Source organism: Cherax quadricarinatus, unplaced genomic scaffold (assembly GCF_038502225.1).
Source record: "Cherax quadricarinatus isolate ZL_2023a unplaced genomic scaffold, ASM3850222v1 Contig2416, whole genome shotgun sequence".
Taxonomy (NCBI): Eukaryota; Metazoa; Arthropoda; class Malacostraca; order Decapoda; family Parastacidae; genus Cherax; species Cherax quadricarinatus.
Window position 1 is genome coordinate 1 of NW_027197442.1, and position 61,543 is coordinate 61,543.

The 61,543-nt window shown below is 40.8% G+C and overlaps 1 protein-coding gene across 2 annotated transcripts; it reads left to right on the forward strand.

The window, feature by feature from the left end:
- The first annotated feature begins 8,438 nt into the window (after window positions 1-8,438).
- LOC138851850 (E3 ubiquitin-protein ligase TRIM13-like) lies at window positions 8,439-59,421 on the forward strand. 2 transcript variants are annotated; one of them, XM_070081350.1, is made up of 3 exons: window positions 8,439-8,890; window positions 55,955-56,659; window positions 58,472-59,418. In XM_070081350.1, the coding sequence occupies exons 1-3, from the start codon at window positions 8,888-8,890 to the stop codon at window positions 58,625-58,627; spliced, it is 864 nt and encodes a 287-aa protein (XP_069937451.1). In that variant the 5' UTR covers window positions 8,439-8,887; the 3' UTR covers window positions 58,628-59,418. The 2 variants fall into 2 exon arrangements, with proteins under 2 accessions (XP_069937451.1, XP_069937450.1); XM_070081349.1 differs by lacking the exon at window positions 8,439-8,890 and adding an exon at window positions 46,818-46,945 and having other exon boundaries at window positions 58,472-59,421.
- The last annotated feature ends 2,122 nt before the right edge of the window (window positions 59,422-61,543 follow it).

The following is a 61,543-nucleotide window of genomic DNA, read 5'->3' on the forward strand; positions in this document are numbered from 1 at the left end:
CATGAGTCATGTTGACGGCTTTAAGGGGACTTAAGCTAGAGTTCGTCATGTCTATGCTAGCTTTCTAGGTTGTTTTCAGGACTAGAAGTAGCTTGAAATTGACAAAAATATTCTATTTTTGTCAATTTTTCTGAGGACTGGTAAGGTCCCCCTAACCCCCTGCTCTGTTTTATGGGTTTTTAATAGTTCAGATTCAATTATTGGGATGCCATAAACCGTGACCAATAATTCCTGGTTATATTTTGTTATCCAAGAAATAGAGTAAATCTTTATTTTTTGTGTGATTATGAATTTAACATGGAAAGCAAGTTTAATAAAGAATGGTGCTGGGAATGTGAATAATGAACAGGGAAAATTTTGTTTTAGTGCCAAGAATATCTACATTGAATATTTTGGACTGTGTTTATAAATTGTCATTTTTTATTTTTGTGTAAACTTGGCCAGATTACCGATTTCTGTGGACTTTATAGTGTAGTTGTAATAGTTGAATGGCAGTTCTTTGTGCTCAAACACTGACTTTTTTGGGTCATCCCAGGTTCCCTACACTTATACTGCTATGTATGATAATCTATGTAACTATTTGTGTATACCTGAGTAAACTTACTAGTAATATTGAATTTGGTTGAATGGAAGAGTGGAATTGCCTTAAACTAGAACTCAAGTTGGGTGAATTGCTAATGTGCAAATTGTACCAGGTTCACAAACTTTGCATCTGCGTAAAACTCTAAGTTTTCCATCAAATTTCATACTTTTCAAGTCATTACCTTCAGTAAAAATTATCTTCCATTTTGGGAGATTTTTTTTTCCTTAAAAAAAAAAGTGGACACTGAGAGCATTATTAATTATGGGGTGTGGACAGTGAAAAGTCTACATGTATTAACACAGTACAATGCAGTAGAGTACAGTACGATAATTTTATTATCTTTTCCGGTGGATAAATGAAGTAACAGATGTACAGCAAAGTAAAGTATTGGTGTGTGGTTTAGTGGTGAAGTAGAATAATTTATTGTGACTCAGAGGAACTTTACAGTAACAATGTAGATGGTGTGGCAGACACCGGTAGATGGTTCATCAGTTGTAGATGGTGTGGCAGACACAGGTAGATGGTTCATCAGTTGTAGATGGTGTGGCAGACACAGGTAGATGGTTCATCAGTTGTAGATGGTGTGGCAGACACCGGTAGATGGTTCATCAGTTGTAGATGGTGTGGCAGACACAGGTAGATGGTTCATCAGTTGTAGATGGTATGGCAGACACAGGTAGATGGTTCATCAGGTATAGATGGTGTGGCAGACACAAGTAGATGGTTTATCAGATTTAGATGGTGTGGCAGACACAGGTAGATGGTTTATCAGATTTAGATGGTGTGGCAGACACAGGAAGATGGTTCATCAGATACAGATGTTTACTTGAGATGAACAGCAGCATTGAAGCTCTTTGTTTACACTCCATATTTAATACCACCATTAAAATTGTACAGTAAGGCCCCACTTACAGTGGACCCCCGCATAGCGAACTTAATCCGTGCAAGAGGGCTGGTCGTTATGCGAAATGTTCGCTATGCGAATTAATTTTCCCCATAAGAAATAATGGAAATAAAATTAATCCGTGCAAGACACCCAAAAGTATGAAAAAAAATTTTTTTTACCACAAAAAAATGTTAATTTTAGTACACACAAACTGAAAAATGCATGCACAATTACATGACACTTACTTTTATTGAAGATCTGGTGATGATTGATGGGATGGGAGGAGGGGAGAGAGAGTGTTAGTGTTTAGAAGGGGAATCCCCTTCCATTAGGACTTGAGGTAGCAAGTCCTTTTCTGGGGTTACTTCCACACCAATAAGAGTCTCTCAACATCTTCCATCACTTGCGATCTTTGTTTCGAAAACACAGTTAAACCTTTGGCAACAACAGCTTCCTTGATTGCCGTTTTCTTGCCCACAATAGAAGCGATGGTTGATTTTGGTTTCTTGTACAACCTGACCAGGTTGGTGATACGTACTCCACTTTCATACTTATCAATGATCTCTTTCTTCATTTCAATGGGTATTCTTACCCTTTGAGGTGTAGGGTTGGCACTAGAAGCTTTCTTGGGGCCCATGGTCACTTATTTTCCACAAACAGCACCGAAAACACTGTAATAATACGAAATATTCCGAGTGTATGCTTGAATGTTACCGCGGAGGCTGGCTGGTAAACATTGGACGCGTCTCGGACGAAGGTCGCTGAGCGGGTTTTTGTCCACTATGCGGGGCAAAATTTTAGTGAACAAAGCGTTCGCTATGCGGATTGTTCGCTATGCAAGGCGTTCGCTATGCGGGGGTCCACTGTATATGGTGGGTTAGGTTCCAGGCTATCGTTGGAAAGCAGACATTGCCAAAAAAGCAGACATTGCCGGAAAGCAGAACTCCATTTTTTCCATTTATAAATGCATATAAATGCCAGACAACAAGTTTACACTAAATTAGATTAAGTTAGTAATAGAACTAGGTGTTAAAAACACACTAAGTAAAATACATACACAGTACATTCATTACTTATCTTAAAGTATTTGTAATCTTAATGTAAGGCGAGAGGTGAGCAATACTTATTTGTAGGAAGTCAGGTGTAGGTAGCCCTGGCTCCCCATCTCATACTTAATATACAACATATAAAACAGCCCAGAGAGTTAAAATACACATACAGTACACTCATTATTTACCTTAAAATATGTGTAGTCTTAATGTAGGAAGATAGGTGAGTAGTATTTATTTGTAGAAAGTCAGAGCAGCTACCTACACTGTGACCCAGAGCCATATTATTAGCATTGTCATCCCTTGTTCACTGAATTTAATCGTTTCTAACTACCTTTAGATGCCATCATAAACGAAGGGAGAAGTAATGAATAATTCATGCCAAAAATTGTAAGCAAAAGTGGAGTCGGGGAGTGGCTGGACGAAACACAGATTCATACACGTTTTCTGTGCTGCCTGACCAGAGAAAACGTAATGTTGTCCGTCCGCCCGGCTACCACACAGGTCCACAAGTATTATTATCATAGTACATATAAAATATGCAATAAATGCCAGACAACAAGTTTACACTAACTTATATTAAGTTATCAATAGAAATATGCATTAAAAACACAATAAAAGGTAAGATACACACAGAGTACACTTATTACTTACCTTAAAATATTAATATTAATGTGAGAGGTGAGTGGCAGGGTATTTATTGAATTAAATCAGAATGGCACACCATCATCCTCTAACTTGGCACTTAAAGCAAGAGGCTTATGGCTCCTCTTTTTGTCACAGCTAAGCTTATGCATCATCGTCAATGAGAGCCAATTAGTCAGCGAAAGAGTAAATGAGAGAGAGAAAGAGATACAGAGTTCCGACAATGTAAGAACACAAACTGAACAGGTAGTGTGCAATGCATGGTCAGGCAAAATAAATGCGTATTAATATGCGTCTACTTTTAGTTCATTCACGTACTTTTGTAAGACTTTTGTAAAACTTTTACCTCAAAATTACTATTATCATAATTAAAAAGCACTAAACCCACAAGGGTTGTGAATTGCTATATTTAAAGTGAAGGCATACAAAACTAATATTTTTCTACAGTTATCCCCCAGTGTTTGACTAGAGAAAACGTAATTCTTCCGACACTACCTACACAGCCGCTTTGTAAACAAATCTTATATGTCAATTTTTATTCTGTTAGTGTATGTATCATGTTTATATGCTGTGAAATGTGTTTCTTATATAATTTTGAGGAAAATATCATAGATGGATTAATGAAAAGGTTAATATTAATGTAAAATAAGATATTTGATGTGCCCAAGAGTGATTATCATGTAGTACTGGCATCATGAGTAAAGAGACTCTTAGTGATTTTAATGTGTATCTGCACACCAGCACAGTGTGTAAGTATATTTAGGTACACCTACCAACCGACTTACGACCTGCTCGACATATGACCATTCGACTTATGACCATGTTTTCTATGCCAAATTTTGAGGAAATAAACAACTGTATGTGTTGTACACAGTGTTTATCCTAAACCTTGCAGTATAAAATGCAGTACTAACAGCATAAAAAGTTAAGTAAAAAATTAAATACCAAAATAAAACAATAAAATAAAATCATTACAAAACTGTGATGTTCATATTCAGTAGTAAGGTTTAACTCATTCATTTCGACTTACGACTGGTTTGCCGGAACCAATCTCGGTTGTAAGTCGGATGATACCTGTACAGGTACACATAAGTATAATTATCAGAGTACATATAAAATAAGCAAATAACTTTAACTCTTTCAACGTCGAGAGGCCCTCTCCTAAACTCATTCTCAGGGTGGATAATTTTTTGGAAAAAAAATGATTTTTTCTTATGAAATGACAGAGAATATTTTCCCGATCATAATGACACCGAAAGTATGAAATTTGATGGAAAAGTTACGGAATTAAGCTCTCGCGAAGTTAGCGGTCTCAACGATGTTGACCCATCGGCAATTTCACCCACTTTGAGCTCTGCTTTCAGCCAATTTCAGTGTACTAATCGACAAAAGTCATATCTATTTCACTAGAACTCCATCTTTTCTATCGAATGAGTACAAGAAACCACCCATTTACCGATTTCAATTATCCAATAAAGTGGTCAGAAATTGGCAATTTTGCCAATTTCACACAAATTTCAGAAGATGCCAATTTCCAAATAGGGTCCAGAATAAGCAAGACAGACATTCCTGACACTAAAATAACATTTTCTCTGTTCATTAGTTATGTCCTCAGGCCCCTCTTACATCTCTTGCTTTCGATTTTGAATTTTTATTCTCACAAAAAATAGAAGATTTACTCTTATGCAGACTACTGCATTAGTGTTGAAATGGTGTCAAAATGGTATAAATAATATCAGTGCACTTGTGAAAGAATATTAGACTTACCAGTTGACATGTATTGGATGCTTGACATGATTTGTTTACTTTTGAAATTTGGTAAAAATTGAACGTTTCTGCTACTTTGAGCTCAATTTCAAGGTACTTTTCATTATGACACCAATCAAAATCATCTCCATTTCTGTAATATGTCTTCCATTCTATAAAATGAGATCAGGAAAATTAGAATAAGACCATAAATACCATACGATAATACACTGCAAAGTCACGGTTTTAAGCCAAAAACACTGTCGAAGTTTGTTTTTTCTCATTGTGCACTGTGTGCTGCAGGATTTTTTATACTGTGCATACTGACCACATAGACACATTCTTTCATATGTAGGTCTACCAGCTTTCTCTCACTAGATATGAAAGTGCTAGAATTTAGGCGTTCTAGTTCATCAATAACCCTGGTGTGTAAGCCGTACTAGTACGTCGGAAACCCTGAAAGGTTTAAAATACTTGAAATTTTGGAAAGTTCCCAGACATAATAGATGTAGTCACGTAGAATGTAAAAAACCAGGTGAGGCATGCTGTATTTGAAAGACTGCTTGCCATATAGCAAATTCTGTTCATAATTTGACATCGCTGTATTAGCGGTATGCCGTAAGACGAAACACTGTAAAGCGGGGCCCTACTGTATATAGTACTTGATATACAATTCTGTTTATACTTGTATTCTATGTACAGTGAGGTATGCTACAATACAACCAAATAACAATGAAAAATATAATATAAAATTGTGAAAAATGCATAAATGTGCATCTGAACTCTAGAAATAAAGAATACCATTAATACTTGTAATAAAACAAATTACAGTGGACCCCCGGTTAACGATTTTAATCCGTGCAAGAGGGCTCATCGTTATGCGAAATAATCGTTATGCGAATCAATTTTCCCCATAAGAAATAATGGAAATAAAATTAATCCGTGCAAGACGCCCAAAAGTATGAAAAAAAAATTTTTTTACCACATGAAATGTTAATTTTAATACACACAAACTGAAAAAGGCATGCACAATTAAATGACACTTACTTTTATTGAAGATCTGGTGATGATTGATGGGATGGGAGGAGGGGAGAGAGTGTGTTAGTGTTTAGAAGGGGAATCCCCTTCCATTAGGACTTGAGGTAGTAAGTCCTTTTCTGGGGTTACTTCCCTTCTTCTTTTAATGCCACTAGGGCCAGCTTCAGAGTCACTGGACTTCTTTCGCACAAGATATCTGTCCATAGTGGCCTGTACCTCTCGTTCCTTTATGACTTGCCTAAAGTGTTTCACAACATTGTCAGTGTAATAATCACCAGCACGGCTTGCAATAGCTGTGTGAGGGTGATTTTCATCCATGAAGGTTTGCACTTCAAGCCACTTTGCACAGATTTCCTTAATCTTTGAAGTAGGCAACTTCTTCAATTTCTCTCTCCCCTCCTCCGAAGCAATTTCCTCAGGTGTGGCCTCTTGCTGTTGAAGTTGATCTAGCAGCTCATCAGTGGTTAGTTCTTCATTGTCCTCCTCCACCAACTCTTCCACATCCTCCCCACTAACCTCCAACCCCAAGGACTTTCCCAATGCCACAATGGATTCCTCAACTGGCACAGTATTCTCAGGGTTAGCCTCAAACCCTTCAAAATCCCTTTTGTCTACACATTCTGGCCACAGTTTCTTCCAAGCAGAGTTCAAGGTCCTCTTTGTCACTTCCTCCCAAGCCTTACCTATAAGGTTTACACAATTGAGGATATTAAAGTGATCTCTCCAAAACTCTCTTAGAGTCAGTTGAGTTTCTGAGGTCATTACAAAGCACCTTTCAAACAGAGCTTTTGTGTACAGTTTCTTGAAGTTGGAAATAACCTGCTGGTCCATGGGCTGCAGGAGAGGAGTGGTATTAGGAGGCAAAAACTTCACCTTAATGAAGCTCATGTCCCCATAAAGTCGCTCTGACACGTCTGTAGGATGACCAGGGGCATTGTCTAACACCAGGAGGCACTTAAGTTCTAATTTCTTTTCAGTTAGGTAATTTTTCACATTGGGGGCAAATGCATGGTGTAACCAGTTATAGAAAAATTCCCTAGTGACCCATGCTTTACTGTTTGCCCTCCACAGCACACACAAATTATCCTTGAGGACATTCTTTTGCCTGAACGCTCTGGGAGTTTCAGAGTGATACACTAATAAAGGCTTCACTTTGCAATCACCAGTAGCATTGGCACACATCAACAAAGTAAGCCTGTCTTTCATAGGCTTATGTCCTGGGAGTGCCTTTTCCTCCTGAGTAATGTAGGTCCTGCTTGGCATTTTCTTCCAGAACAGGCCTGTTTCATCACAATTAAACACTTGTTCAGGTTTCAGTCCTTCAGTTTCTATGTACTCCTTGAATTCCTGCACATATTTTTCAGCCGCTTTGTGGTCCGAACTGGCAGCCTCACCATGCCTTATCACACTATGGATGCCACTACGCTTCTTAAATCTCTCAAACCAACCTTTGCTGGCCTTAAATTCACTCACATCATCACTAGTTGCAGGCATTTTTTTAATTAAATCGTCATGCAACTTCCTAGCCTTTTCACATATGATCGCTTGAGAGACGCTATCTCCTGCTATCTGTTTTTCATTTATCCACACCAATAAGAGTCTCTCAACATCTTCCATCAATTGCGATCTTTGTTTCGAAAACACAGTTGAACCTTTGGCAAGAACAGCTTCCTTGATTGTCTTTCTGGTGCCCACAATAGTAGCGATGGTTGATTGGGGTTTCTTGTACAGCTTGACTAGGTCGGCTATACGCACTCCACTTTCATACTTATCAATTATCTCTTTCTTCATCTCTATAGTAATTCTTACCCTTTGAGGTGTAGGGTTGGCACTAGAAGCTTTCTTGGGGCCCATGGTCACTTATTTTCCAGAAACAGCACCGAAAATACTGTAATAATACGAAATATTCCGAGTGTATGCTTGGATGTTACCGCGGAGGCTGGCTGGTAAACAATGGGACGGAGCGGCACATGTGAGGCTGGCTGAGGGCACATTGGACGCGTCTCAGACGAAAATCGGTATGCGGGTTTTTAATCGGTATGCGGGGCAAAAATTTTGCGATAAAAGTAATCGTTATGCGGAAAAATCGCTATGCGATGCCATCGTTATGCGGGGGTCCACTGTAGTACAAAAATAATAAAAAAATACTGTATTTTATCCTAGTTTCATGTTGCTGAACTTGCAGGACAGGAGGCAGAGGAGAGAATTAATGTTTATGTAAATATTTGTTGTATAAATTGTTTGTTACAACATTCCTCACTGTATGTGGTGTAATCTTTATTTATATTCATCAGCTGCAGAATCAGTAAATAAGAGAAGCATATTTAGAAACTGAAAAATTTCAGTTGTAGCAACAAGAAAAATTTGGATATTCATAATTCATGATGCCCATGGAACATAAACCTGCAAATTAACCCTTAAACTGTTCAAATGTAGATCTACGCTCATTTGCATAGCACTCCAAACATAGATCTACCTTTTTTTACACAAGAAACCATGTAAAATCGAACATAGATCCACGTTCGGAGCACCACGCAAGCGAGTGTAGATCTACATTTGAACAGTTTAAGGGTTAACCTTTCTTTATTTATAAAAATAATTGTCTGTATTAAGTACAATTAAAGATGTTTATCCCAACACAGGGAGCATTACATCCAGTACCCATTGATTACCAAACACAAGCAACTTGCTGCCCGGTCCCACTGCTGGGCCACTGACCAGAGGCAACATCTTGGCCAGTCCCACTGCTGGACCACTGAGTACAGGCAACTTCTTGGCCAGTCCCACTGCTGGAATCACTGACCACAGGCAACATCTTGGCCAGTCCCACTGCTGGACCACTGACCACAGGCAACATCTTGGCCAGTCCCACTGCTGGACCACTGACCACATCGCACTCAGTTCCACCGACAGCAAAGTTTCACTCACGGACCATTGAGGATGGTAAGCTAATTTTTATATTTGGATATTTTCACTCATTTATGTCTGAAAAGGTAGAGCTCCAGCTTTTGATACCTACCTTTGCTCATCATTTATTTGTAAGGTAATCATTAGATATAAATATTTCTTATAATAATGATATTTTAATTTGACAAGATACAGTGGATCCCTGACCAACGAAGGCATTGTCTAACGGAAAAATCGCCTTACAAAGCATATTGGCGTAAAAATTTTGGCCTGACCAACGATGAAAAACTCGACTAACAGCATTTGTCCCAAATGTGTCTGTCTGTCTGTCCAGCTGAGCGCGCCTCAGCTGCCCTGCCTTCAGCTACTGTGCCATTGTTTACAAGCCAGGGCAGACTGTTTCACGCATACATGCGACATATTTTGTATTATTCCATTGTTTTTAGTGCTTGTAACTGCTAAATAAACCACCATGAGCCCAAAGAAAGCTTCTAGTGCCAACCCTGTGATAAAAAGGGTGAGAAATACTATTGTACCACGGTCATCTGTTGCTGCACCATCGTCAGCTGCTGCTCCTGCACCACTGTCAGCTGTTGCTGCACCACTGTCAGCTGCTGCTGCACCACCATCAGCTGCTGCTGTACCACCATCAGCTGCTGCTATTCCATGGTCAGCTTCTGCTGCTGCTGCTGCTGCTGCCACACCGTCAGTTGTACTACTTGAAGATGTGGAGAGAGTGCTGTTGATGTCGTTTAACAAGAAACAGTCACTGAGAAACAATTAACCCTAGAGGGTTAGCCACCCAGGATAACCCAAGAAAGTCAGTGCATCATCGAGGACTGTCTAACTTATTTCCATTGGGGTCCTTAATCTTGTCCCCCAGGATGCAACCCACACCAATCAACTCACACCCAAGTGAACAGGAAAAATGTCTCGAACTATTGCTCATATTGTTGAATTTAAGGCCAGCAAAGGTTGGTTTGAGAGATTTAAGAATCATACTGGCATACACAGTGTGATAAGGCATGGTAAAGCTGAAAAATTCCAACCCCAAAAAGTGTTCAGTTGTGACAAAACAGGCCTGTTCTGGAAGAAAATGCCAAACAGGACCTACATTACTCAAGAGGAAAAAGCACTCCTAGGACACAAGCCTATGAAAGACAGGCTAACTTTCATGTTTTGTTGTAATGTTAGTAGGGATTGCAAAGTGAAGACTTTACTCATGTATCACTCTGAAAATCCCAGAATGTTCAAGAAAAACAGTGTCTCATCACTCATCAATACTCTTCAATAAAGGTAAGTGTCATTTTAGCATTTATTTATGTAGTTATTGTGCATGTCTCATTGTTTTCTTTGTAGGGAAATGTATATTTCATGAAAAAAAAAAAAAATTTTTTAATACTTTTGGTTGTCTGGAATGGATTAATTTGATTTCCATCATTTCTTATGGAGAAAATTAATTTGACTAACGATAAATTCGCCTAAAGATAAGCTCTCTGGAATGGATTAATATCGTTGGTCGAGGGTCCATTGTACGTGTTTGTACAAAGGAAAATAATAGTTGGGTGAACATGCCAAAAGCCCTTTTGTATGCAGAGCATTTCAGGCAAACTTAAAATTAGCTTAAGATTAATAAGACAATAACAGTTCATATAGTCATTAGATGAGTTACAATGAATGCAAAAGAATTGAGTATCCTGTTGGGTAATGCTATGTGGCTTTAATAATTCTAGTAGAGAAGACATACAATTTTAATTACAGTGGACCCTCGGTTAACGGCCGTTCCTGTTATCGGCCAACTTGGTGATTGGCCGGCTTTTTGGCTCCCAGTGATCGGCCATTATTTCGGTGATTGACCGTTTGGGATGCATCCATTCACCAGCTGGGGCAACTTGTGCATCAGTTTGGCTGTCTCTCAGTGCATGAGGAAGCTTCTGTTCATACATCCAAACATTTCACTTGTTTTCCATTGTTTTTGTGGGTAACCATGGCTCCAAAGAAAGTTCCTGTGGTAAAAAAAGTGAGAAACACCATCGAATTTAACCATGAAGTGACTGAAAAATATGAGAGTGGTATGTGGGTGCTGGAACTTGCCAGGATGTATAGGAAAAACAAATCAACAATTACATCTATCCTGGCAAAGAAAGAACAAATCTAGGACACTAATGTTGCAAAAGGAGTAACTTTTCTAATGAAACAATTGTTACCAATAATGGAACAGATGGAAAAGTTGTTGTTATTGTGAATTAAGGAAAAACAATTAGTGGGAGACAGTGTTATGGAATCTATTATTTGTGAGAGGGCAAGGCTGTTACATGAGGAACTACTACGGAAAACTCCTGGAACAAGTGCTGCAGGTAGTGAAGTTTTTAGGGCCAGCAAAGGCTGGTTTGAGAGATTTAAGAAGTGTAGTGGCATGCAGTGTTGTAAGGCATAGAGAGGCTACAAGTTCTGATAAATGTGCAGCTGAAAAAAATGTACAGGAATTCAAGGACTTTGTAAGGGTTGAAGGATTCAAACCCCAACAAGTGTTCAATTGTGAGAAAACAGGCCTGTTTTGGAAGGAAATGCCAGACAGGGCCTACATCATACAGGAGGAAGAGGCACTGCCAGGACACAAGCCTGTAAAAAACAGGCTTACTCTTTTGTTGTGTGGTGATGCTAGTGGGGATTTCAAAGTGAAGCCTTTACTGGTGTATCACTCAGAAAATCCCAGTGTTCAAGAAAAGCAATGTCTTCAAGAATAGATTGTGTGTGATGTAGAAAGCTAAACATAAGGCATGGGTCACAAGGTAAATTTTGAAAGAGTAGGTTAACCCTATGAGGGTCGACAGGGCCCTCTCCGAGTCTCGTTCTCAGGGTCGGCCAAATTTAAAAAAAAAAAAAAAATTCTTATGAAAAGGTAGAGAATCTTTTCCCAATCATAATGACACCAAAAGTATGAAATTTGATGGAAAACTTACGGAATTATGATCTTGTGAAGTTAGCGGTCTCTGCGAAGTTACGCACCGGCGATTTTGCCCACTTTGAGCCCCATTTTCGGCCAATTCCACTGTACTAGTAGATAAAAAACATGAATATTTCACTAGAACTCCATTTTTTCTATCGAATGAGTGCAAGAAACCACCCATTTACCGATTTCAATTATCCAGTACTGTGGTGAGAATTTAACAATTTTGCCAATTTCACTCAAATTTCAAAAGATGCCAATTTCCGAATAGGGTCCAGAATAAACAAGAAAGACATTCCTGGCACTAAAATGACATTTCCTCTGTTCATTAGTCACGTCTCAAGGCCCCTCTTACATTCTTCTGCTTTCCACTTTGAATTTTTATTCTCACAAAAAATAGAAGATTTACTGTTATGCAGACTGCTGCATTAGTGTAAAAAATGGTATAAATAACATTGGCGCACTTGCAAAAGAATATTAGACTCGCCAGTTGACGTGTATTGGACGCTTGGCATGATTTATTTACTTTTGAACTTTGGTAAAAATCGAACATTTCTGCTATGTGAGCTCAATTTCAAGGTACTTTTCATTGTAAAACCAGTCAAAATCATCTCAATTTCTGTAATATGTCTTCCATTCTATAAAATGAGACCAAGAAAACTAGAATACAGCAATAAATACCATACGAAAATACAGTGAAAAGTCGCTGTTTTATTCCAAAAAGATGGTCAGTTTTTTTTCTCATTATGCACTGTGTGCTGCAGGATTTTTTTATACTGTGCACACTGACCACATAGACCCATTCTTTCATATGTAGGCCTATCAGCTTTCTCCCACTAGATTTGAGGGCGCTAGAATTTAGGCGTACTAGTACGTCTAAAACCCTGGGCCGTAAGTCATATTAGTATGGCCGAAACCCTCAAAGGGTTAATGATGTGTTTGGCCCAAGTGTGAAAAAATATCTCCTGGGAAAGAAATTGCTACTCAAGTGCCTCCTGGTACTGGACACTGCCCCTGCACATCCTCCAGACTTGGTAGACCAAGTGTTTAGGGATTTCAGGTTTATAAAAGTGAAGTTCTTGCCTCCTAACACTACTCCTCTCCTCCAGCCCATGGACCAGCGGGTCATTTCTAACTTCAAAAATTCTATATAAAAGCAATGTTTCAAAAGTGTTTTGAAGTGATCTCAGACACTCAGTTGACTCTAAGAGGGTTCTTGAGGAATCACTTCAGTATCCTCAGTTGCATAAGCTTTATAGGTAAGGCTTGGGAGGGAGTGACTTCCAAGACTTGGAACTCTGCTTGGAGAAAACTGTGGCCAGGTTGTGTCCTAGAGAGGGATTTTGAAGGGTTTGAGGCTGATCCTGACCCTGCCGACCCTGTGGACTCTATTGTAGCACTGGGGAAGTCCCTGGGGTTGGAGGTGAGTGGCAAGGATGTGGAAGAGTTGGTGGAGGACCACAGAGAAGAGCTAACCACTGAAGAGTTGAAAGAGCTTCAACTCAAACAGCAACAGACTGCAGCTGAGGAACTTGCTTCAGAGGAGGAGGAAGAGGGAGTGAAGGAGGTGCCTTCTTCAGAGATTAAAGGGATGTGTGCAGTGTGGACTAGGGTGCAAGCTTTAGTAGAGAAATACCACCCTGATCAAGCTGAAACAAGTCATATCTGCAAATTGTTCAGCGACAAAACCCTGTACCACTTCAGGGAAATCTTAAAGAGTTGCCAGAAACAGACCTCTATGGACAGATTTGTTGTGACAGAGGTCCAGTGATTCTCAAGCTGGTCTTAGTGGCATTAAAAGACAAAGAAGGGATGTAACCCCCAGAGATGGCTTTGCTACCTTAAGTCTTTATGGAGGGGAATTCCCATTACAAACACGAACTCCTCCCTCTTTCCTCCTCCTTATCTTCCAGAAGCCAGCATTAGTCTTCAATAAAGGTATGTAATACTTATATAATTGTTAAAAAAATATTTTTTTTGACTATTCTTGTCTGGAACTGATTAATTGTATTTCCATTTATTCTTATGGGAAATATTATTTTGGTTTTTGGCTATTTCAATCTTAGGCCACCCTTCTGGAATGAATTACGTTTGATAACTGAGGGTCCACTGTATTAACCTCAGGCAGACACAGTAGAGTGATTAACATCTGAGATGAATACAGATATTGAGAGTAAGTATATATCAATGAGAAAGTTTTACCTATGTTCATTGTATTGATCAAATGCATGTACGTATATAGTTTTTACATATGTATTTATGATGGGCTGGGATAGGCTAAGCAGATAAAGTGTTTTTAACTGTAGTTATAAAAATGCTAGCTGAGCCAGTGATTCTGGGGATTTCTGGCAGGGAGTTCTAGATTTTGGGCCCTTTAATGTACAGAGTTTTTTTGAAAAGATTCAGCCTGACACACAGAGTGTCATAGAGGCTTTTGTGCCTAGTGTTGTGTCAGAGCCCTATTGCAACTGTCAAGAAAGCATTTCAGGTTGGGATTTATATTAGAATTGATTGTTCTGTAAATGTGGGTTGCACAATAGATCGAGTGAATATTTTGTATATTGAGTAAGTATAGGTCTTTGAAGAGTGGGAGGTTGTGTTGTCTAGCAGTGGATTGTGTCATCGTTTGCACTGTGGCTTTATGTTGTGTTATTGATTTTAGGCGGTTTTTCATCGTGGAACCCCAGGCACAAATAGCATAGGTGAGGTATGGATAGATCAGTGATTAGTATATTATAAGTAGTGCTGTTTGTGGTACATAGTAATGTATCTTTGAGAGGATGCCAACTGTTTTAGAAACTTTGTTTTGTGTTGAATTTCAGGTTACTATCAAGGTGCAGACCCAGGAATTTTCCATCATTATGTTGAGCAATAAGGGTGTTGTTAAGCATAATGTTTAGTTGGACCTCACTTGCTCTACTCCCAAACATAATGTTAAAAGTTTTGCCTATATTAAGTGTGAGTTTACTGACGCTCAGCCTGTTTGCTATTTTTGCGAGTTCTTCATTAACAATAGTGTTGAGTGAGGCTAGATTTGGGTGGGAGATGACAAAAGTCATGTCGTCAGCAAAGAGAACAGACGTAAGCTGTTGTGATGTGTTTGTAATATTTATGTATAAAGGAAAAGGAGGGGACCAAGAATGCTACCTTGTGGTACACCAGTGTCCAGGGGTCTTGTTGAGGAGGTTGTATCATTGACAGAGACATATTGCTTTCTATTAGTTAGGACTTGATAAATGCATGACCTCTTATACCATAATGATCAAGCATGAGGAGTAGGATGCTCTGATCTACTGTATCAAAAACTTTCTTGAGGTCAATAAAGAGTCCAGTGCTGTGTAAAGTAGGTCTAGCATTTTTATTATTGTGTTATTTGTGCTTTTGTTTCTCCTGAAGCCAAACTGGCATGGGTTAAAGATGCTTTGTGATGTTATGAAAGAGCATAAATAAGCTTTAGTATATGAGTTTCTCAAATATTTTGGAAAGTAAAGGCAAGTTTGATATTGGTGTATAATTGTTTACATCTGCTGGGTCACCACCTTCGTGTACTGGTGTAATTCTTGCTTGCTTGAGTGATGCCAGGAAAGTGTTGGTTTCTAGTAATTTGTTAAAGAGTAATGCAATGGTGGGTGAAAGGATTCGAGCCGCTCATTTATACAGTAGTAGTGGTGCTTGGGTTACATTTTCTGATTTGTTTTTTAAAGAGTTAATAATTATGGTAACCTCAGTGGGCTGTGTTGGTGTAAGATAGAGGGATGTTGGGAAGTTTCCACCTAGATAATTATTAACTCAGACATTGTCAGTTGGAATTTTACGGGTGAGATTTGATCCTCTGATTGAACATAAGAACATTAGAACATAAGAAAGGAGGAACACTGCAGGAGGCCTGCTGGCCCATACTAGGCAGGTCCTTTACAATTCATCCCACTAACAAAACACCTGCCCAACCCAATCTTCAATGCCACCCAAGAAATAAGCTCTGATGTGAAAGTCCCACTCAAATCCAACCCCTCCCACTCATGTACTTATCCAACCTAAATTTGAAACTACCCAAAGTCCCAGCCTCAATAACCCAACTAGGTAGACTGTTCCACTCATCAACAACCCTATTTCCAAACCAATACTTTCCTATGTCCTTTCTAAATCTAAACTTATCTAATTTAAATCCATTACTGCGGGTTCTCTCTTGGAGAGACATCCTCAAGACCTTATTAATATCCCCTTTATTAATACCTATCTTCCACTTATACACTTCGATCAGGTCTCCCCTCATTCTTCGTCTAAGAAGTGAATGTAACTTAAGAGTCTTCAATCTTTCTTCATAAGGAAGATTTCTAATGCTATGTATTAATTTAGTCATCCTACGCTGAATGTTTTCTAACGAATTTATGTCCATTTTGTAATACGGAGACCAGAATTGAGCTGCATAATCTAGGTGAGGCCTTACTAATGATGTATAAAGCTGCAGTATGACCTCTGGACTTCTGTTGCTTACACTTCTTGATATAAATCCCAGTAATCTATTTGCCTTATTACGTACGCTTAGGCATTGCTGTCTTGGTTTAAGGTTGCTGCTCACCATAACCCCCAAGTCCTTTTTGCAATCTGTATGGGTAAGTTCTACATCATTTAACTTATAAGTACTAGGGTTATGGGCACTCACAAGCTTCAGAACCTTGCATTTATCTACATTGAACTGCATCTGCCACTTTTCTGACCAAGAATAGAGTTTGTTTAAATCCTCCTGAAGTTCCATAACATCTATGTTTGAATCAATTATCCTACCTATCTTTGTGTCATCGGCGAATTTGCTCATATCACTAGTAATTCCCTCATCAAGATCATTGATATATATTATAAACAACAACGGGCCCAAGACTGATCCCTGTGGAACACCACTTGTTACAGATCCCCACTTGGACTTAACCCCATTTATGGACACTCTCTGCTTCCTGTCAGTGAGCCATGACTCGATCCACGAGAGCACTTTTCCCCCAATGCCATGAGCTGCCACTTTCTTTAACAGTCTATGGTGCGGAACTCTATCAAAAGCCTTACTAAAATCTAAGTAAATAATATCAAATTCTTTATTGTGGTCAACAGCCTCAAAAGCTTTACTGAAGAACGTTAATAAATTAGTTAGACAAGACCGGCCTCTTGTGAATCCATGCTGAGTATCATTAATCAAGCTATGCTTATCGAGATGGCTTCTTATAATCTCAGCTATAATTGACTCTAGCAATTTGCCTACAATTGAGGTCAGGCTTGTTGGGCGGTAATTTGACGGTAACGACTTGTCCCCTGTTTTAAAAATAGGAGTTACATTAGCCATCTTCCACATATCAGACACTACACCTGTTTGAAGAGATAAATTAAAAATATTAGTTAATGGTTCACAGAGTTCCATTTTGCATTCCTTAAGAACCCCTGAAAAAACCTCATCAGGACCCGGCGACTTATTTTGCTTCAGTCCGTCTATCTGCTTCACAACCATTTCACTAGTGACTGTGATGTTACATAATTTATCTTCTTCTAGCCCACTGTAAAAATTAATTACTGGAATATTGTTAGTGTCTTCCTGTGTAAAAACTGAGAGAAAATAATTATTTAAAATCAAGCACATTTCATTCTCTTTGTCAGTAAGGTGCCCATAGTTATTTTTAAGGGGACCTATCTTATCTCTGACTTTTGTTCTATAGACCTGGAAAAAACTTTTTGGGTTAGTTTTAGAATCCCTAGCAACTTTAATTTCATAGTCCCTTTTAGCTTTTCTTATCCCCTTTTTAATGTCCCTCTTAATGTCAATATACTGATTCATAAGATGACCCTCACCTCTTTTGATACGCCTATAAATTCCTTTCTTATGCCCTAGTAGATATTTGAGCCTATTATTCATCCATTTTGGGTCATTTCTATTTGATCTAATTTCTTTATATGGGATAAACGCTCTTTGAGCAGCATGTATAGTGTTCAGAAAACTGTCATATTGATAGCTCTCTTCGTTACCCCAGTCAACAGATGATAAGTGTTCTCTAAGCCCATCGTAATCTGCTAAGCGAAAATCTGGGACTGTTACTGAGTTATCGCTACTATCGTACTTCCATTCAATGCTAAATGTAATTGATTTGTGGTCGCTAGCACCCAGTTCCTCTGAAATTTCTAAATTATTAACAAGAGATTCATTGTTTGCCATAACTAAGTCAAGCAGGTTATTTCCCCTTGTAGGTTCTGTCACAAACTGCTTCAAAAAACAATCCTGAACTACTTCTAAGAAGTCGTATGATTCTAAATTCCCAGTCAAGAAATTCCAATCAACATGACTAAAGTTAAAGTCTCCTAGAATTACTACATTATCGTGCCTTGTGGCCTTAACAATTTCCTCCCATAGTAGTTTCCCTTGGTCCCTATCTAAGTTTGGGGGATGGTATATCACTCTTAAAATCAGTTTTTCATGCCCCTCTGAAAATTCTATCCAAACAGACTCTGTATGTGTTACTTCAGACTTAATACCCGTTTTTATGCAACAGTTCAAGCGATCTCGGACATACAATGCCACCCCACCCCCCCTCCCAATACTTCTATCTTCTTGGAACAATTTAAAACCCTGAATATGACATTCCGCAGGCATGTCCCGACTTTTTGAATTAAACCACGTCTCAGTTAAGGCAAATACATCAATGTTACCTACACTAGCAACTAATCTCAACTCGTCCATCTTATTCCTAGCACTACGGCAATTAGCATAATAAACATTGAAAGACTCTCCTTTCTCTTTACCCTTCCTGCTCATTTCTATTTTTCTACTAAACCTATTACTGTCCTTATCACCCAAGGTCCCTGGCTTTTCAATATCTATCTCGTTCTTATTATTACTAGTTCCCCTAGAACTCGTAATATTACTACACTGGGACTTCACTGTTTTCCTGCCAAAACCCATACCACTAACTATTCCTAGTTTAAAGTCCTAACAGCTCCCTCCACTGCAGTTGCCAGTGCTCCCACCCCACACCTAAATAAGTGAACCCCATCCCTAGCATACATGTCATGTCCCAGTTGTCAATGAATGTTACCGCATTGAGAAGAAGCCATTTAACTTGTTAGTTGTATCAGTAGGCTGGAGTTTCAGTTTGTTTCATTTAGTACAATATTGTAAAGTAAAAGGACACAAGTGCAACTAATGTGACATTTTATACAATATTACTGTGTTCAGTTTGTGGTGTCCAGGGTCTGAGAGTGTTTTCGAGGTCTTTTTTATGTCTCCTCTCATTTCAGTAAATCTATTAGAATACTATAGTTGCTTGAACTTTCTGATTAATTTGGTGAGGACTGATGTATAGTGTTTGATAAATTGTTTAGTTATTAAGCCCCTTCTATATTGTTTCTCATATTGATGTTTCATATTGATGGATCTTAGGATGCTGTTAGTAAGCCATGGACAACTTAGTATTGTATTGGTGATCTGTTTAGTTTTTATGGGACAATGTTCGTTATATTATCATTGAATTTTGTTTAGAAATATCTCTACCCATTCATTGATGCCAACAACATCAAAAAATTCTGTAAGAGAGTCAACTGAGCTTAGTTCAGCAGTGAAGTTACTTATTGATGCTTCATCATGGAGTCGAAAGGAGAACTTATTATATTCCATTGATTGTTTACATATGTTTGTTAGGAGGAAAGTTGTGTAGTGGTCAGTAGTGTTGTCCATGATTATCCCCACTCTAAGGGGGGCTAGTATGTTTGTCCATATATGGTCAATTATGGTTGCACTCATCTCAGTCTTGTTGATTTTGTAATTGCTAGTATGAGTAGTGTATTGTTCATATTGTTAATGAAGTCAACCTTGAGCTAACAGCATTAACCTTGACCTAACATATGACCAACAACAGGTTGGTCATCTGTTAGGTCAAGGTTGATGCTGAAGTCTCCTGCTAGTAGTAGGTGGTGCTTATTTATTTGTGTATCTGTAATCAATGTTTTTAGTTTATCACTAAAGGCTGGGATAGTAATATGAGGCATCCTGTATATGGCCCAAATTGCTATAGGTTTTTAATTTTTTTTACAGAGAAGTTTGTGAATATATATTCACCATACTCATCATTGAAAGATATGGTGTTGCCACATGATAGTTCATTAGAATAACAGATGGCAATATCTCCCACAATTTGTTCTGGTCTGCAGTTATGGATTGCTGTGTATCCTGGTAGTGTGTAGATGTCTATTGTGTCTTGCTTAAGCCAGGTTTCAGTAAGAATAATACAGGAGAAGGTTGTCTTTAATGAATCTAAGAGTGCCAGGAGGTCATCATAGTGTTTACTTAGGGATCTAATATCGTAATTCAAAATTGTAATATATCTGGCATTGCTTAGGACAGTACTGGCTTCTGTTGCTGTGTAGTAAAGGCAATTGCTTTCAGTTGAATGGTGGCTGGGATTTAGATTATATAGGTTCAGTTCAGGGTTGATGTCAGCATTGAGCATTTGGGGTTAACTGATAAATATTTAAATGATAATGAATTGCAGAAAGGTAATAAAGGGTAATATTAATGCCTGTAAAAATGGGTTAATTGAACAATAATGGTGTAAGTGTATATTGTTTCAGTAGATTATAAAACCTAATAGACATATAGTGAAATAATAATAGTAAAATATAATGTGCTATTAAGACTAAGTATATCAATAGCACCTAACAGTTATTGCACTAATGCTATAATTAACTTTATACAGTAGACAGTAAGAAAAAAAATAGATTTTAAAACAGTAGTACCTAACTTTGTTTTGTATTGCACTAACTATATTATAGACTGCATACACTAGACAGCAAAAAATATAGTTCTATACTAATGGAGGATGGTAAAAGACAGTTAGAAATATAAAAAAAAAATAGAATTTTGTACAAATATAAAAAAAATTGAATTGTATACATTTTTAGGCAAACAAGATGGTGATCTTGATGTCTAACAAGAGTGTAAACTATAAGGTAGTGATCAGACAGCTTAGGTAATTTACTGCTGTCAGATTGACAATATGGTAATAAGGATTAGGTTTTATAGAAAATAATTGGATAAAAAAAATAGGGGTTTCATAACACTACTTGTGGAAAGTGGGAACAAACTGAATTTTATTCTGACTCAGTTAAACCAGCATCACTTAGAATATTTTTTATTTAATTTCTACTGAGTTCAGTAGAATTGAAATATCTCCTTCCTGTTGATTCCTTCTTTACTGCAAGTTTTTCCATCCCTTGCAAAGCAATGGTAGATTTTTCAGTCGTATCGTAGCTTTATTAATCTGTAGAGAAAATTTTGTCTTATTTTGGTCAGGCACTCATTGATATCAACATTTGTTCTCATATTAACAGATATCCTTAATAGTTCATTAATTTGTGAGCTGGAGTTGAACTTTAGTATCACTGATTTCTTCCCAGTTTGATAACCTATCACTTTACACTCCTTTATGTCATCAGTAGTACATTGAGATGATCTTGGGTAAGTTGTAGGGTGGTTTGTTTACATGTTTCATAAGTTATTGTTAGTGGTAGAAGGTTGCTATTTACTACAACTGAATCTGACAGTTGTTGTTGGTCGAAGTGGTCTTGGAAGTTGTTCATAACATTGCTAAGTTGTAAGTCCACTCTTGCTCTTTCATTTTTGATGTTGGTGTTCAGTTGGGAAACTTAATCTTTTAGGTTGTTGATGGTGTCCTCAGACTGGGTGTGGGTGTTGCTTATTTGTTCCAGTGCATTTAGTTTTTGTTCAAGATTTGTGATCTCGCCGATTTATTGTGTACTGGATGTTTGTAGTTCCTTAATTTCCCAGGTTAACATGTCATTGGAGGTTTTAAGTTCCTGCATTTCCTGAGTTAAAATGATGATTTTCTTTGATTCTGGATTCTAATGAGTTTATCTGTTTCTGGGCCAGTAATGTTTATATCAGATCCATGGAAGGAATTATCTTGGATGTTTGTGGAGGTGGCCATGTTTGTTGTTGTTTGGTGAGTGTTGTGGTGATGGGTAGTGAGGGTTGCATCCTTCTGGCTGGCAGTAGGAAGTGTTTTACTTGTAGTATTGTTTCTCTCACCTGTGGTGTTATGAGTCTTTGGTTGATACTGGATCTTCTATTGTTATCCTGGCCCCTGACCATTGACAGTGGTTTTTGATGAATTGTAGGTGATGGGTAATGGGTAGATGTTATGAAGTTACACTTCATCTGGCAGTGGGGTAGGTGGTGGTAACAAAAGTCATCTTAGTTGGTAATATTGCATATTTTGGGGTGATTTCTGCAGTTGATTTTTATAACTCTGGGTCTCTACACATGTCAGTGTTATGTGTGTCTTTACTAGGCCATCACAGTGTTGTTAGGAACCTCTGGTGGAAGTAAAATAGAGGAACAAGGATTTTGTTATTGCTGCTGCCACTGACCCAGCTCACTTAAACTTTTAATTTACATTTATCATTATTCATTTCTATCCCATATACTTTATTTTAAGACATAATAGCCATCTCTCATTGAGGTTGGGTGACCAAAAAAAAGAAACAATTTTACCATCACTCAATCCATCACTTGTTTTTCCAGGGTACTACAGTTCAAAGCTGTAGATATCCTCACCCCTCCTTCAGAATGCAGGCACTGTACTTCTCACCTCCAGGACTCTAGTCCTCCTAACTGGTTTCCTTGAATCTCTTTATAAATGTTACCTTGTTCACCCTACAACAGCATGTCAAGTCATAAAATCCACTTGCCTTCACTCACTCCTAACACACACACTTGATATCTAAGCCCCTCACACACAAAATTTCCTTTACCCTCTCCAACCATTCCTTGGATGATCCCTATAATTAAATAAGAAAAAGGCACAATACCGTGACTGGAACAACACTCATATAACTTGCACATAGGAGAGAGGAGCTTACAATGAAGTTTCAGTCCAACTAGGACCATTTACAAAGTCACACTAACAAAAAAGGAGGGAAGGAGGGAGCATACTAATAGGCCAGCAAACGGATGGGACAAGAGAGGAAAGGAAGAAGAGTGACAGAGGTAGTAGTAGTAGTAGTAGTGGAGTCAAAGACTAAGAGGAGCACTGCAAGGGAGCTAGGGGCCCACAAGGGAGCTAGGGGCCCACAAGGGAGCTAGGGGCCCACAAGGGAGCTAGGGGCCCACAAGGGAGCTAGGGGCCCTCAAGGGAGCTAGGGGCCCACAAGGGAGTTAGGGGCCAACAAGGGAGCTAGGGGCCCACAAAGGGTAGGAACAAGAACACAGAATGGGGAAAATAATAATGGACCAAACACCTAAGGCAGAAGAAAGAAAACCCAAAGAAGAAAAAGGAAAGGGGTAAAGGGAGAAGGGAGAAAAAATCAGTTTAAATCATAGGTGTTTTAAAGTTTGGAGCATTTTGCATTGTAATGGGAAAGGAAGGCATCTATAGAGACAAAGGCAGGACTTAGATTCATACAAGGAAGGTTATGTATAAGGGAGGATTCAACCAGATGGTGACTATGAAAGTTAGAAGAAGGGTAGACAGTTTTAGCAGAAGACCATTCAATAGGATAACTGTGATCTCTGATATGACAAAAAGGAGCATTGTTGGTGTCGGCAAGCCTAACACTACTTTTGCGCTCCCTGAGTCTGTCAGAAAAAGAACAGCCAGTTTCTCCAAAGAACTGAAGAGAACAAGAGGAACAAGAAATAGAGAAGACATCAGGAGCATCTGTAGAGGAAGAAGAGAAATGAACTAGATTGGTGCGAAGAGTGTTAGTTTGGCAAAAAGTAAGTTTGATGTCTAAGGAATGGGGAGAGTTGTTGAGATTAGAAATGCTGGAATTATAGGGAAGGGAGGACAGAAGATGTCACTGGAGTAGAGAGTTTGGGAAAGAAGAAAGTCCATTTAGCACACGAGAAGGCAGAGTCTATGAAATGGGAAGGGTAGCCAAGATGGGGAAATGAATTACGAAGGGACCTGAGGATCACAAATGCGGAGAGCACAGAGAATTTGGAAAATAAGAACACTTTTCTTGACAGAGGAAGCATGTTAAGAAAAGTAGTGAATGTATGTGCCACTGTGCATAGGCTTGCAATACACCGAAAGAGCAAAATCTGTATCTGAGCAGTGGGCACGAACATCAAGGAAAGGAAGCAAGGAATTAGATTCTCATTTAACTTTAAACTTAATGGTAGGGGCAAGATTATTAAGGACATCAAGAAATGGTTGGAATAGACTAGTCATGAGACCAAAGAGCAAAGATGTCATCTACATAGTGGAGCCAGAGTGAAGGGCACACATCAGTAGTAGGAAGAAGAACAGTCTCTAAGTATTCCTTGTAAAGATTAACAAGAACAGGAGATAGAGGAGAGCCCATAACATCATCGAAGGTTTGAGAATAATATTTGCCTTGGATGGAAAAGGAATTTGAGTCTACACAAAGGTGGATGAGATTAAGGAAGACATCAGTTGGTATAGGGAGATGAAGTAACCCTTTATTGGGTCTGAGAAAATTAACAATATCATCAAGAGGGACATTAATGAAGAGGAATTCAACATCAAGACTAAGCATCTTACAGGTGGGGAGAGAGTGAACATGTTCAATGAAGTCTTGAGAGTGATGAAGGTGGGCAGGAGATGAATTACCAAGAAAGGGAGTGAGGGTTTTGGCCAGCCATGAAGCAATAGAATAAGAGACAGAAACTCTAGAGGATATTATGGGACATAGAGAAACATCATGTTTGAGTTTTGGGAAGGTCATAGAAATAGGGTAGAGAGGGACAGATGACACGAAAATGTTGAAAAAGGTCAAAGTCAGGAGGACAGAGGTCAGAGAGAGTCCTTAGTTTCTTGCTGAAAGTTCTCATGATGTAGGAAGGAGAGTGCCATGAAAAGTGGACAAGTCAGGATGATTGTGAGAGTGAGACTGACAAAAGAATAAAAAAGCTAATCAGGTCAACACCAGCACGAGGGGCAGGTGAAGTGGCATAGACCAAAATCAAGCATTTCAAGCTGTCTTCTGTCACTCTTCCAACATGAGCTTGAACTGCTTGGTTTTGGTTCTTCCTTTGCCACTTCACCTGGCCCTCACACTGGTGTTGACCTGATTAGCTCTTTCAATTGTTTTGTCAGTCTAGCTCTTGTAATCTTTCTGACTTGTCCACTTTTCATGGTGCTCTCCTTCCTACATCATGAGAACCTTCAACAAGAGACTAAGAACTCTCTCCGACCTCTGACCTTGTTAAACATTTTTGTGTCATCTGTTGCTCTCAGCCCTATTTCTATGGTCTTCCCAAAACTCATAAACCTGATATTCAAAATTAAAATGGTCTCAATATCATTATGTAAAATGTGCCAAAATATAATACTGTCACTCGTTTTCAATTACTTGTTAATTCAATTACTGCTAAACCACAATTACAATGCCTGCAAAAAAAAAATCTTTACATGTCCTACTCAAAAAAAAAAAATCTATTCACAAAATTTTGGCACAAACATTTCACTTGCATTTCTGCCATGGGAGAAGTGTGATGTAGTGTACTGGGGCCCATCTTGCTCCATTGTTTCCCACCATGCCTTGCTTCAGTGCTCTGCCAGAGCTCGGTGAGGAAGGAATCCTGCTACGTTGTTCCTCAGTGCCCCTTTTTTCACTCGACCACAAACTTTGCCTTGCTATATCTCCACTCCAAGTGGTCAGAATGTGAATTATACTTTCAATTTCAGAGAAGGCCCATGCACTCACCCTATTAAAGCAATGCATGTCTGTGTTACATGTAGCCACAGACCTGGAGGTGTCGAGGATGGCAATTTACAACCTCAAGAAAGCAGCTGCCTCACTCCCATCTGGTTTTTTCCTGAGGTTTGTGGCTGTTACACTTCTCTTTGCACAGACAAGATCGTGAAGATGGAAGAGCTATCAGATCCTGCCATCTGCCAAAACAGCCACAAACCTCGAGAAAATGCCAGGTGGGAGAGAGGCAGCAGTTTTCTTGTGGTTGTAAATTACCATCCTTGTCACCTTCAGGTCTGTGACTATGCATATCACAGACATGTCTTGCTCTAATAGGGTGAGTGCATGGGCCTTCTCTGCAAATGAAAGTTTAGTTTGACTCATTCTGACCATTTGGAGCGGAGCTATATCTAGGCAAAGTTTGTGGTCGAGTGAAAAAAGGGCACCGAGAAACAACATAGCAGGCCTCCTCCTTCACCAAGCTCTGGCAGAGCACTGAAGTGTGGTATGGTGGGAAACAATGGAGCAAGACAGGCTCCAGTACACTATGTCATCATACTTTTCCTATGGCAGGAATGCAAGTGAAATGTATGCATCAAATTTTTGTTTACAGATTTTTTTTTGTGTGTTGGACATGTATAGATTTTTTTGTGAGTACTGTACCTTTGTTGAAATATAAAAAAACAATGTTCATTTTGATCCTAGTAGGAGTTATATGCCTAGTATTAAGTAGTCTGTTAAGCATTAAGTTTAGTCTGCTTGAAATGCCTCAGCATGGTAATGACTTTCTTTGTACTTAGTAAATCAGAATTGTAATTACACATTGTAAACTATGCAAAGAAATAAAATCCTTAATCCTCATGTCCCATCATATCCTCTAGAGGTTCTGTCTCTTTTTCTCTTGCTTCTTGGCTGGCCAAAAGCCTCACTCCCTGGGTAATTTTTCTCCTGCCCACCTCTATCACTCTTAAGACTTCATTGAATGTGTTTGCTCTCTCCCCACCTGTAAGATGCTTAGTCTTGATGCTGAGTCCCTCTTCACCAATGTCCCTCTTGATGATGTCCTTGATTTTCTCAGAGAGAAAACTAATCAAGAGTAACTTCATCTCCCTATACCTACTGATGTCTTTCTTGATCTCATCCACCTTTGTGTGGACTCAAATTCCTTTTCTTTCCAAGGCAAATATTATTCTCAAACCTTCAGTGTTGCTATTGGCTCTCCTCTATCCTCTGTTCTTGGTAATCTTCATGTGGAATACTTCAAAATTCTTCTTCTTCATGCTATTGATGTGTGCCCTTCACACTGGCTCCACTATGTAGATGACATCTTTTCTCTTTGGTCTCATGACTAGACTCTTCCAACCATTTCTTGATGCCCTTAATGATCTTGCCCCTCCCATTAATTTTAAAGGTGAATGGGAGTCTAATTCCTTGCTTTCTTTCCTTGATGTTAACGCTCACTGCTCAGATACAGGTTTTGCTTTTTCTGTGTACCACAAACCTATGCACAGTGGCATATGCATTCACTAATTTTCTTATGCTTTCTCTGTCAAGAAAAGTGTTATTATTTCCCTCTTTCTCCATGCTCTCCGCATTTGTGATCCTCAGTTCCATGAATTGGAACTCTCCACTCTTCTTAATTCATCTTCCGGTCTTGGCTACCCTTTCCCATTTCATAGACCCTGCCTCTCGCATGCTAAACAGACTCTCTTCTCTCCCAATCTCTCTTCTCCTAGTAACTCTCCTGTCCTCTGCCTTCCCTATATTGCCAGCTTTTCTAATCTCAAAAACTCTCTTCATTCCTTAGACATCAAACTTACTTTTCACCAGACTAACACTCTTCACACCAATCTAGTTCATACCTCTAGTTCTTCTATAGATGCTCATAGTATCTACTCTATTTCATGTTCCTCTTGTCCTCTTCAGTACTTCAGAGAAAGTGGCCGATCTCTTTGTGACAGACTCAGGGAGCACAAAAGTAGTGTTAGGCTTGCCGACACCAACAATGCTCTTTTCTGTCATGTCAGAGATCACAGTCATCTTATTGACTGGTCTTTTGCTAAAACGGTCTACCCTACTTCTAACTTTCACAGTCGCCGTCTCGTTTGAATCCTCCCAGGACTAAGATTCATGCAAGGAAACCTTGTATGAATCGTAGTCCTGGCTTTGTCTCTGTAGATGCCTTCCTTTCTCACTACATTGTAAAATGATCCAAACTTCAGAACCCCTGTGACTTAACCTGAATTTTTTTTCCCTTTTCCCTCTTCCCTTTTTCTCCTACTTTAGCATTTAAGTCCCATAGCACAATTACTCTCTTACTTGGTTCAAAAGTTCTGACACACTCGCTTAAAATTTCCCAAAATCTCTCTCTGCCTTCTACGCTCCTCTCTTCTCCATGTGCAAACTTTTCTCATCCAACCCTTATTTTAATCCACATAATCCTTGAATTTATACATTTATATTCCCTCTTCTCCTTCCATAACTGATCCTTCAACATTGTTATTACCTCTTCCTTAGCTCTAACTCTCTCAGATACTCATGACTTAATCCTATTTATTTCTCTCCACTGAAACTCAATTACCCCCTTCAGCCTTGTTTCACTTAGAGCTAGGACATCCAACATCTTTTCATTCATTACAACCATCATCTCTTTCTCATCATCTGCACTACATCCATGCACATTCAAGCATCCCAGTTTTATAGAGTTTTTCTTCTGTTTTTTAGTATTTTCTACAGGAGAAGGGGTTACTAACCCATTGCTCCTGACATTTTAGTCACCTCATGTGAGACGCATGGCTTAAAGAGGAAAGATTATTTTCCACTTCCCCATGGAGAATACAGGACATAAAAAGAACAAGAACTATTGAGAAAAAAAAAAAACAAACAAAGGTGTGTGTGTATGTATATACAGCAGGTTAGGTTCCAGACTACTGCTGTAACGCAGAAATCACCGTAAAGTGGAACACTTTTTTTTTCACTTATCTAGCATTTATATGCATTTATAACAGGCTTACACTAACATATACTAAGTTTCCAATAAAGAAGAACAAGAAGTATTAAGATAAAGAAGAAAAACTAAGGTGTGTGTATATACATATAGTAACGCCCCACTTATACAGCAGGTTAGGTTCCGGACTACTGCCATAAAGAAGAAATCACTGTAAAGTGGAACACCTTTTTTCACACTTATAAACGCATGTAAATGCTAGATAACAGGCGTACACTAATGTATATTAAGTTGGAAATAAAAGTAAAATACATACACAGTACACTTGTTGCTTACCTTAACCCTTTGAGGGTTTCAGCGGTACTAGTACGGCTTACGACCCAGGGTTTTTGACATACTAGTACGCCTAAATTCTAGCGCCCTCAAATCTAATGGGAGAAAGCTGGTAGGCCTATATATGAAAGAATGGGTCTATGTGGTCAGTGTGCACAGTATAAAAAAACTCTTGCAGCACACAGTGCAAAATGAGAAAAAAAAACTTTACCTGGAGTTTACCTGGAGAGAGTTCCGGGGGTCAACGCCCCTGCGGCCCGGTCTGTGACCAGGCCTCCTGGTGGATCAGAGCCTGATCAACCAGGCTGTTACTGCTGGCTGCATGCAAACCAACGTACGAGCCACAGCCCGGGTGGTCAGGAAACAACTTTAGGTGCTTGTCCAGTGCCAGCTTGAAGACTGCCAGGGGTCTGTTGGTAATCCCCCTCAGATGTAAAATAGAAAGAGACAGGCGCTCCCTTTACAGGCGACGGAAAAGAATAACAGAGCGGCTAAAAGAGTTCAGTATATCTGAAATGCGTAGGGAGACACTTGTGAGAGAAATAGCAAGCATCGAACTTAAGCTAAAAGAATCCTTTAGGAGTCAGGAATCGCGGGAAGAACTAAAAGCCATAAATGAAATCGAAAGAAACCCAAAGTATTTCTTGTCCTATGCCAAATCAAAATCGAGAACAACGTCCAGTATTGGGCCCCTACTTAAACAAGATGGGTCCTACACAGATGACAGCAAGGAAATGAGTGAGCTACTCAAGTCCCAATACGACTCAGTTTTTAGCAAGCCGCTAACCAGACTGAGAGTCGAAGATCAAAATGAATTTTTTATGAGAGAGCCACAAAATTTGATTAACACAAGCCTATCCGATGTTATCCTGACGCCAAATGACTTCGAACAGGCGATAAATGACATGCCCATGCACTCTGTCCCAGGGCCAGACTCATGGAACTCTGTGTTCATCAAGAACTGCAAGAAGCCCCTATCACGAGCCTTTTCCATCCTATGGAGAGGGAGCATGGACACGGGGGTCGTCCCACAGTTACTAAAAACAACAGACATAGCCCCACTCCACAAAGGGGGCAGTAAAGCAACAGCAAAGAACTACAGACCAATAGCACTAACATCCCATATCATAAAAATCTTTGAAAGAGTCCTAAGAAGCAAGATCACCACCCATCTAGAAACCCATCAGTTACACAACCCAGGGCAACATGGGTTTAGAACAGGTCGCTCCTGTCTGTCTCAACTATTGGATCACTACGACAAGGTCCTAAATGCACTAGAAGACAAAAAGAATGCAGATGTAATATATACAGACTTTGCAAAAGCCTTCGACAAGTGTGACCATGGCGTAATAGCCCACAAAATGCGTGCTAAAGGAATAACAGGAAAAGTCGGTCGATGGATCTATAATTTCCTCACTAACAGAACACAGAGAGTAGTCGTCAACAGAGTAAAGTCCGAGGCAGCTACGGTGAAAAGCTCTGTTCCACAAGGCACAGTACTCGCTCCCATCTTGTTCCTCATCCTCATATCCGACATAGACAAGGATGTCAGCCACAGCACCGTGTCTTCCTTTGCAGATAACACCCGAATCTGCATGACAGTGTCTTCCATTGAAGACACTGCAAGGCTCCAGGCGGACATCAACCAAATCTTTCAGTGGGCTGCAGAAAACAATATGAAGTTCAACGATGAGAAATTTCAATTACTCAGATATGGTAAACATGAGGAAATTAAATCTTCATCAGAGTACAAAACAAATTCTGGCCACAAAATAGAGCGAAACACCAACGTCAAAGACCTGGGAGTGATCATGTCGGAGGATCTCACCTTCAAGGACCATAACATTGTATCAATCATATCTGCTAGAAAAATGACAGGATGGATAATGAGAACCTTCAAAACTAGGGAGGCCAAGCCCATGATGACACTCTTCAGGTCACTTGTTCTATCTAGGCTGGAATATTGCTGCACACTAACAGCACCTTTCAAGGCAGGTGAAATTGCCGACCTAGAAAATGTACAGAGAACTTTCACGGCGCGCATAACGGAGATAAAACACCTCAATTACTGGGAGCGCTTGAGGTTCCTAAACCTGTATTCCCTGGAACGCAGGAGGGAGAGATACATGATTATATACACCTGGAAAATCCTAGAGGGACTAGTACCGAACTTGCACACGAAAATCACTCACTACGAAAGCAAAAGACTTGGCAGACGATGCACCATCCCCCCAATGAAAAGCAGGGGTGTCACTAGCACGTTAAGAGACCATACAATAAGTGTCAGGGGCCCGAGACTGTTCAACTGCCTCCCAGCACACATAAGGGGGATTACCAACAGACCCCTGGCAGTCTTCAAGCTGGCACTGGACAAGCACCTAAAGTCAGTTCCTGATCAGCCGGGCTGTGGCTCGTACGTTGGTTTGCGTGCAGCCAGCAGAAACAGCCTGGTTGATCAGGCTGTGATCCACCAGGAGGCCTGGTCACAGACCGGGCCGTGGGGGCGTTGACCCCCAGAACTCTCTCCAGGTAAACTCCAGGTATGTATGCTGGGAGGCAGTTGAACAGTCTCGGGCCCCTGACACTTATTGTATGGTCTCTTAACATGCTAGTGACACCCCTGCTTTTTATTGGGGGGATGTTGCATCGTCTGCCAAGTCTTTTGCTTTCGTAGTGAGTGATTTTCGTGTGCAAGTTCGGTACTAGTCCCTCTAGGATTTTCCAGGTGTATATAAACATGTATCTCTCCTGCCTGTGCTCCAGGGAATACAGGTTTAGGAACCTCAAGCGCTCCCTGTAATTGAGGTGTTTTATCTCTGTCATGCGCGCCGTGAAGGTTCTCTGTACATTTTCTAGGTCAGCAATTTCACCTGCCTTGAAAGGTGCTGTTAGTGTGCAGCAATATTCCAGCCTAGATAGAACAAGTGACCTGAAGAGTGTCATCATGGGCTTTGCCTCCCTAGTTTTGAAGGTTCTCATTATCCATACTGTCATTTTTCTAGCTGCTGCGATTGATACAATGTTATGGTCCTTGAGGGTGAGATCCTCCGACATGATCACTCCCAGGTCCTTGACGTTGGTGTTTCACTCTATTTTGTGGCAAGAATTTGTTTTGTACTCTGATGAAGATTTAATTTCCTCGTGTTTACCATATCTGAGTAATTGAAATTTCTCATCGTTGAACTTCATATTGTTTTCTGCAGCCCACTGAAAGATTTGGTTGATGTCCGCCTGGAGCCTTGCAGTGTCTGCAATGGAAGACACTGTCATGCAGATTCGGGTGTCATCTGCAAAGGAAGACACGGTGCTGTGGCTGACATCCTTGTCTATGTCAGATATGAGGATGAGGAACAAGATGGGAGCGAGTACTGTGCCTTGTGGAACAGAGCTTTTCACGGTAGCTGCCTCAGACTTTACTCTGTTGACTGCTACTCTCTGTGTTCTGTTAGTGAGGAAATTATAGATCCATCGACCGACTTTTCCTGTTATTCCTTTTGCACACATTTTGTGCACTATTACGCCATGGTCACACTTGTCGAAGGCTTTTGCAAAGTCTGTATATATTACATCTGCATTCTTTTTGTCTTCTAGTGCATCTAGGACCTTGTTGTAGTGATCCAATAGTTGAGACAGACAGGAGCGACCTGTTCTAAACCCATGTTGCCCTGGGTTGTGTAACTGATGGGTTTCTAGATGGGTGGTGATCTTGCTTCTTAGGACCCTTTCAAAGATTTTTATGATATGGGATGTTAGTGCTGTCGATCTGTAGTTCTTTGCTGTTGCTTTACTGCCCCTTTTGTGGAGTGGGGCTATGTCTGTTGTTTTTAGTAACTGTGGGACGACCCCCGTGTCCATGCTCCCTCTCCATAGGATGGTAAAGGCTCGTGATAGGGGCTTCTTGCAGTTCTTGATGAACACGGAGTTTGACCGTTTTTTTGGAATAAAACAGAGACTTTGCACTGTATTTTCGTATGGTATTTATTGTTGTATTCTAGTTTTCTTGTTCTCATTTTATAGAATGGAAGACATATTACAGAAATTGAGATGATTTTGACTGGTTTTACAATGAAAAGTACCTTGAAATTGAGCTCAAAGTAGCAGAAATGTTCGATTTTTACCAATTTCAAAAGTAAACCATTCTGACCACTGTACTGGATAGTTGAAATTTTTAAATTGGTGGTTTCTTGCGCTCATTTGATAGAAAAATAGAGTTCTAGCGAAATATTCATGTTTTTTGTCGACTAGTACAGTGGAATTGGCCGAAAGTGGGGCTCAAATTGGGCAAAATCATTGATGCGTAAACATCGCCGAGACCGCTAATTTTGCGAGAGCATAATTCCGTAAGTTTTACATCAAATTTCATACTTTTGGTGTCATTATGATCGGGAAAAGATTCTCTATCTTTTCATAAGAAAAAATTGTTTTTTTTTTAATTTGACCGACCCTGAGAACGAGTCTCGGAGAGGGCCTGTCGACCCTCAAAGGGTTAAAATATTAATATGAATGTGTGAAAGGTGAGTGACAGTGTAGAAGTTTTTTCCATCCCAGCAATAAGTAACTTTGTCTGACATTTTAGGGTTATCCTAAGTTCTCTACACATTTGCTGCTATATGTAACTGTATTTGATGGCTCTCTCAGCCATTGACATACCTTGTTAGTAAGTTTATTCAGGTATACACAAATACAGTTACATAGATTATCATACATAACAGCATATGTGTAGAGAACCTAGGATAACCCCAAAAAAAATAAATTCACTAAGTTTAATCATTTCTAACTTGGCACTTAAAGTAAGAGGCTTATGACTCTTCTTTTTATCACAACTAAGCTTAGACACCATTGTCAACGAGAGCTAACTAGTTAACGAAATAGTAAACGGAGTTCAGACAGTGTAAAAAGACAAACTGAATGGGTGGCGGGTGATCACTTGCCCACCACCCGTTCACTCTAAGGCACGGGCGATCACTTGCCCGTGCCCTAGAGTGATAAGATGCTTATACACTATACTCATTACTTACCTTAAAATATTTGTAGTCTTAATGTAGGGTGAGAGGTGAGTAAATGAATAAATGAGAGAGAAAGAGTTAATGAGAGAGGAGAGTTGTGGAGGATGTAAACAAATAGATGGCATCTGGTTTTGGTTGATACACATTCATCTACACCTAATATCTCTTATTTATGTTAATTTATTCTACTATGGGGTGTATTTATCATGTTTATATGTTAAGTATCATGTTTATTATATAATTTTGAAAAAAAAAAATATCATACATGGATTGATGAAAATGTTCGTATTAAAATAATATATGACATTTAAAGAGCCTCAGAGTGTTTATTATTTTATTAATATTATTATCATTATAATTACGGTGTGTTCAAGACTAATAAGACACTCTTAGTGATTTTAATGTGTACCTGCATGCCAGGACAGTGTGTAAGTTTATTTAGGTACAGGTACATATACGTGTAATTAAGGACCCCAATGGAAATAAGTCACTCTGTCTCACTTTTTTGGGTTATCCCAGGTTCTTTACACATATGCTGCTATGTATGATAACCTATGTAACTGTATTTGTGTATACCTGAATAAACTTACTTACAGAGTATATATAAAACATGAAATAATGTTAAAACAATTGAAATTTTGGAAAGTTTCCAGACATAATGGAGAGACGTGGTGCTCGTGGAGAATATAAACACACTGGGTGGGACGCGGTGACTGTTTTAGAAAGTCAGGTGGGGGAAGTTGTATAGTGAGTTTTGGCCATAATTTGAAATGTCCGTATTAGTGGAACGCCATCAGGCAAAATGCTGTAAAGTGGCGCCCTACTGTATATGTGTATTATTTGCTCTAGCTTTATCTGGAAAATTATATTATTGTTTAATTTTTGTAAAAACCTTTGTATCATTTTGATGCAATTTTTGTGAATTGTATATTATGTTGTGCATTATTAATTTTAGTTCATTACTACCTCACAATTTTTACTTCTTGTGAATTTTGTATTGACTTTGTGTATTATTTTGACCAAGCTTACTTTAGAGAATTATTATATTCTAACTTATTATTTGCAAAAATCAGTGTACCATTTTGACCTAGCTTTTGTGAACCTTGTATATTTTTACTTCTTAATAGTTAGATACAGTTCACTGAAATTAGTTTTGCAAGTTTACATTGTAGATTTGTTGTGTTCAATATTATACTCCAAGTATTATTAGTGATTGCTTACCAGGTTATTACGTCACTGAACATCATTGTAAACTTATGAATATTAGCTTTGATACAGAGTTGATCCTCATCTATAACATTTGAAATAATCTATTAACTGTTGGCCAGGACTGCAAATATTATACTACTAACCATGTCAAAACTATCTTCAACAACATCATAACCCTTTCAGGGTCGGTCCTGTATGGCTTGATAGCCAGTGTTTGTACCGTATTTGCATGCCAAAATTCTAGCACCTTCAAATCTGGTGGAAGAAAGCTGGTAGGCCTATATATGAAAGAATGGGTCTGCATGGCCAGTGTGTGCAGTATAAAAAAAATCCTGCAGCAAACAGTGCATAATGAGAAAAAAATAAACACTCTGATCGTGTTTTTGTTTTCAAATGGCGACTTGGCAGTGTATTCTTTTATGCTATTTATGGTTGTATTCTCGTTTTCTGGTCTCAGTAGATAAAACTGAAGATATATTACAGAAATAGAGATGATTTTGTTTGGTTTGATGATGAGAAGTACAGTATCTTGAAATTGAACTCAAAGAAGCGGAAATGTTCGATTTTTGTGAATGTTGAAGAGTAAGCAGATCATGCCACATATCCAATACACATCAACTGGTGAGTCTAATATTCTTTCACAAGTGTGCTGATATTATTTATACTGTTTTTACAGTAATGCAGTAGTCTTCATAACAGTAAATCTGTTTTTTGTGAGAATAAAAATTCAAAATAGAAAGCAAGAGTAATATAAGAGGGGTCTGGAGACGTGACTAATGAACCAAGAAAATGTTATTTTAGTGCCAGGAGTGTCTGTCTTGTTTATTCTGAACCCTATTTTGAAATTGGCATCTTTTGAAATTTGTGTGAAATTGGCCAAATTGCCAATTTCTGACCACTTTATTGGGTAGTTGAAATTCATGTACTCAATCGATAGAACAAATGTAGTTTTAGCGAAATAGCCATGATTTCAGTCGACTGGAACAATGGAATTGGCCGAAAATAGGGCTCAAAGTGGGCAAAATCGCTTATGCGTAAATATCGCTAACTTTGCAAGAGCATAATTTCGTAAGTTTTCCATCAAATTTCATACATTTTGTGTCATTACCATCAGGAAAAGATTTTCTATCATTTCATAAGAATTTTCTTTTTTTTTTTTTTTTTTAAATTTTTGACCCTGAGAGTGAGTTAAGGCTCGGGGGGTCTTGACTCTTAAATGGGTTAAACAATTGAGTATTCAACCACAATGCAAAGTCCCTAAGTGAACACTATGATGACAACTTTACACTCCTAGCATCACAAACCTTTGAAAAACAAACACATAGGACAGAGCTTATGTCACGTAGGTTGTTGATTTTTTGAGTTTTGTCAAGAATACTAAAAGCATTTTGAAAATTGTTTTACACTTCACTCTCAAAGAATTATATGTAATTCAATGTTATTAAATTATACCCAAAACCCTCACCCACTTAAATATAGTTACTTATAGTCGTGTCATCTGTCTATTTTTTTTTTTCAAAGGGAGATTTATTTGACATTGGAAAAAAGTCATCTTTGTGAAGTATATTTTCAAGAAAAGTTTTTTATAAATAGTTTTGAGCCAATCTAATATACATCCCAATAAGAGTCCGAGGAGCAGTATCAAGTTATTGTACAGAAGTGCTACTCACAGTGGGTATCCATCTATAGGCACCAATCACAGTAGTTCTACTCTCATGGACACCATCTATGAGCACCACTCACAGCAGTTCTACTCTCAGTGGGTACCCATCTATGAACATGGCTCACAGCAATTCTACCTTCATGCAGCACCACTCTCAGGTTCTACTCTCAGGGGGTACCATCTATGTGCACCACTCACAGGTTCTACTCTCACAGGGAACCATCCATGAGCACCACTCACAGGTTCTACTCTTGGGGTACCATCTATGAGCACCACTCACAGGATCTACTCTTGGGGTACACATTGTATAAACTCTCAACCATACATTACAGTACACATTGTATGTACTCTCAACCATACATTACACTACACATTGTATGTACTCTCAACCATACATTACAGTACACATTGTGTGTACTCTCAACCATACATTACACATTGTATGTACTCTCAACCATACATTACACTACACATTGTATGTACTCTCAGCCATACATTACACTACACATTGTATGGACTCTCAGCCATACATTACACTACACATTGTATGAACTCACAGCCATACATTACACTACACATTATATGTACTCTCAACCATACATTACACTACACATTGTATGTACTCTAAACCATGCATTACACTTCATACTGTATGTTCTCTCAACCATACATTACACTACATACTGTATGTACTCTCAACCATACATTACACTACACATTATATGTACTCTCAACCATACATTACACTATACATTGTAGGTACTCTCAACCATACATTACACTACATACTGTATGTACTCTCGACCATACATTACACTACATACTGTATGTACTCTCAACCATACATTACACTACACTTTGCATGTATTCTCAACCATACATTACACTACACATTGTAGGTACTCTCAGTCATACATTACACTACACATTGCATGTATTCTCAACCATACATTACACTACATACTGTATGTACTCTCGACCATACATTACACTACATACTGTATGTACTCTCAACCATACATTACACTACACATTATATGTACTCTCAACCATACATTACACTACACATTATATGTACTCTCAACCATACATTACACTACACATTGCATGTATTCTCAACCATACATTACACTACACATTGTAGGTACTCTCAACCATACATTACACTAAATACTGTATGTACTCTCAACCATACATTACACTACACATTGTATGGACTCTCACCCATACATAATGCTACACATTGTATGCACTCTCAACAATACATTACACTACACATTATGTGTACTCTCAACCATACATTACACTACACATTGTATGTTCTCTCAACCATACATTACACTACACATTGTATGGACTCTCAACTCAAGATGGCAAGGGTTACACCAATACATAAAGGTGGTGACCCTACAGACTTAAACAACTATAGGCCAATATCAAACTTACCATTGCTATCCAAAATCTTTGAGAAACTCGTGCACAGGAGACTGTATTCATTTATAACAGCACAAAACATACTCAACCCCTGCCAATTTGGATTCAGGAAAAATAAAAGCACTAATGATGCAGTCATAAAAATGCTAGATCTGCTTTACACAGCACTGGAAAATAAGGAATATCCACTAGGAATTTTTATTGACCTAAGAAAAGCTTTTGACACAGTAGACCACGACATCCTACTCCACAAACTTGACCATTACGGTATAAGAGGCCATGCGCTTGCTTATTTCAAATCTTACCTTACTAATAGGTATCAGTATGTTACCATTAAAGACACAGCATCAACAACACGGCCACTTGATACTGGAGTTCCGCAGGGAAGTATCCTTGGTCCCCTGCTCTTCCTCATATACATCAATGATCTTCCAAATGTATCCCAACACCTGAAACCCATTCTCTTTGCTGACGACACGACTTATGTCATCTCTCACCCTAATCTTGCCACCCTCAACACCATTGTTAACGAGGAGCTGATCAAAATATCGACTTGGATGACAGCCAATAAACTTACGCTTAACACTGACAAAACCTACTGTATTATGTTAGGTAGCAGAGCAGGAGATGCACAAATTAACATTAAGATTGACAACACTCTAATTACCAGACATAATGAGGGCAAATTCCTAGGCCTATACCTTGACAACAACCTGAATTTCAGCACCCATATCCAACACATAACCAAAAAAGTATCCAAAACAGTTGGGATCCTCTCCAAGATACGATACTACGTTCCGCAAAATGCCCTTCTCACACTATACCACTCACTTATTTATCCATACCTCACCTATGCTATTTGTGCTTGGGGATCAACTGCAGCAACACACCTAAAGCCAATAATAACCCAACAAAAAGCTGCAGTAAGAATAATCACTAAATCCCATCCCTGGCAACACCCCACCCCCCACTCTTCATAGATCTAAACTTACTCCCTGTTCAGTACATCCACACTTACTACTGTGCAATCTGCATCTACAGGACCTTAAACTCCAATATCAACCTTTACCTAAAACGCTTTCTTGATAGTTGTGACAGAACCCACAGGCATAACACCAGACACAAACATCTCTACGACATTCCCCATGTCCGACTAAACCTTTATAAAAATTCAATGTATGTCAAAGTCCCTAAAATCTGGAACACCCTACCTGAGAACTCTAGAACTGCAGACACATTCATCACCTTCAAAACTACCATTAGATAACATCTTATCTCCCTGATAAACCCCATCAACTAACTGCACGAATACCACCTGATGGTTCACACTTACACTCACTCACCCATTTGACCATAAACAGAAATATTAATCTCAATCTTAAAATAATGAATCCTATGATACTCCAATACTGAAACTATGTACTGTGCCAAAACAAAAGCATTCACATTGCTAAACTCACAAACTAGTATTTAGTCACTTAGCCATAATACCAACTTACCTCATAGTTTAATTCTTTATTTTAAAATATTACAAGTTAAGTCTGCCCGAAATGCCTAGCCATGCTAGGCATTCTAGTGGTACACTCAGTAATCATTATTTAACTACATGTAAACCACACAACAACCAAATTCTGTAAATTCAATTAGTAATCTTTATAGAGAATAAACTTTGAATTTGAATTTGAATTATAATTCACTACACATTTTATGGACTCTAATCCATACATTACAGTACACATTGTATGTACTCTCAACCATAAATTACACTACACATTGTATGTACTCTCAACCATATATTTCACTACACATTGTATATACTCTCAACCATGCATTACACTACACATTGTATGTACTCTACCATACATTACACTACACATTGTATGTACTCTCAACCATACATTACACTACACATTATATGTACTCTCAACCATACATTACACTACACATTGTATGTACTCTTAACCATGCATTACACTACACATTGTATGTACTCTCAACCATACATTACACTACACATTGTATGTACTCTCAACCATACATTACATTACACATTGTATGTACTCTCAACCATACATTACACTACACATTGTATGTACTCTCAACCATACATTACACTACACATTGTATGTACTCTCAACCATACATTACACTACACATTGTATGTAGTCTCAGCCATACATTACACTACACATTGTATGTACTCTCAACCATACATTACACTACACATTGTATGTACTCTCAACCATACATTACACTACACATTGTATGTAGTCTCAGCCATACATTACACTACACATTGTACTCTCAACCATACATTACACTTCACATTGTATGTACTCTCAACCATACATTACACTACACATTGTATGTAGTCTCAACCATACATTACACAACACATTGTATGTACTCTCAACCATACATTACACTACACATTGTACTCTCAACCATACATTACACTACACATTGTATGTACTCTCAACCATACATTACACTACACATTGTATGTACTCTCAACCATACATTACACTACACATTGTATGTACTCTCAACCATACATTACACTACACATTGTATGTAGTCTCAACCATACATTACACTACACATTGTATGTAGTCTCACCCTGAAATGTGTCCCTCTTCAGTACAGGAAAGACTGTGCTATAACTTAAATTGCAAGGCACACCATCTAAAGGGGACTGAAAGATACAAAATCCAGGCCATGGAAAAACTGGGGTAGTAACAGCCACTCAAGAGGGAGAGGTTTTTTAGTGCCAGGAAGGAAAAGAAACTGGCAGGAAATGGCGGAATTTGTACACCAAATCCAGTCATTCCTGGAGTGGAACCACAGTCGATGGCCTCCACTCCAAAACAACAGATACACATACTAATGCCGGAAAAAAAATTACCCCCAGTACCAACAATACCACCAGTCTGATGACATTCTTCTTTGCAAATATACAGGGTCTAAAGCCAGCAACAAACAACAAAATACCTTTCATCCGTGGACTGCTTGCAGAGGCAAATGCAATATTTGCGGCTTTCACAGAGACCCACATAAAGGATCACTTGGACAACGAAATACGGATCCCAGGTTACAACCTATACAGATGCGACAGAGAGAACAGACAAAGGGGGGGGGGGTTGGTGTGTACATCACAGAGTCACTTGTTTGCAAAGAACTGCTTAATGCCTCAGATGATATAGTGGAAGTTTTAGCAGTAAAGATCGAGAACCAAAACCTAGTCATTGTGGTAGTCTATAAGCCTACAGATGCAGCGTCCCAGCATTTCCAGGAACAGCTGTTAAAAATTCACCACTGTCTGGAAAATCTGCCAGCTCCTGCCCCCAACATCTTGCTCCTGTGGGATTTCAACTTAAGGCACCTAAAATGGAGGAATATAGCAAATAATGTTGTTGCAGTAATAACACCATGAGGCAGCTCTGACGAGAACTCACACACACACACGAGCTTTTAAATCTCTGCACAAAATTTAATTTAAATCAGCAAATAATAGTGCCTACTAGACTGGAGAATACGCTAGACCTCATCTTCACTAACAATAATGATCTGATACGAAATGTCACCATATCAAAAACAATATACTCAGATCACAACATAATTGAGGTTCAGGCATGTATGTGCAGAGCCCCAGACTGACATAATGAGATTAGTCGCGAGGGAGCATTCACCAAATTCAACTTCAATAACAAAAACATAAAGTGGGACCAAGTAAACCAAGTCCTAACCAATATAAGCTGGGAAGATAGACTAAGCAACACAGACCCCAACTTATGCCTAGAACAGATTAACTCGGTGGTGCTCGATGTATACACAAGGCTTATTCCTCTAAGGAAAAGGAGAAGTAGATGTAAAATAGAAAGAGACAGGTGCTCCCTTTACAGGCGACGGAAAAGAATAAGAGCGGCTAAAAGAGGCCAATATATATGAAATGCGTAGGGAGTCACTGGTCAGAGAAATAGCAAGCATCGAACTTAAGCTAAAGAAATCTTATAGGAGTCAGGAATCGCGGGAAGAACTGAAAGCCATAAATGAAATCGAAAGAAATACAAAGTATTTCTTTTCCTATGCCAAATCAAAGTCGAGAACAACGTCCAGTATTTGGCTCCTACTTAAACAAGCTGGGTCCTACACAGATGACAGCAAGGAAATGAGTGAGCTACTCAAGTCCCAGTATGACTCAGGTTTTAGCAAGCCGCTAACCAGACTGAGAGTCGAAGATCAAAATGAATTTTTTATGAGAGAGCCACAGAATTTGGTTAACAGAAGCCTATCTGATGCTATCCTGATGCCAAATGACTTCGAACAGGCGATAAATGACATGCCCATGCACTCTGCCCCAGGGCCAGACTCATGGAGCTCCGTGTTCATCAAGAACTGCAAGAAGCCCCTATCACGACCTTTTACCATCCTATGGAGAGGGAGCATGGACATGGGGGTTGTCCCACAGTTACTAAAAACAATAGACATACCCCCACTCCACAAAGGGGGCAGTAAAGCAATAGCAAAGAACTACAGACCGATAGCACTAACATCCCATATCATAAAAATCTTTGAAAGGGTCCTAAGAAGCAAGATTGCCACCCATCTAGAAACCCATCAATTGCACAACCAAGGGAAACATAGGTTTAGAACAGGTTGCTCCTGTCTGTCTCAACTGTTGGATCATTACGACAAGGTCCTAGATGCACTAGAAGACAAAAAGAATGCAGATGTAATATATACAGACTTTGAAAAAGCCTTCGACAAGTGTGACCATGGCGTGATAGCGCACAAAATGCTTGCTAACGGAATAACAGGAATAGTTGGTCGATGGATCTATAATTTCCTCACAAACAGAACACAGAGTAGTAGTCAACAGAGTAAAATCCGAGGCAGCTACGGTGAAAAGCTCTGTTCCACAAGGCACATAACTCGCTCCCATCTTGTTCCTCATCCTCATATCTGACATAGACAAGGATGTCAGCCACAGCACCGTGTCTTCCTTTGCAGATGACACCCGAATCTGCATGACAGTGTCTTCCATTGCAGACACTGCAAGGCTCCAGGCGGACATCAACCAAATCTTTCAGTGGGCTGCAGAAAACAATATGAAGTTCAACGATGAGAAATTTCAATTACTCAGATATGGTAAACACGAGGAAATTAAGTCTCCATCAGAGTACAAAACAAATTCTGGCCACAAAATAGAGCGAAACACCAACGTCAAAGACCTGGGAGTGATCATGTCGGAGGATCTCACCTTCAAGGACCATAACATTGTATCAATCACAGCAGCTAGAAAAATGACAGGATGGATATTGAGAACCTTCAAAACTAGGGATGCCAAGCCCATGATAACACTCTTCAGGTCACTTGTTCTATCTAGGCTGGAATATTGCTGCACACTAACAGCACCTTTCAAGGCAGGTGAAATTGCTGACCTAGAAAATGTACAGAGAACCTTCACGGCGTGCATAACAGAGATAAAACACCAATTACTGGGAGCGCTTGATGTTCCTGAACCTGTATTCCCTGGAATGCAGGCGGGAGAGATACATGATTATATACACCTGGAAAATCCTAGAGGGACTAGTTCCGAACTTGCACTACGATAGCAAAAGACTTGGCAGACGATGCAACATCCCAGCAATGAAAAGCAGGGGTGTCACTAGCATGTTAAGAGACCATACAATAAGTGTCAGGGCCCGAGACTGTTCAACTGCTTCCCAGCATACATATGGGGGATTACCAATGGACCCCTGGCAGTCTTCAAGCTTGAACTAGACAAGCACCTAAAGTCTGTACCTGACCGGCCAGGCTGTGGCTCGTACGTTGGTTTGCATGCAGCCAGCAGTAACAGCCTGGTTGATCAGGCTCTGATCCACCAGGAGGCCTGGTCACAGACCGAGCCGCGGGGGCGTTGAACCCCAGAACTCTCTCCAGGTAAACTCCAGGTAAACACATTGTATGTATTCTCAACCATACATTACACTACACATTGTATGTACTCTCAACCATACATTACACTACACATTGTATGTACTCTCAACCATACATTACACTACACATTGTATGTATTCTCAACCATACATTACACATTGTATGTAGTCTCAACCATACATTACACTACACATTGTACGTACTCTCAACCATACACTACACTGAATACTGTATGTACTCTCAACAATACATTACACTGCACATTGTATGTACTCTCAACAATACATTAATCTGCATAATGTATATACTTTCAACCATACATTACACTTCACATTGTATGTACTCTGCAATACATTACTCTGCATAATGTATGTACTCTCAACCATACATTACACTACACATTGTATGTACTCTACAATACATTACTCTGCATAATGTATGTACTCTCAACCATACATTACACTACACATTGTATGTACTCTCAACCATACATTACACTACACATTGTATGTACTCTCAACCATACATTACACTACACATTGTATGTACTCTCAACCATACATTACACTACACATTTTATGTACTCTCAACCATACATTATACTGCATACTGTATGGACTCTCAACCATACATTACACTTCACATTGTATGTACTCTCAACCATACATTACACTACACATTGTATGTACTCTCAACTATACATTGCACTTCACATTGTATGTACTCTCAACCATACATTACACTACATAGTGTATGTAGTCTCAACCATACATTACACTACACACAAGAACATAAGAACGAAGGATTACTGCAACAGGCCTACTGATCCATGCAGAGCAGGTCCATGTCCCCCCCGGATTAGACCAATGACCTACCCCTCGGATTATCCCAATGACCCACCCAGTCTGGTCCTCCGCTCAAGGATGGAGCACTGCACCAGACCCAGCAGCACAAGCTAGTCTGGTCGAACTCACACCCACCCACACCCACTCATGCATTTATCTAACCTATTTTTAAAACTACACAGCATTTTAGCCTCAATAACTGTACTCAGGAGTTTGTTCCACTCATCCACAACTCTATTACCAAACCAGTGCTTTCTTTTATCCTTCCTGAATCTGAATTTTTCCAACTCGAAACCATTGCTGCGAGTCCTGTCTTGGCTGGAAATTTTCAGCACGCTATTTACATCCCCTTTATTTATTCCTGTTTTCCATTTATACACCTCGATCATATCCCCCCTAATTCTATGCCTTTTGAGAGAGTGCAGATTCACGGCCCTCAGTCTATCCTCATAAGGAAGATTTCTGATACATGGGATCATCTTTATCATCCTCCTTTGTACGTTTTCCAGAGCATTTATATCCATTCTGTAATACGATGACCAGAACTGAGCAGCATAGTCTAAATAAGGCCTAACCAAGGATATACAGAGTTGAAGAACAACCTGAGGACTTGTAATAAAGTTGGTAGAATTACCGACAATATGTAAAGTAAAAGGACACAAGTGCAACTAATATGACATTTTATTGTGGCAACGTTTCGCTCTCCAGGAGCAAAACGTTGCCACAATAAAATGTCACATTAGTTGCACTTGTGTCCTTTTACTTTACAACCTGAGGACTTCTATTATTTATACTTCTAGATATGAAACCAAGAATTCTGTTAGCTTTATTGCAAACACTAATGCACTGTTGTCTTGGTTTTAGGTTACTGCTAACCAGAACTCCTAAATCCTTTTTGCAATCAGTAGTATTAAGGTCTACATTATTTAGTTTACATGTGGCATGGTTATTTAACTGTCCAACATTTAGAACTTTGCATTTGTCAATATTAATCTGCATCTGCCACTTCTCCGACCATTGCATCAGTCTATTCAAATCATCCTGGAGTGCTCTAATGTCCTCATTAGGATGAATTGGATGGCCTATTTTGGTGTCATCGGCAAATTTGCTTATGTCGCTATTTATTCCCTCATCTATGTTGTTTATGTAAATTGTGAACAACAACGGGCCCATCACTGACCCCCTGAGGAACACCGCTTGTGACGTGCCCCTATTCTGATTTCTCCCCATGTATGCAAACTCTCTGCTGTCTATTTGTCAGCCATGCCTTTACCCAGGAAAAAAATTCTCCTTCTATTCCGTGTGCCCTAAGTTTCCTCGATAGCCTCTGGTGTGGAATTCTATCGAAAGCCTTACTGAAGTCCATATACACAATATCATATTCATTACCATGATCTACCTCCTCAAACACCTTAGTGAAAAAAGTTAGTAAATTCGTAGGACAGGAAAGCCCCTTTGTAAAACCGTGTTGAGAATCATTAATCAATCTGTGCCTGTCAAGATGGCTATGAATTGCTTCGGCAATTATTGATTCTATAAATTTTCCCACTATGGAGGTAAGGCTTATTGGTCTATAGTTCGAAGCCAAGGACCTGTCACATTGTATGTACTCTCAACCATACATTACACTACACATTGTATGTACTCTCAACCATACAGTACACTGCATACTGTATATACTCTCAACCATACATTACACATTGTATGTACTCTCAACCATACATTACACATTGTATGTACTCTCAACCATACATTACACATTGTATGTACTTTCAGCCATACATTACACTACACATGTATGTATTCTCAACCATGCATTACACATTGTATGTACTCTCAACCATACATTGTTTGTGTTCATTTTAATTAAAATGAAGTTAGTTATTAAACTTGCTGCTCTTTTACACATTTATCTTTCACACTTTTACCCTTTGACTGTTGCAAACCCCAAATCCTGAGGTGTCTCCTGGTGTTGAAAAATATAGAGATGGAGAGGCGCAAAGTTGGCAGAAAATGAGCCATGTATGGCAACAGTGGCGACTGCCACTCACCCGGTAATCTTTAGTTTACTTGCATTCGAAGATTTTTTTTTTCTTCACTATTTTATTTTTTCACATAACTTATGTGGCCTGTGAGACCAGAGTATGGCACAATGTTCATATATACACTCATTGAATGTAACACAATTATAACAAAAACACTAGTATCATCATATTGTTTACAAAACTTGTTTTCCCCTGTTGAGAGCCTCTATGCAGAAGCGAACGTTCCATTCTTATCCGATCGCCATGATGCCCATTGCCTTCACTACAATGTACGCTCTCATGATCTCCGCAATCCTTCCAGTTATAGAATGGTCACCGATATTAGTAGACATTATTTGTTCGCCGCCCCTGTTTGCTCAGTCCCTTCCCTCTTCGCCTACATTCACTCTTGTCTTCTCTTCAATTTTCACCTTTCTATGTTCATGTAGCATCTCACTTTTCCCTACCCCCCTGGGAAGTTCCAGCTGTTCGAGTCTGTTCTTTCTCACTCCCTTGCTCGAAAGCCCAACTGTCTACGGTAGCTTCCCGCTCTCTTTTTCTTGACCACTTCCACTCTCATTCTCATGCCATTGCTGTGTACACAGATGTCTCTAAGTCTTCTGATGGCGTAGGATTCACAGCATTGTTTCTGGACAGCATCGTACAAGGACATTTACTGTCTTCGGCTAGTATCTTTACTGCTGATTTTTTTTTTTTTTTTTTTTTTATTTGCCGGTATTTTCCCAGCCCGGGTCTTTTCCAAGTAGTGGTGACCCGGCCTTGGCTCCCTATCTGGGGAGTGTCTCGAGACCTAAGTTTCCCATGGGAGGAGGTACAGTACCTCCTCATCTTTGGGACCAAGTGTCCCCAGGCCTAGCCACATTCCCCGCCCTCACGGGGCTCGTAGGGAGAAGCTAGGCCTCTGGTCTGCCATCTACCCTGCCTCAAAGGGGCTCGTGGGGATGGCAGTCTTATGAGCTGCAGATGGTAGCAAGCTCAGGCGTCTCTTTACCTTACTGCTGAATTGTATGCCATTCTTGCAGCACTTATCCGTATTGCATCTATGTTTGTGTCATCATTTGTGGTTGTCTCAGATTCCATTAGTGCTTTACAGGCTATACAGAAATTTGATATACCTCACCCCTTCGTCCTCCGTATCCAACTTTGGCTACACCGCATCTCTACCAAGCATAAAGATATTGTTTTTTGTTGGGTCCTTGGTCATGTTGACATACAGGGCAATGAACAGGCAGACACTGCTGCGCGGTCAGCAGTACATGACCTACCAGTTTCATATAGAGGTATTCCATTTCCAGACTATTTTGCTGCAATTGCTACCCACCTTCAAACCCATTGGCAACAATGTTGGTCTACTCTACTCGGTAACAAACTTCAATCTATTAAACCGAGTATAGGTTACTGGCCTTCTTCTTGTCACCAGTGCCGAGGTTGGGAGACTACTCTCTCCGTCTCCGCATTGGCCATACTCGTCTTACTCATGGATATCTTATGGAGAGGCACCCTGCTCCTCTCTGTGAGAATTGTCAGGTTCCATTATCGGTCAGCCACATTCTGTTAGACTGCCCACTTTTTCAACGAGCACGCAGAATTTACCTCCAACGTCATCTTCACTCAGCTGCTCTCTCTTTACCTTCCCTTCTCTGTGATGGACCCACCTTTCATCCGGACTCTCTCATTGACTTTTTGACAACAACTGACTTACTTCACAAACTCTGATGATACCTTCAGCCCTTTCTACCTCAATCTCTTGCTACCCTCTACCCTGCACTATCCCCCGCCCCGCTATTTTCTGTAACCTACTGATCGCCCCTCCCCCCTTCTGCTGCCCAGTACCCTCGCTTCCTTCCCTACCCTGCAGCGCTGTATAGCCCTTGTGGCGTAGTGCTTCTTTTTGATTATAATAATAATACAAAACTTGTTTACACAAACAAGCAATATAAAAAAATGTTTATTACTATTGTTCTATAATATATATGTATATGTACAATCACTGGTCACTTTCCTAGAATTGCTGCAGCTTGTGTATAAAAACATAAAACGAGTGTCTCTGCATTTTTGTGGGCATTTTGTGGTATGTGCACAGATATAACACCTCTTCTGAGCATTTTTCTTGAAAGTAGTAGGAGGCAGTGGTATGGGGTAGTGATCACCAGGCCTCAGATGAGATGGCATGTGTTAGTAATTTCGTGGGTGCTGGTCTGTTCTAAGTGTTGTTCCTTTGGTACTTGAACGTTATTTGCCTTATAACTGACAAACAAAATTCACCATATTTGGGTTTGTTGTTGGTCTTCAACTTATACATATTATAAGCATTCAGGATGAAAATGTCGAGAAGATGGAAAAAGAGTTTTATGTACCACTTATAACTCTTGCGAACACAATCAGCAAACCCAATCTGCAGGTCACATTTGTCCACTAAGCACATATTGAGGTTGTAGTCCATCACAGCTGCTGGTTTTACAAAGGGTTCATTGGTCTCTCTATTCTGCTTGCCAGTGTCTACCATTTCATGTCGGTGAACTGATGTCAACAATGTGACATTATGTTTGTTATGCCACCGAAATGCCATGATGTCATTGACAGCAAACACCTGAACTTCACCTCTACTAGTGCCTGCGTCGAACCTAGGTATATGTCTACAATTTCCACGCATGTGCTACACACATCTGTCATGTTCACTCACAAGAAATCAGTGAGTAAAGGGCTTGTGTACCAGTTATCAGTATATAAAATATGCCCCTTACCCAGATATGGCTCCATCATTGTTCTAACCACATCACCAGAGATACCCAGTAACTTCCTGGTATCTTGCAATGTGTTACTGCCAGTGTACACAATTATATCCAAAACCAGACCACTTTTCCAATTACACAGTACAAATAACTTATACCAAAGCATTTCCTCTTGCTTGGTATATACTGCTTAAATGACAGTCTGCCTTTGAACAAAATCAAAGACTCGTCAATAACAAGCTTCCTGAAGGGATAAAAATACATACAGCACTTTTGTTTCAGGTACATGAACACATTCCTGATCTTATATAACCTGTCACTTCTGTCAGGCCTTGTTTTGTCTGAAAAGTGTAGCATACCTAACAGTAGCACAAATCGATTCACTGGTATAATGTCAGTACGCTCATGTGCATGTGTCTGCGCATGTGCCCTCGTGTGTGTATGTGTGTGTGCACATGCTCATGTGGGTGTATGACCCACTTAATATTTGTATTTATAACTCAGTACAATTGTGACCAGATGTGGACGTATCAGTGGCTCATTACTTTGTAATTTGTTCATGACTGTAACCATGTATAGGAGTAAGGCTGATTCATTACCTTTGTAAGTTTCCATGATTGTGACCAGATCTACCTGGAGTTCATTACCTTTGTAACTAGTTCAGCTATCATAACTTTGGGGTCCAGTCCCTGGACCCATTATGTACCTCTGTAATCTTTTGACTACCTCCCACAGGATGGGTATGGGGTGCATAATAAAGATATTAAACTAACTAACTGGTATAATGTCACTGAAAGCTGGGGTTGAAATCAGGCAATCTGTCGACCAGTATGTGTTGACACTGTGCTTATTCACATGTGGCATAAGCATTATTGTGGCAAAGAACAGATACATCTCTGCCACAGTTGTGTCCTTCCTCTGGTGTAGCCATGACCTTGGTGAAAGAATTGTGTTTGCCATGGTGTACTCGAAGTATGTATTGCTTTCTCTGACAATAATGTCCATCAGGGGTTCATCGAAGAATAACTGAAAGCATTCCAGTTCAGTGGCATTGTTCCAAGTGTACATGTTGGCCGTAATCCACTTTGTATTTCATCAAAGTGATGGGGATTGGGAACAAAATTGTCACCTTGCTGCTAATCCCAGATGCAGTCTGCTGGTGGGTACTGAATATTCATAGGTAGTTGTGGTTGTGAAGGTTGTGGTTGTGCATGTTGTGGTTGTGGATGTTGTGTGAGTGTGGGGGTGGTTGTGGATGTTGTGGGAGTGTGGGGGTGGTTGTGGATGTTGTGGGAGTGGTTGTGGGAGTGTGGGGGTGGTTGTGGATGTTGTGGGAGTGGTTGTGGATGTTGTGGGAGTGTGGGGGTGGTTGAGGGTGGTTGTGGCTGTGCTGAGTTAGCAGTGTGGGCAGTTGCATGGCCCACTGCTGGTACTACATGACTCTCGTTGCCACTGCCACCACCACCTGCTGCCCCACACACTTCATTCATCCCCATTGTAACAATATCATCAGTTCATGGTGTAGGGCCATGGAATGTACTCCAAGATTTACTCCTTCCCCTTGGAACAGCATATGGCACACTACCAGAACGCTTGCTGCATCGTATATACTGCAGTTTCACTGGAGAATATTCACCCTCACTGTCGCAACTAGAACTGCTTTCAATAGCTTTGAAATCACTATCACTTTCACTGCTCACATCTGAGTCTTGTACATGGGCAAATAGTTTCCTTTTTTATCCTGGTACAGGTGAACGTGAATGAGACAGCCCAGCACCAGAGGTGGAAGGTTGTGGGTCATCTGGGTTTTCATCACTAATTATGTTATCCTGGGCACTGCTTTCAGTGACACGCTCTCCAAAACCATGAAATTCACTTTCACTGGCACTTCCATCACTGTTAGAGCTATCAATTGGGAACAAAAGACCTCCAATCCGCCGAGGAGTGAGGAACTTCTTACCGCGAGGCATGGTGAAAATGGACTACTAAGATGGCATTCCCACAGTGCACCACTGAGACCCCGATTTTTTTTTCACAGGGTGCACACCCACCTTGCAGACCCATTCTCTCACATGTAGGCCTATCAGCTTTCTCCCACTTGATTTGAAGCCGCTAGAATTTATGCGTATTAATACATCAAACATGGTGGCTCATAAGACGTATATATACGACCAAAACAGTCAAAGGTTTAATGTTTCCTTATGTGCTTCTGTGATGTGTGATATTCTTGTAACTTTGACACTTTAGTCTTATGTGCTTCTGTGATGTGTGATATTATTGTAACTTTTCTTCCCTGATCACTAATATAATTTTTAAAGTTTTCAATGTGTTTATTAACTCTACTTTTCTACTTATAAGAAAAGGGCAACTACTTAATTTTCTAGAAGTTTGGACAGTTGTTAAGAGCTGCACAAGACATCAACAAATTTATCATCTATATTGATACATATTTACTTTTGTCACAAATTTAAAGTAAAGTACTTTTGTTATCATTCTCATTATACATGTGTGTTTGAGAGTTAATGTTACTTTTTTTAACACACTGGCTGTCACTCATCAAGGTTGATTGACATTACAATGAAGAAACACTACCACTGTATCTTGTTCCATCACTGTCTTACCAGAGTTGCACCAGTATTACTGTTCAAAACTGCGAACATCCCCACCCATCTTTCAGAGTGCAGGCACTGTACTTCCCACCTCCACCCATCTTTCAGAGTGCAGACACTGTACTTCCCATCTTTCAGAGTGCAGGCACTGCACTTCCCATCTTTCAGAGTGCAGGCACTGTACTTCCCATCTTTCAGAGTGCAGACACTGTACTTCCCATCTTTCAGAGTGCAGACACTGTACTTCCCATCTTTCAGAGTGCAGGCACTGTACTTCTCACCTTTCAGAGTGCAGGCACTGTACTTCCCATCTTTCAGAGTGCAGGCACTGTACTTCCCACCTCCACCCATCTTTCAGAGTGCAGACACTGTACTTCCCACCTCCACCCATCTTTCAGAGTGCAGGCACTGTACTTCCCATCTTTCAGAGTGCAGGCACTGTACTTCCCATCTTTCAGAGTGCAGACACTGTACTTCCCATCTTTCAGAGTGCAGGCACTGTACTTCCCATCTTTCAGAGTGCAGGCACTGTACTTCCCATCTTTCAGAGTGCAGGCACTGTACTTCCCATCTTTCAGAGTGCAGACACTGTACTTCCCATCTTTCAGAGTGCAGACACTGTACTTCCCATCTTTCAGAGTGCAGGTTTTGTACTTCCCTTCTTTCAGAGTGCAGGCACTGTACTTCCCATCTTTCAGAGTGCAGGCACTGTACTTCCCATCTTTCAGAGTGCAGACACTGTACTTCCCATCTTTCAGAGTGCAGACACTGTACTTCCCATCTTTCAGAGTGCAGGCACTGTACTTCCCTTCTTTCAGAGTGCAGGCACTGTACTTCCCATCTTTCAGAGTGCAGGCACTGTACTTCCCATCTTTCAGAGTGCAGGCACTGTACTACCCATCTTTCAGAGTGCAGACACTGTACTTCCCATCTTTCAGAGTGCAGGCACTGTACTTCCCATCTTTCAGAGTGCAGACACTGTACTTCCCATCTTTCAGAGTGCAGGCACTGTACTTCCCACCTCCACCCATCTTTCAGAGTGCAGGCACTGTACTTCCCATCTTTCAGAGTGCAGACACTGTACTTCCCATCTTTCAGAGTGCAGGCACTGTACTTCCCATCTTTCAGAGTGCAGGCACTGTACTTCCCATCTTTCAGAGTGCAGGCACTGTACTTCCCATCTTTCAGAGTGCAGACACTGTACTTCCCATCTTTCAGAGTGCAGGCACTGTACTTCCCATCTTTCAGAGTGCAGACACTGTACTTCCCATCTTTCAGAGTGCAGGCACTGTACTTCCCATCTTTCAGAGTGCAGACACTGTACTTCCCATCTTTCAGAGTGCAGACACTGTACTTCCCATCTTTCAGAGTGCAGACACTGTACTTCCCATCTTTCAGAGTGCAGGCACTGTACTTCCCACCTTTCAGAGTGCAGGCACTGTACTTCCCATCTTTCAGAGTGCAGACACTGTACTTCCCATCTTTCAGAGTGCAGGCACTGTACTTCCCATCTTTCAGAGTGCAGACACTGTACTTCCCATCTTTCAGAGTGCAGGCACTGTACTTCCCACCTCCACCCATCTTTCAGAGTGCAGGCACTGTACTTCCCATCTTTCAGAGTGCAGACACTGTACTTCCCATCTTTCAGAGTGCAGACACTGTACTTCCCATCTTTCAGAGTGCAGGCACTGTACTTCCCACCTCCACCCATCTTTCAGAGTGCAGGCACTGTACTTCCCATCTTTCAGAGTGCAGACACTGTACTTCCCATCTTTCAGAGTGCAGACACTGTACTTCCCATCTTTCAGAGTGCAGACACTGTACTTCCCATCTTTCAGAGTGCAGACACTGTACTTCCCATCTTTCAGAGTGCAGGCACTGTACTTCCCATCTTTCAGAGTGCAGGCACTGTACTTCCCACCTCCACCCATCTTTCAGAGTGCAGGCACTGTACTTCCCACCTCCACTCATCTTTCAGAGTGCAGGCACTGTACTTCCCATCTTTCAGAGTGCAGGCACTGTACTTCCCATCTTTCAGAGTGCAGGCACTGTACTTCCCACCTCCACCCATCTTTCAGAGTGCAGGCACTGTACTTCCCACCTCCACCCATCTTTCAGAGTGCAGGCACTGTACTTCCAACCTCCACTCATCTTTCAGAGTGCAGGCACTGTACTTCCCATCTTTCAGAGTGCAGGCACTGTACTTCCCACCTCTACCCATCTTTCAGAGTGCAGACACTGTACTTCCCACCTCCACCCATCTTTCAGAGTGCAGGCACTGTACTTCCCACCTCCACTCATCTTTCAGAGTGCAGACACTGTACTTCCCACCTCCACCCATCTTTCAGAGTGCAGGCACTGTACTTCCCACCTCCACCCATCTTTCAGAGTGCAGGCACTGTACTTCCCACCTCCACCCAACTTTCACTGTGCAGGCACTGTACTTCCTACCCCCACCCATCTTTCAGAGTGCAGGCACTGTACTTCCCACCTCCACCCATCTTTGAGTGCAGACACTGTACTTCCCACCTCCACTCATCTTTCAGAGTGCAGACACTGTACTTCCCACCTCCACCCATCTTTCAGAGTGCAGACACTGTACTTCCCACCTCCACCCATCTTTCAGAGTGCAGACACTGTACTTCCCACCTCCACCCATCTTTCAGAGTGCAGACACTGTACTTCCCACCTCCACCCATCTTTCAGAGTGCAGACACTGTACTTCCCACCTCCACCCATCTTTCAGAGTGCAGACACTGTACTTCTCATCTCCACCCATCTTTCAGAGTGCAGACACTGTACTTCCCACCTTCACCCATCTTTCAGAGTGCAGACACTGTACTTCCCACCTCCACCCATCTTTCAGAGTGCAGACACTGTACTTCCCACCTCCACCCATCTTTCAGAGTGCAGACACTGTACTTCCCACCTCCACCCATCTTTCAGAGTGCAGGCACTGTACTTCCCACCTCCACCCATCTTTCAGAGTGCAGACACTGTACTTCCCACCTCCACCAATCTTTCAGAGTGCAGACACTGTACTTCCCACCTCCACCAATCTTTCAGAGTGCAGACACTGTACTTCCCACCTCCACCCATCTTTCAGAGTGCAGACACTGTACTTCCCACCTCCACCAATCTTTCAGAGTGCAGACACTGTACTTCCCACCTCCACCCATCTTTCAGAGTGCAGACACTGTACTTCCCACCTCCACCCATCTTTCAGAGTGCAGGCACTGTACATCCCACCTCCACCCATCTATCAGAGTGCAGGCACTATACATCCCACCTCCAGGACTCAAGTCTAGCTAACTGGTTTCCCTGAAACCCTTCTTATATGTACAAAATAGCACAAATAACAATGACACTTATATTGTTGATGTTACTGTATTGATCTCTAGTGTATGTATGATTGTTGATGTTACTGTATTGATCTCTAGTGTATGTATAATATTTGATGGTACTTTATTAATCTCTAGTGTATGTATGATTGTTGATGTTACTGTATTGATCTCTAGTGTATGTATGATATAACATATTAGCAGTGATATGTGCAGTAGCAAAAATGAAATTTTGTTGCAGTAATTTTAATTTTATAAAATACCTTTCATATTCACCACTATGATTTAACTGATGAGTAAATCAGTAAAATATTAACTTGTTAATTGTATCTACAGGATAACGACAAGCCAGAGGAGTGTAAAGTGTGCTTTAATAATTATGATGAAGAACTACGACGACCACGATCACTGCCGTGTGGCCATACATTCTGCTCAAAATGTATTGAAGATACAATAAAAAACTTTCAGCTCACCTGCCCCAGCTGCCGTGCTGAGCACAGTGCCACAGATGCTACCCAGTTCCCAATCAACTACACTGTGGAGGCTGTGATAAAGAAACTCAGAAGTATCCAGGTTACATCAGTGGAAACAGTGTCAACAAAATGTGGTCAAGACCACACAAGAGGCATCAGCAAGAAGTTACGATCTTTGGTACAGGAACACAAGAGCAGTATCAGTAACCTTATAAGAGAGTGTGAAGAAGCACTGTCCCAGCTGGGCAAGTACCAGGGGCAGATGAGGGACTGGAAGACCCAGCATCACCAACTGCAGGACAGACTCTATGATCTGCTGGAGCAGAACAAGGCAGCAATAGAGCTCCTGGAACAGGAGGATACCAGTGTGCTGACTATGACAACAGAAGGAGAGTCAGGAAAGAAGCAGCTGCAGACCATGCTGGAGACCCTCAACACAGTCAACACTGCACAGGAGGTCTTCACAACCATTGATGAAGCTGATCACTACAATGTGGAGGTTGAAGATTGGATCCAGAAGTGTCAAGAACTCTTCCCAGATGTCAACACTGTCTACACCTCAGTAAAGGTATGATGCCACAAATATTATTGATCTTTCTAAACAATTTCTTAGTTCATTTATATATATTGATTCTGTTCTTTAAATATATACAACATCAAGAGCAATATTCAGTAATCTATTATTAAATATATTAATCATTCTTCTTTCAACACACCAGCTATATCCCACTGAAGGAGGGTGACCCAAAAAGAAAAACAAAAGTTTCTTTATAAATTTAGTAATGTATACAGGAGAAGGAGTCACTAGCTCCTTGCTCCTGACATTTTAGTTACCTCTCATGACACGCTTACAGAGGATGAATTCTCTTTCACTTTCCCATGGAAATAACAGGAAATAAACAAGAAAAAGAACTAGTAAGTAAAGAGAAGAAAACCCAAAGGGGTGAGTATTTTTATGCTTGTACATGCATGTATTGTTTGACCTAAGTGTAAGCAGAATTAGCAAGATATACTTGAAATCATGCATATTTATGTGACAGAAAAAAGACACCAGCAATCATACCATTATGTAAAACAATTACAGGTTCTGTTTTACACTCACTTGGTAGGACAGTAGTACCTCCTTGGGGGGGTTGCTGTGTACCAACCTACAGTCACAGCATAGTAGTACCTCTCTGGGTGGTTGCTATCTACCAACCTACTACCACTGGATGGTAGTACCTCCCTGGGTGGTAGATGTCTACCAACTTATTACCACAGGATGGTAGTACCTCCCTGGGTGGTTGCTGTCTACCAACCTACTACCACAGGATGTCAGTACCTCCCAGGGTGATAGCTGTCTATAAACCTACTCCCACAGGATGTCAGTACCTCCCAGGGTGATTGCTGTCTATAAACCTACTACCAGAGGATGGTATTACTTCCATGGGTGGTTGCTGTCTACCAACCTACTACAACAGGATGGTAGTACCTCCCTGGGTGGTTGCTGTCTACTAACCTACTACCACAGGATGGTAGTACCTTCTTGGGTGGCTGCTTTAAGAGATATCCAAGGATGGTTGAAGAATAGGTAGAGGTGATATCCTAGGAAGGGTTGAAGGAAGGTACAGGTGATATCCTAAGAAGGGTTGAAGGAAGGTACAGGGACATCCTAGGAAGGTATAGATGATATCCTAGGAAGGTACAGCAGATATCCTAGGAAGGGTTGAAGGAAGGCACACCTGGAGAGATTACCTGGAGAGAGTTCTGGGGGTCAACGCCCCCGCGGCCCGGTCTGTGACCAGGCCTCCTTAGGTCAGTGTCCCAGGATGCGACCCACACCAGTCGACTAACACCCAGGTACCCATTTTACTGATGGGGAACATAGACAACAGGTGGAAAGAAACACGTCCAATGTTTCTACTCTGGCTGGGAATCGAAACCAGGCCCTCGCCATGTGAAGCGAGAGCGTTAACCACCAGGCCACCAGAGGAAGGGTTGAAGAGAGGTACAGGGGATATCCTAAGAAGGGTTGAAGGAAGGTACAGGGACATCCTAGGAAGGTATAGATGATATCCTAGGAGGGTACAGGGGATATCCTAGGAAGGGTTGAAGGAAGTTACAGGGGTATGCTAGAAAGGGTTGAAGGGAAGTACAAAATATATTAGGAAGGGTTGAAGGAATGTACAGGGGATATATTAGGAAGGGTTGAAGGGAGGTACAGGGGATATATTAGGAAGGGTTGAAGGGAGGTACAGGGGATATATTAGGAAGGGTTGAAGGGAGGGTGTGAGTGATATTTTAAGACATAAGTCTTAAGTAATCAACAGTTGTGTAAGTGTCAGAGTGGAGACAAGTTGTTGCTGACATCCAGCATTAATGTTTGTGTTGGTAATGACAGGTACAGGAGACCATTAAGAAGGCCCTGGACACCATCACCACAGAGACAGGTGCCACAGCTGCCCCTGTTTTCCTGGGAGACTCAGCCACCACCATCATGGAGAAAGTTAAGATAATTACTGGTGAAATCCCTCCAGCGACATTAACTGTAAGTTGAAAGTCTTTGTTTTTTTTTCATGTTATACAATATTAATCATGATAACATGGTCATGAAGATTTTCATTTTTATAGTTGCCTACTTTCTTATTCCTTTAATATGGTAATAAACCTGCTTCCTAACTTATTTATACACAACTTTTCATAATGTTTTGACTGATGGGTTATTCTAATATTCCTTACTGTTGTCATAGTCACAAAAATAGACATTGCATTAACTAAACCAACTGAACCTCTTCTCCAACTCTCTGAAACAGTAAATAAACTGAATGATTTCTTCTCCAGCATAGTAATAAATCAAGCCAAAAAGTTCTGAACTCTCAAGTCCAGTTTAGTGATTACCTATTCCAAACTAATTCTATGTAGGTTACTTCAATAATAAAATCATTAACAAAGCCCAAAGCTAAGTTAATGTATGACAACTGATATATAAATAAGTTGTTCATGTATTACCCAACTATTGAACAGTAGGACCCCACTCATACAGCAGGTTAGGTTCCAGGCTACTGTAGGGCCCCACTCATACAGCAGGTTAGGTTCCAGGCTACTGTAGGGCACCACTCATACAGCAGGTTAGGTTCCAGGCTACTGTAGGGCCTCACTCATACAGCAGGTTAGGTTCCAGGCTACTGTAGGGCCCCACTCATACAGCAGGTTAGGTTCCAGGCTACTGTAGGGCCCCACTCATACAGCAGGTTAGGTTCCAGGCTACTGTATGGCCCCACTCATACAGCAGGTTAGGTTCCAGGCTACTGTAGGGCACCACTCATACAGCAGGTTAGGTTCCAGGCTACTGTAGGGCCACACTCATACAGCAGGTTAGGTTCCAGGCTACTGTAGGGCCCCACTCATACAGCAGGTTAGGTTCCAGGCTACTGTAGGGCACCACTCATACAGCAGGTTAGGTTCCAGGCTACTGTATGGCCCCACTCATACAGCAGGTTAGGTTCCAGGCTACTGTAGGGCACCACTCATACAGCAGGTTAGGTTCCAGGCTACTGTAGGGCACCACTCATACAGCAGGTTAGGTTCCAGGCTACTGTAGGGCCCCACTCATACAGCAGGTTAGGTTCCAGGCTACTGTCACTCATACAGCAGGTTAGGTTCCAGGCTACTGTAGGGCCCCACTCATACAGCAGGTTAGGTTCCAGGCTACTGTAGGGCCCCACTCATACAGCAGGTTAGGTTCCAGGCTACTGTAGGGCCCCACTCATACAGCAGGTTAGGTTCCAGGCTACTGTAGGGCCCCACTCATACAGCAGGTTAGGTTCCAGGCTACTGTAGGGCACCACTCATACAGCAGGTTAGGTTCCAGGCTACTGTAGGGCACCACTCATACAGCAGGTTAGGTTCCAGGCTACTGCAGGGCACCACTCATACAGCAGGTTAGGTTCCAGGCTACTGTAGGGCCCCACTCATACAGCAGGTTAGGTTCCAGGCTACTGTAGGGCCCCACTCATACAGCAGGTTAGGTTCCAGGCTACTGTAGGGCCCCACTCATACAGCAGGTTAGGTTCCTGGCTACTGTAGAGCCACACTCATGCAGGAGGTTAGGTCCCAGGCTACTGTAGGGCCCCACTCATACAGCAGGTTAGGTTCCAGGCTACTGTAGGGCCCCACTCATACAGCAGGTTAGGTTCCAGGCTACTGTAGGGTTCCAGGCTACTGTAGGGCCCCACTCATACAGCAGGTTAGGTTCCAGGCTACTGTAGGACACTACTCATACAGCAGGTTAGGTTCCAGGCTACTGTAGGGCCCCACTCATACAGCAGGTTAGGTTCCAGGCTACTGTAGGGCCCCACTCATACAGCAGGTTAGGTTCCAGGCTACTGTAGAGCCCCACTCATACAGCAGGTTAGGTTCCAGGCTACTGTAGGGCACCACTCATACAGCAGGTTAGGTTCCAGGCTACTGTAGGGCCCCACTCATACAGCAGGTTAGGTTCCAGGCTACTGTAGGCTCCCACTCATACAGCAGGTTAGTTTCCAGGCTACTGTAGGGCCCCACTCATTGAGCAGGTTAGGTTCCAGGCTACTGTAGGGCACCACTCATGCAGCAGGTTAGGTTACAGGCTACTGTAGGGCCCCACTCATACAGCAGGAAAGTTCCAGGCTACTGTAGGGCCCCACTCATACAACAAGTTAGGTTCCAGGCTACTGTAGGGCACCACTCATACAGCAGGTTAGGTTCCAGGCTACTGTAGGGCACCACTCATACAGCAGGTTAGGTTCCAGGCTACTGTAGGGCCCCACTCATACAGCAGGTTAGGTTCCAGGCTGCTGTAGGGCCCCACTCATACAGCAGGTTAGGTTCCAGGCTACTGTAGGGCCCCACTCATACAGCAGGTTAGGTTCCAGGCTACTGTAGGGCCCTACTCATACAGCAGGTTAGGTTCCAGGCTACTGTAGGGCACCACTCATACAGCAGGTTAGGTTCCAGGCTACTGTAGGGCCCCACTCATACAGCAGGTTAGGTTAAAGGCTACTGTAGAGCCCCCCTCATACAGCAGGTTAGGTTCCAGGCTACTGTAGGGCACCACTCATACAGCAGGTTAGGTTCCAGGCTAATGTAGGGCCCCACTCATACAGCAGGTTAGGTTCCAGGCTACTGTAGGGCACCACTCATACAGCAGGTTAGGTTCCAGGCTACTGTAGGGCCCCACTCATACAGCAGGTTAGGTTCCAGGCTACTGTAGGGCACCACTCATACAGCAGGTTAGGTTCCAGGCTACTGTAGGGCCCCACTCATACAGCAGGTTAGGTTCCAGGCTACTGTAGGGCCCCACTCATACAACAGGTTAGGTTCCAGGCTGCTGTAGGGCACCACTCATACAGCAGGTTAGGTTCCAGGCTACTGTAGGGCACCACTCATACAGCAGGTTAGGTTCCAGGCTACTGTAGGGCCCCACTCGTACAGC

Coding starts and splice junctions, on each gene's coding strand:
- LOC138851850 (XM_070081349.1), top strand. CDS start 46,916: ATGGCAACAGTGGCGACTGCCACTCACCCG. Junction 46,946..55,954: donor TGGCGACTGCCACTCACCCG/GTAATCTTTAGT, acceptor TTGTATCTACAG/GATAACGACAAGCCAGAGGA. Junction 56,660..58,471: donor CTGTCTACACCTCAGTAAAG/GTATGATGCCAC, acceptor TGGTAATGACAG/GTACAGGAGACCATTAAGAA.